The sequence below is a fragment of the Oncorhynchus clarkii genome, chromosome 13 (genome assembly GCF_045791955.1).
Source record: "Oncorhynchus clarkii lewisi isolate Uvic-CL-2024 chromosome 13, UVic_Ocla_1.0, whole genome shotgun sequence".
NCBI classification, from domain to species: domain Eukaryota; kingdom Metazoa; phylum Chordata; class Actinopteri; order Salmoniformes; family Salmonidae; genus Oncorhynchus; species Oncorhynchus clarkii.
The window spans coordinates 33,463,231-33,535,098 of record NC_092159.1 but is presented as its reverse complement, the minus strand read 5'-3'; the positions used below and the strand labels follow the sequence as shown (position 1 = coordinate 33,535,098).

General features: G+C 42.6%; 3 protein-coding genes, 1 non-coding gene and 1 pseudogene across 5 annotated transcripts in view; all 5 read left to right on the top strand.

The window, feature by feature from the left end:
* Positions 1 to 1,745, top strand: part of LOC139423885 (neuronal pentraxin-2-like) — a 7,661-nt gene extending 5,916 nt beyond the window's left edge. The window contains exons 4-5 of the mRNA XM_071175526.1: positions 1,018 to 1,197; positions 1,503 to 1,745. Coding sequence (XP_071031627.1) covers positions 1,018 to 1,197; positions 1,503 to 1,745 — 423 coding nt within the window. The remainder of the gene's footprint in view (positions 1 to 1,017; positions 1,198 to 1,502) is intronic.
* A 15,330-nt stretch (positions 1,746 to 17,075) lies between these two features.
* LOC139364561 (dynein axonemal light chain 4-like) lies at positions 17,076 to 20,203 on the top strand. The gene is made up of 4 exons (XM_071101394.1): positions 17,076 to 17,239; positions 17,869 to 17,952; positions 18,073 to 18,156; positions 18,634 to 20,203. The coding sequence occupies exons 2-4, from the start codon at positions 17,881 to 17,883 to the stop codon at positions 18,796 to 18,798; spliced, it is 321 nt and encodes a 106-aa protein (XP_070957495.1). The 5' UTR covers positions 17,076 to 17,239; positions 17,869 to 17,880; the 3' UTR covers positions 18,799 to 20,203.
* Positions 20,204 to 23,686: 3,483 nt separating this feature from the next.
* LOC139364560 (extracellular serine/threonine protein kinase FAM20C-like) lies at positions 23,687 to 38,714 on the top strand (annotated as a pseudogene).
* trnaa-ugc (transfer RNA alanine (anticodon UGC)) lies at positions 32,426 to 32,498 on the top strand. Its single transcript has one exon. It is a non-coding gene; the product is annotated as a tRNA-Ala (tRNA).
* Positions 38,715 to 51,092: 12,378 nt separating the features above from the next.
* On the top strand, positions 51,093 to 66,530 carry LOC139423884 (membrane-spanning 4-domains subfamily A member 4A-like). 2 transcript variants are annotated; one of them, XM_071175524.1, is made up of 7 exons: positions 51,093 to 51,449; positions 51,579 to 51,695; positions 52,071 to 52,127; positions 52,426 to 52,578; positions 52,885 to 53,007; positions 56,537 to 56,626; positions 66,351 to 66,530. In XM_071175524.1, the coding sequence occupies exons 1-7, from the start codon at positions 51,288 to 51,290 to the stop codon at positions 66,444 to 66,446; spliced, it is 798 nt and encodes a 265-aa protein (XP_071031625.1). In that variant the 5' UTR covers positions 51,093 to 51,287; the 3' UTR covers positions 66,447 to 66,530. The 2 variants fall into 2 exon arrangements, with proteins under 2 accessions (XP_071031625.1, XP_071031626.1); XM_071175525.1 differs by having other exon boundaries at positions 56,541 to 56,626; positions 66,351 to 66,472.
* The last annotated feature ends 5,338 nt before the right edge of the window (positions 66,531 to 71,868 follow it).

The following is a 71,868-nucleotide window of genomic DNA, read 5'->3' as shown; positions in this document are numbered from 1 at the left end:
GGGAATAGGATGCCATTTGGGACAAAAACAAAGCACCGTTTAGGCTAGAGCTGGGAGTGTAGTGTAGATCAGCATGAGGCCATTATGGTAATACATTGCCTGGAAGGCATAGAGAGCTACCTAGCTGGCTGTGCCCTTGAGGAAGGGCAGTCCATGCGTTTGAAAAAGTAATACTGCAGTCCTCAAATGTTACTGTAATAAAAGAGCTGGATTAATATATTCCAGGGGGAAATTTGTTTAATGTCTCCATACAGTGTGTTAAGCAGCAAGATATCAACACTTAAAAAGTACAATATTTTATTTCATATAATATTGAGTTTTAGTGTAGAATATTCTTTACAACACATGGTTTAGGGTCAGTACTGAGAACCACTTCGTCGTATGATTGATTGTCCATTGAATTGTTTGCTATTGCCATCTTTTTTTTATTTATTTTAATTTTACCCCTTTTTCTCCCCAATTTCGTGGTATCCAATTGTTGTAGTAGCTACTATCTTGTCTCATTGCTACAACTCCCGTACGGGCTCGGGAGAGACGAAGGCTGAATGTCATGCGTCCTCCGATACACAACCCAACCAGCCGTACTGCTTCTTAACACAGCACGCATCCAACCCGGAAGCCAGCCGCACCAATGTGTCGGAGGCTACACCGTGCACCTGGCAACCTTGGCTAGCGCGCACTGCGCCCGGCCCGCCATAGGAGTCGCTGGTGCGCGATGAGACAAGGAGATCCCTACCGACCAATCCCTCCCTAACCCGGACGATGCTAGGCCAATTGTGCGTCGCCCCACGGACCTCCCGGTCGCGGCCGGTTACGACAGAGCCTGGGCGCGAACCCAGGGACTCTGATGGCACAGCTGGCGCTGCAGTACAGCGCCCTTAACCACTGCGCCACCCGGGAGGCCTGTTGCCATCTTAAATACTCAATTTGCAGTCTAATATAGTCTGCAGTATCACATTACTTGCTCTAAAGCACTAACACTCACACTAACCCAAACTGTTGTCCTCCCACCCCTAGGTGGCGCAGTTACCTCTGAATCTGTCTCGGGGCAGCTGGCACCACATCTGTGTAAGCTGGAGCCAGAGAGGTGGGGCGTGGCAGGCCTACCAGGGGGGCAAGCTGAGAGGAGAGGGGCAGGGCCTGGCAGCCTGGCACCACATCAGGCCTGGGGGAGTCCTCATCCTGGGGCAGGAACAGGTAAGACCTGGAGGGGTTGGTATTTTGGTGAGGAGTGGCAGGTTGAAGATACCGCAACAGCATAGACCTATAGGGGGTTGTTGTTTTTAAAGGAGAGCATATTTTATTGTTCATTGAGATATAGACACAGGGATGAAATGAGAAGGGGCAGGTGAGAGGAACATGCAAAGTTGAAGTGGGGGACTTGAGCATCAAACCCCAGTCTCTCAGGGCAATGCCAAGTCCGGAGTTACCACTAGACCAAACTCTGACACATCCCTTCCTCTTTTCACCCCTTTCACTCCTCCACCTCCTTCTGCCTGTAGGACACTCTGGGCGGGCGTTTTGACTCGTCCCAGGCCATGGTGGGGGAGTTATCCCAGTGGAACGTATGGGAGCAGGTCCTGACCCCCAGCGAGGTGTCCAGCCTGGCCCACTGCAGCCAGCACAGCCCCCAGCCAAAGGGTAATGTGGCCCCCTGGACCAACCGGGAAGTAGAGGTGTTCGGAGGAGCCACCAAGGTGCCCATGGAGCCCTGCGCTGCCAAACGCACCAACACCCCACTGTGAGGGGAAGGGTGATATAGGATCCAGGGACCTTATTTACAAAGCGTCTCAGAGTAGGACAAGTGATTGGGGAAAAATCAATACAGTTACATATCGCAATATTCTTTTGGACAATATTATAGTGATTACTTTTTGTTGTTGTTGCTAGGTAGTGTTAGCTAGCAGTAGTCAGCTATGCCTGTGCCAGAACGCTGGTATTTTGTTGCTCTTCATTTTCTTTTAAAATAGTGAGCCAACATGTTTTCAATCCTTTTATTTCCATGACTGATCAAAACTCATTTTCTCATGCTCTCTCGTCTTTCTTCAACAGACATATAGAGAGCAATCTCTTTGGAACATCAAATTGCAATACAATCGCAGTATCGAATCGCAATACATAAAGAATTGTGAGAATCAGTATTGTCACCTACATGTAAGTATCATGATAATATTCGTGAGATCCCTGGCAATTTCCCAGCCGTACTGTACTATAACTATATTATACAGCTGTTGAAGTAGGGCAAAACATTGTGGAGGTAACATATTTCTATCTGAACAACTAGTTATGTAGAACAGCAGGAATGCCTAACTGACAGTAGATTAAGGAATCATGTCAGCTCTATTCATCACATTTCTATCTGCAATGTTCGGTATATTGTACATTGTGAATTTGTGAAGTGAATTTATGGGTGAAGCTTGGGTGAAAGGGATTAAGGGAATGGGGAAATGAGGCGCGTGTTTAGAAGTGGGAGTGACACTGGTTTTGTAACTACTCATAAAGACTTTATTTATCCCTCAAGGGTTAATTTTGTTTTGTTTTGCATGTTTTATTTTTCTATGTTTTACATCTATTGTTGATTAAGTTTATTCAGAGCTACAGGACACAGAGCGGGTCGGCTAGGCATACATACATTTGCATTTCAACTGCTGCTTTGGACTTGGTCTATGGCCAAGCACTAGGTCCGAGGAGCCAATTTTGTTTTCTCAATAGGAGCAAACAATTGGGTATCTATAGCTTTCTCTATCATCTGACTTGTGTCTAACCGAAAGGGGATAACTCAAGTGTACATTATGATTTTATATAACAATTTATATGCAGACATTAAGAACACACAATCGTGTCTGTCCAGCATTGATTTTTTAAATAACTTTTTGTATCAACTTGTTTGAAAACAGCATTCTTACTGTATATCTCTTTTCATATTCCTTCTCGTTAACATTTTTATAAATAGTCTATCTTAGTAATACAGCATGTCTAATCATTCCCTATGACTAATAAGAACTACAGAAACAGAGATATGAACTAATCTCTTTGGCACTAATTCAAATTCAGTAACTGTATCCAATAATGTCAATGTGCGGCTTGAATTGATCCAGAAAATATGTCTTAGACTTGGGCAGTGCTCTCACCCAAGCTCATTGAATAACTGTGTTGCACAATATGGTATAGCACAAAGTTTGATACTTGCTAGAACACCAGAATAAGTATTGGTACCAAGTTGTACTGTCATGTATAAACTGTGATATATATAATGCTTTTATATTCAATGTAAACAGTGATATGAATAACAATGGGTTTAAATGCATGTCATTATACTGCAGACATGTATTCATTTTACATATCAATGCACATTCATATATAATTCAATGTATGAAAGCCCTCTTCATCTTCTACACCTTGCCATCCAGTGACGTGAGGTCTTAGGCCGGGTAGGCACATTCTATTGAGGCTCATAAAGCTACGGTGGTACGGTGTTTATCGGTATGACACGATCACAAAGATAACCATCAAACAGCAGCAACCATTAGACTCGCATTCACAGGCCGTAATTGCTTGTGCCTCACTCAGGCGACTTTCAGCACCACAGACAGCGACCCAAATGCAAGTGAGTCGGTCTACTTGTAAACAGCGCTACACACACAACATCAAATCAAATGTTATTTGTCACATGCGCCGAATACAACAGGTGAGTGATATGCTTACTTACAAGCCCTTAATCCACAATGCAGTTTTAAGAAAAAATAAGTGTTAAGTAAAAATAGATAAATAAAAGTAACAAATAATTAGAACAGTAATAAAATAACAATAGCGAGGGTATGTACAGGGGGTACCGGTACAGAGTCAATTGGGGGTAGAAGCTGTTAAGAAGTCTTTTTGACCTAGATTTGATGCTCCGGTACCGCTTGCCGTGCGGTAGCAGAGAGAACAGTCTATGACTAGGGCTTCTGGAGTCTTTGACAATTTTTAGGGCCTTCATCTGACACCGCCTGTTAAAGAGGTCATGGATGGCAGGACGCTTGGCCCCAGTGATGTACTGGGGCATATGCACTGCCCTCTGTAGTGCCTTGCCGTCGGAGGCCAAGCAGGTGCCATACCAGGCAGTGATGCAACCAATAAGGATGCTCTCGATGGTGCAGCTGTAGAATTTGAGGATCTGAAGACCCATGACAAATCTTTCCAGTCTCCTGAGGGGGAATAGGCTTTGTCGTGCCCTCTTCACGGCTATCTTGGTGTGTTTGGACCATGATAGTTTTTTGGTGATGTGGACACCAAGGAACTTGAAGCACTCAACCTGCTCTACTACAGCCCCTTCGATGAGAATGAGGGCGTGCTCAGTCCTCCTTTTCCTGTAGTCCACAATCATCTCCTTAATCTTGATCATGTTGAGGGAGAGGTTGTTGTCCTGGCACCACACGGCCAGGTCTCTGACCTCCTTCCTATATGCTGTCTCGTTGTTGTTGGTGATCACGACTACCACTGTTGTGTCATCAGCAAATGTAATTATATTGTTGGAGTCGTGCCTGGCCGTGCAGTCATGAGTGAACAGGGAGTACAGGAGGGGACTGAGCACGCACCCCTGAGGAGCCCCCGTGTCGAGGATCAGCGTGGCGAATGTGTTGTTACCTACCCTTACCAGCTGGGGGCGGCTCGTCAGGAAGTCCAGGATCAAGTTGCAGAGGGAAATGTTTAGTCCCAGGGTCCTTAGCTTAGTGATGAGCTTTCAGGGCACTATGGTGTTGAAAGCTGAGCTGTAGTCAATGAATAGCATTCTCACATAGGTGTTCCTTTTGTCCATGTGGGAAAGGGCAGTGTGGAGTGCAATAGAGATCTGTGGATCTGTTAGGACGGTATGCAAATTGGAAAGGTTCTAGGGTTCTGGGATAATAGCGTTGATGTGAGCCAAGACCAGCCTTTCAAAGCACTTCATGGCTACATATGCGAGTGCTACGGTTGGTCGTAATTTAGGCAGGTTACCTTGGTGTTCTTGGCCACAGGGACTATGGTGGTCTGCTTGAAACATGTAGGTTTTACAGACTCAGTGAGGTTGAAAATGTCAGTGAAGACACTTGTCAGTTGGTCAGCGCATGCTCGGAGTACACGTCCTGGTAGTCCTTCTGGCCCTGCGGCCATGTGAATGTATACCTGTTCAAAGGTCTTACTCACATCAGCTACAGAGAGCGTGATCACACAGTCGTCCGGAACAGCTGATGCTCTTATGCATGTTTCAGTGTTACTTGCCTTGAAGCGAGCATAGAAGTAATTTAGCTCAACTGGTAGGCTCGTGTCACTGGGAAGCTCGCGGCTGTGCTTCCCGTTGTAGTCTATAATAGTTTGCAAGCCCTGCTACATCTGACGAGCGTCAGAGCCGGTGTAGAACCATTCGATTTTAGTCCTGTATTGACGCTTTGCCTGTTTGATGGTTCGTCGAAGGGCAAAGCGGAATTTCTTATAAGCTTCCGGGTTTGAGTCCCGCTCCTTAAAAGCGGCAGCTCTACCCTTTAGCTCAGTGCGGATGTTGCCTGTAATCCATGGCTTCTGGTTGGGGTACAGTCACCGTGGGGACGATGTCGTCGATGGACTTATTGATGAAGCCAATGACTGATGTGGTGTACTCCTCAATGCCATCGGAAGACATATTCCAGTCTGGGCTAGCAAAACAGTCCTGCAGCTTAGCACCTGTTTCATCTGACCACTTTTTTATTGACCGAGTCACTGGTACTTCCTGCTTGAGTATAGAATTATGGTCATTTTTGCCAAATGGAGGGCGAGGGAGAGCTTTGTACACGTCTCTGTGAGTGGAGTAAAGGTAGTCTATAGTTTTTTCCCCTCTGGTTGTACATTTAAAATGCTGGTAGAAATGAGGTAAAAAGGATTTAAGTTTCCCTGCATTAAAGTCCCCGGCCACTAGGAGTGCCGCCTCTGGATGAGCATCTTCCTGTTTGCTTATGGCCATATACAGCTCATTGAGTGCGGTCTTAGTGCCAGCATTGGTTTGTGGTGGTAAATAGATTATAGATGAAAATTCTCTTGGTAAATAGTGTGGTCTACAGCTTATCATGAGATACTTTACCTCAGGTGAGCAAACCTTGAGAGTTCCTTAGATTTTGTGCACCAGCTGTTGTTTACAAATATACATAGACCCTCACACCTTGTCTTACCAGAGGTCACGACATCCGCCGAAGTTGGTCCCTCTCCTTGTTCAGGCGGCGTTCGACGGTCGACGTCACCAACCTTCTAGCCATCGCGATCCACTTTTCATTTTCCTTTGGTTTTGTCTTGTCTTCCATCACACCTGGTTCCAATTCCATCAATTCCATGTTGTGTATTTAACCCTCTGTTCTCCCCCCATGTCCTTGTCCGTAATTGTTTCTTGTAGTGCTTGTGCACGGTATGCTGGTTATTACCGGGTTTTGTTTGACCCATTTCATGTATTCTTCTGTTGACGGTGGTTTATGTTTATTAAACGACACCGTTGTAAATCAGTTTTCGCTCTCCTGCGCCTGACTTCTCTGCTGCCAGTACGCACCTCATTACAACGGCTGTTCTATCCTGCCGAAAAAGTGCAAAACCCACCACCTGTATGTTATTTATGTCGTCTTTCAGCCACGACTCGGTGAAACATAAGATATTACAGTTTTTAATGTCCCGTTAGTAGGATATACCTGCTCGTAGTTAATCTATGTTTGTTATCCGGTGATTGTACGTTGGCTAATAGAACCGATGGTAAAGGCAGATTACCCACTCGCCATCAGATACTTATAAAGCAGACAGACCCACGTCCCCAATATCTCCATCTCTTTCTCCTGCAAATGACAGGGATGAGGGCCTTGTCGGGTGTCTGGAGTAAATCTTTCGCCTCCGACTCGTTAAAGAAAAAATTTTCCAGTACGTGGTGAATAATTGCTGTCCTGATATCTAGAAGCTATTTTCGGTCATAAGAGGCGATTGCAGAAACACTATGTACAAAATAAGTTACAAATAACACGAAAAAACACACACACTATAGCACAATTGCCGTAAAACAGCAGCCATCTCCTCCAGCGCTCTGTGCCTAGTAGTCAGCACTACTAATTGACATATATACTTACACAATAGACATGTAATGTCATAATAGTAGACGGCGCTACTGTAAATAAACTCTTGCATTTACATTTACCTGTTAACAAAGTCCATTTGTCTATCCTTCTGGGTAAAGACATCAGTGACTGAACTGTAAAACTCCTCCCTGTTTGCCTTCAGTTTTAAAAGTCTCTTGGTCTGAATGTGATGGAGATGATGGCAAGGGATGAGAGTCATCCTTGATTCCTGTTTTCGACTGTATGTCTTTATCTGTTTCAGCGCAGAAAATTACTTCTCAATATTGTGGCTGGTATAGTGAGGACCAGCTGCAGTAACTTTGTTGCCTCGGGACAGTCTGTGTCAGGTCATGCTGGAACAAAAAGCTGAGGAGCTGTCCAGGTGTTTTGTCTTGTACCATTTGTGAACTGTACAATCCGACAAGATCAGTCTTAAATCTAACAAAATCGAAGTACTTGGCATATTTTGACAGGCTCTTTGTTTGCTGATGTCAAACTTTTGTGACATTGTTTCACCTTTTTTGCAGTCCACTAAACCAAGGAAATTATGTTCACAAAAGTGGTCAAACTTGGCTCTCATCTGAACATTGATATTGTCCTGTGTGTTGCTATAGATTTGCCCTCTCCTTACTACGATCGGCTGTTTACTATGAGTTTTGCTTCTTGCCAGGCCCAGATCATTGCATTTCTGCTCAAATCACTCATAGAAGCTATCAAAGTCTTGTTGCTGCCGTTCCAGTGCTTTCATTGTGTCGCTGATCTGGGGATGGCAGACACTCATATCCATCACTTTGTTCTGCAGAACATGGAAGAGCGCATTAGTTTCCTTGAAAATTCCATCATAGGCCATGAGCAAAAGCGAAACACGGTGGCGGTCTCTGGATGGGTTGCTAACTGTTCATTTCTTTCAGCAAAGGCAGGTAATAGTTCCACATAGTTGCCCCTTGGCCTGGTTGATGTGCTGGCACTCTCATTGTTGCCGCAAAATGCCACCGTCTGTTTACCTAGGTAGCATACCGTAGCATTAATTAGCTAGGGCATTCAAAATCTCACGGTTCTCTTTTACCTTTGCATTGTGCATGCTGATATTCAATCTCCATTGTTCATTGAATCTATCCGTGAGCTGCCAAATGTCTTAAGAGCTATCTGGCAGTTGATGTGAGACACAGGTTTCTCACGCTTGTTGAACGCTATAGACAAATTGTTCAAGTTGCAGTAACCAACTCTTGTCCACACACTGTCACTGGTGGAGAACAGCAGGCAGGGGAAGCAGTAGAGACGGCTGCTAGCAGTGCAGTCTTTCCGTTGATACAACTCAGTTTGAAATTATCGTGTCATTTTCTATTTTCTTTAGATGTAGGTCGCTAAACTCAGTTGTTGGTCTTTACACTGTTTCTCTAGAAAATCCAATGTGATGACTGCTATTTATCGAATAATTACCTACTACTTATAATTATTACTCTATTAAATTAATCATGTAACAATTAACTCATTAGGAATTTGGGGCACCACGGGAAAAGTTGTTTCCTGAGTTACTATCTCCCGACTTAAACTCTACAGATGATCTAAATATCTCTTACATCAATAACAGTACATTATTAATTATTACCTCAACAGTATTACCTCATATTAATTATTACCTCTCATTCTGAACATTGTTGACTTCGTAAATCTGCACGTACCCTAACTTAAGTGATGAATCAGCGATACACAAATTGGCTTCATTATTTATTTACTAACTAACTAAACAATCACACAGAAATACATAAACACACACACACAGGTTATTGATTACTAATGCAATGACAACAGTCCCTATTTTTATTTTATTTTATTTCACCTTTATTTAACCCTTGTAGGCCAGTTGAGAACAAGTTCTCATTTACAACTGCGACCTGGCCAAGATAAAGCGAAGCAGTGCAACAAAAAACAACAACACAGTCAATAGCACAATAGAAAAATCTATATACAGTGATTATATAGTCCCTAGTGGACTAACCTGATATGACAGCTTGATAAACAATGGAAAGGGGGGTTATGTAAGGAGAGGGAGAGACAGAGTCAAATTCTCATACATACATTTGGAAACTACGCTCACCGTAGTCAGAATATTTTGCACCCTAACAACCGCTCATTCGGATTAGAAATGCAACATATATTTATTTACACGTTGATGTCTTTCTCTGTCGTCTCTCTGTAGTTTGAAATCTCTGGTTGTCCACCATAGGTCACAATGTCCTTAGTTGTATGCTTCTTTGTTCTGGAGTGTTATTAGAATGGATCCTTCAGGTGTACCACGCGGTGGTGAAAGGGATCTATTCCTCCCTCCCGTCTTTGGTCAATTGCCCTAGACTACTTCACATACCAGCTGCAGACTGTGAATGTTTGGTCTGGTCTTCACCTTCTTCACTCTTTGAGAGTTTCAGAGGGTCTTACCATTTTCTGGTCTTGTAGTTTTAACCATTTCAAAGTGTGGACCACGTCCTCACGTTCTCTGGTCTGTATTTAAATTCTCAGCGAGTCCTTTTAAGCACTCTGGCCTTGGAGGGTGTTCCGTCCTGTTGACACAATATATGTGCTCACGTGGACGGGGTTACTGACTGGGCTCAAGTTTATATGAAAGTCAATATCTCATTCAGAAGGCTAAAATCACATTTCTATCTTCACAAAAGTATTTTATACTTAAAAAGTATTCTTATATCTAATAATGTATTGTATACAACATTTAGATGCAAACCTGATAACTAGGACATATACACGTTCAGAATTACAGTTATCTTGTTATACCATCCTTAATGACATCACAAAATAATAAATGATATGACATGATTACTGTTTGGATCCCCACCAACAAACGTTTCGATTTCAAAACAAATGTTCCAATGTCCAATCTTTTGCTGTCAGAGTTCTTAGCCAAGAGTCTCTCTACCCACAGCACATTCCTTTTTTCAGTAATGCAGGGCAAGAGAGAGAAAGTTTACGACCGGCGTTATGTCATAAAACCGGCCCAACTCCCCTTCCTCTCTGGTGGGAGAGGGGTCTGGCTATCTGTCAACCCTGTGCCGAGCTGATCTGGCAGCTTTGAGCCTCACCAAGGACAGAGAGTCATGACAATAGGCAGGGGCGAGCTCTGACTATCCTCTTACAAAGCTCACTACCTGCCTTCATCCGTTAGCTGGCAGTATAAGGTAGAAACACAAATGCGCAAGTCATGTCAATTCCTTTCATTGAGTTTGAATTTGAAGGGCGGGGAAAAGGTACATGGCGAGGCTGCCTTTCCCCTCGCCTCCTTGTGCATTTTGTACCAGATCACTGCAAATTTGGGAAGTAGTAGTACTAGTTCAGACTTCTATTTTATCATGCAGAAAAAAATGAAGTTGACAATTAATATTTTTTTATTTTTCATTAGTTATTTTATCATATATTTTCACACTGCCTACCCTTCCTACCCTAACCGCACATCACTGTCGCTTTCCCTGGTTATGACTAAGTGGCAAGTTCCTGTCTGGGTATCTTTACCCATATTAAAGACATGTCCATTCATTTCTCTACTGTAGTTATTATTCCAACATCATTCTGCAGTGTGATCAGTGTTTTGCCTGCCTCTGGTCTGTTCGGCTCATGTCTGCACTTCTATGGTCTCTGTGATATTGTGGCAAACTGTACAGCTTAGAAAATGAATAAACAAGATATTTTCTCTATTAACCAAACAATGTCTTATAGTCGGTGTTGGGAAAATTACTCTTTGTATTACCTGTATTTTTAACAGGTTTTTACTGTATGTTTAGGCAAATTTGGCATCTCTGTCTTTTTCCTCTTCTTTCCTGTCAGAGTTGGTATACTCTGTGTGTTCATGTCCTTGTCTTCACTGGTTTTGAAATGCACAGCCCGAAAAGCTCAAATGGCCAAAAGTTAAGTCTGTTTCAAATGTGAGTTATGTGTATTTCCTTCCTTTTCCTCTTTGTGTCAATGAATAACCTACTACATCTCGGTTTCAAAATGATTGATTCTAATATCAGCCTTAGATGGTGGCTATAACATATGAATAGGAAATTATATTAATTGATGTTCACTGTGCATGTTCTACATGTGATTGCATATATTTGGACTTTGCGTGTTGATGTGTTTGTGTGTTGCATAGGTAGAGCTTTAGGTATTACTGTAGCAGTAGAGCTCATACATACTTGCTTGCACAGGCTAGATACGTGTGGTTTAAGCATATCTAGTAAGTAGACTTTTACTGTATGGTGAGAGAGGTGCTTGGGCGTGCATGCTTTTGCACACCTGTGAGCAAATAAATTGGCAGGATTAAGTGTGTGTAAGTGAGAGCGAGAAAGAAATAAAGCTCATGGCTATTTGGACAAACAGTGGGATTATACATACTGTGCAGATTAACAGTGTGTGTGGGACAAGGACGGTTCCTGCTAGGCTACTTAGTGACCACCCTGTTACTCACTGACACACAAACCCTCGCGGTCACATCCTGTGCTGTCCAGGACACACGCCACAGGTTCAATTTAAAACCCCAATGCTCCAAACACACTGAATTGTAAACACACACACCACACACACACACAGAGACACGCAAACACACACACACATTCAGCATCAGTGTGAAGCCTTTTCTTCAAGCCCCAGGTGCTTGAATAGGGCAGGGTCAATGGAAACCTGCGTACTGGATATGGAAAAACACAACACAGGATTATAGAAAATGATATAGCTTTTACTATAAAGAATCAATGTATACATTTATGAATATGGATGTAGTCTGGTAAATGCAATAAGTACCAGGCAGGACCAAAATACAACCGTGTAAACACTAAATAGTCTCCAAGTCCAAACAGCCACAAGACAAAAGTTGTACTGAGAATACTTACAATTGCTATTTCACAAACAACGAGACTGGAGAAATGATAATTGTTGTGACATTGGAAATGTTGATTGAGACTAGTTGCTCGGGGGGGCTCTGGCAGGCAGGAAGAAATGCATCACCATTCTTCTTTGTGTGGTTTTCCGGCAGATTAGAGGCTGTGTTGCGTATTCGTGCCTTTCGCAGGTCGGAATGCGGATTGCACATTTTGGTCACCCCCCCAAAAAAGGAAAAAGGGAAAGGGACAGCTTAAATTGCACCACCCTCTAGCTCTGCACCTATACACTATACCAAAAACCCACCACCCCATTCCGCTACTTTGGCAGTTGGTCTGGGAGGATGGAACCCCTTCTCTCAAAACTTCCTGTAGATCTTCTGCACTCATCTCTCACACCTAAATGTTTCTCTGCTGCTGCAACTAGGACATCTATCTTCTGTGATTTCCGCTTCATCAGTGCAGTGCAGTTGATCACCATGGCTATAAATGCAAGAAATCCAACCCTACTATAATTCATCCTCTCTGGCTCTCTCTCTTCAGGCCTACTCACTCAGGGGCTACCAGTCATCTCACTCGCCCTTGGGCTATCCTCTACTCTCTTCACTGCCTCAGCATAGGAAACTTTCTGCCACACTCAAGCTCTAACAATCTCAACCTGTCTCTCTCTCACAGGGCACTTCGGATCCCTATCTGCATGGGGACCACCACAGTTGACACACAGTGCTTTCTCTATCCCAACTGTATACTCCCTCCCTGAATATGTTCTCCTGCCCATTTCTCACATCGTCGGAAAGCTCCACGCTTTCTTTCAATATTTTACCAATAATTTGTCAGAGATGCAGGAAAGCATATTTCGTTTCTTGAAATAAATAACCATACAGACACCTCAAAAGGTATGCTCAAAAATAAAAAAAAAAAGAGTTTGATGTTTTGGACATTTTTTTAAGTCTATTAAAGTTTGGTTACTAGCTAGCTACCTTTGGAGTTTGGATCTCGCCACGCAGTTGGCCTCAGTTGCTGGGACAGCTACTATCTGTCCAGTTATCCTGCTGACCAAGGCCAGGTCTGAGGAGCTTCTTGGTGTAGCAGCTAGCCTAGTTGCTAGCTAGTTGCCGATCAAGCTAGCTGGTTTTTCTAGAGGGCTTGAACGCAGCCCACAACGCAGATTAGCCATTGTGGCTAGAAGCGTGGTTTATCCCGCGCTTATGGCTGTCTTGATCCCTGCTGTTTGTTGTTGTTGTTTCCAATCTTCCCTGTGACCTGCCCTGTCTGGAACTGCGAGGAGTAACAGCGTAACCTAAAATAAGGTTATTTTAAACAAACAAAAATAGCTTCATGTGCTGTGTCCAAATACTGGTGGAGTCAACTAATAAAATAATGTACGACCTGACCAGAGAGGTTCAGGACCTAAAGAACAGTTTGCAGTTCTCCTAGGGACAGTTCGATGAGTTTAAACATGAGAACGGCAAGATGACAGCAAAGTCATTGAGAGAGAGGACATCAATTCTATATGTGAATCCATGATAACAATGACGGAGAAATCTGATTATATCGAGAGACAATCATCAAGGCGGAACAACAAGGTTGTGGATGGAATTGCAGAATCTCCACATGAAACCTGGACGGAGTCTGAGGATAAAGTGAGGAAAATGATATCCAAAAAACTGAAGATGGAAAACAGGAAGGTTGAGGTGGAGTGCACCCACAGGACTGGAATCCCCACCACAGGCCCAGGTGACATACCCATGCCAATAGTGGTCAAGTTCCTGAGGTTCAAGGACAAGGTATCTGTTATGTAAAGTGCCAAGAACTTGAGAGGAACATAAATCTTCACCAACAAGGACTTTCACCAACAAGGACTATCCTGAAGCTGTGTGCCAGAAGAGGAATGAACCTGCCTGCCTGTCCAACATCACTACTCTGGACGGCTCTGACTTAGAATATGTGGACAACTACAAATACCTAGGTGTCTGGTTAGACTGTAAACTCTCATTCCAGGCTCACATCAAACATCTCCAATCCAAAGTTAAATCTAGAATTGGCTTCCTATTTTGCAACAAAGCATCCTTCACTCAAGCTGCCAAACATACCCTTGTAAAACTGACCATCCTACCAATCCTCGACTTCGGCAATGTCATTTACAAAATAGCCTCCAATACCCTACTCAATAAATTGGATGCAGTCTATCACAGTGCCATCCGTTTTGTCACCAAAGCCCCATATACTACCCACCACTGTGACCTGTACGCTCTCGTTGGCTGGCCCTCGCTTCATACTCGTCGCCAAACGCACTGGCTCCAGGTCATCTACAAGACCCTGCTAGATAAAGTCCCCCCTTATCTCAGCTCGCTGGTCACCATAGCAGCACCTACCTGTAGCACGCGCTCCAGCAGGTATATCTCTCTGGTCACCCCCAAAACCAATTCTTCCTTTGGCCGCCTCTCCTTCCAGTTCTCTGCTGCCAATGACTGGAACGAACTACAAAAATCTCTGAAACTGGAAACACTTATCTCCCTCACTAGCTTTAAGCACCAGCTGTCAGAGCAGCTCACAGATTACTGCACCTGTACATAGCCCATCTATAATTTAGCCCAACCAACTACCTCTTCCCCTACTGTATTTATTTATTTTGCTCCTTTGCACCCCATTATTTTTATTTCTACTTTGCACATTCTTCCACTGCAAATCTACCATTCCAGTGTTTTACTTGCTATATTGTATTTACGTTGCCACCATGGCCTTTTTTTTTGCCTTTACCTCCCTTATCTCACCTCATTTGCTCACATCGTATATAGACTTTTTTCTACTGTATTATTGAATGTATGTTTGTTTTACTCCATGTGTTACTCTGTGTTGTTGTATGTGTCTAACTGCTTTGCTTTATCTTGGCCAGGTCGCAATTGTAAATGAGAACTTGTTCTCAATTTGCCTACCTGGTTAAATAAAGGTGTTTTTTTTTTTAACAAAACAACTGATCCCAGACACGAAAGCTGCCAGAGCACATGGGGACATAAAGACTTTTTTACATCAGCAGATGTCACAAAGTGTTATACAGAAATCCAGCCTAAAATCCCAAACAGCAAGCAATGCAGATGTAGAAGCACGGTGCCTAGGAAAAGCTCCCTAAAAGGCAGGAACCTAGGAAGAAACCTAGAGGAACCAGGTTCTGAGGGGTTGCCAGTCCTCTTCTGGCTGTGCCGGGTGGAGATTATAGGAGTACATGGCCATTTAAGGCCAGATAGTTCTTCAAGATGTTCAAATGTTTATAGATGACCAGCAGGGTCAAATAATAATCAATGGTTGTAGAGGGTGTAACAGGTCAGTATGTCAGGAGTAAATGTCAGTTGGCTTTTCATGGCCGAGCATTCAGACAGCAGGTGTGGTAGAGAGAGAGTCGAAAACAGCAGGTCCGGGACAAGGTAGCACATCCGGTGAACAGGTCATGCAGGGTCCCTAGCCGCAGGCAGAACAGTTGAAGCTTAATCATACTTAAATTCACACAGGACACCAAACAAGACAGGATATTTACATTAGATATAACAGACTGACCCTAGCCCCCCAGCACGTAGACTATTGCAGCATAGATACTGGAGACTGAGACAGGTGTTGGTTCGGTGGACACTGTGGCCCTGTCTGATGATACCCCCGGACAGGGCCAACCAGGCAGGATATAACCCCACCCACTTTGCCAAAGCACAGCCCCCACACCACTAGAGGGATACCAACAGACCACCAACTTACTACCCTGTGACAAGGCTGACTATAGCCCACGAAGATCCCCTCTTCCGCATGAGCAAACTGGACAGGAAGTTCATGTCTGTGACTCAACCCACTCAAGTGACGCACCCCTCCTAAAGACGGCATGGAAGAGCACTAATAAGCCAGTGACTCATCCCCTGTAATAGGGTCAGAGGCAGAGAATCCCAGTAGAGAGAGGGGAGCCGGTCAGGCAGAGACAGAAGGGCGGTTCGTCGCTCCAGTGCCTTGTCGTTCACCTTCACACCCCCGGGCCAGACTACACTCAATCATAGGACCTACTGAAGGGATGAGTCTTCAGTCATGACTTAAAGGTCGAGACCGAGTCTGCGTCTCTCACATGGATAAGCAGACCATTCCATAAAAATGGAGCTCTATAGGAGAAAGCCTCCAGTTGTTTGCTTAGAAATTCTAGGGACAATAAGGAGGCTTGTGACCGTAGCGTATGTGTAGGTATGTACGGCAAGACCAAATCGGAGAGATAGGTAGGAGCAAGCCCATGTAATGCCTGTAGGTTAGCAGTAGAACCTTGAAATCGTCCCTAGCCTTAACAGGAAGCCAATGTGGAGAGGCTAGCACTGGAGTAATATCATCACATTTTTTTGGTTCTAGTCAGGATTCTAGCAGCTGTGTCTACATCTTTGGTCACGTTCGTGTGGGTCAAACAAAAACACCCTAATGATTGGTTGACAATAGAGCCTCCCACAATGCAGGTGAAGGCTGCAGGATGAAGAAGCTGTTGATGAAGTGATTTTTGTAAAGTTCATGCAATCGACATGTAGGTGCAAGTCGGAAAACTGTTATAACCCCATAATGCAACGATGGTCACCGACTTGACAAGCGTGGTCTGCTCAAACACAACCACTTTTTCCACGCCATTTCAATACAGCTACGACCGGAAGTGACTTTTTCATAGCAGGTTAGGAGAACTTATGCAGCAGGTCAGGATAATTTATTTAACAGATTAGGGTAATTAGGTTAAGGTTAGGAAAAGGGTTAGGGTTAGCGAAAATGTTCTCCTAACCTGCTACGAAAATCACTTTTAGTCATAGCTGTCTTGAAGTGTCGTAGGTGTACATGGGGAATGAAAGGGGGAATGAAAGGAGGGTTGGGGTTCTGTTGACAAGGCTGAGGTTAGGCCATTGTTAGTGGGTCAACACCCAGATGGGAAATGCGAGTTGTGGGGAGGTAGAGACTGTGAAGCATGTCCTGTTGCAGGCGGTATGCTGAGGTTAGGATCACATCACAACTCACATATGTGAGTTGGGTTTAAATGAGAGGCAGAACAAAAATATCAAGGAAGCTGTCGTTTCTCTATTCCATTGGCCTGCTACGGGTGTGCGGCTATTAAATATTTAAATGTGTAATTCGCACTCCGACCTGAGTAAGGTAGCAATAGGCAAGACAGAGTCTCGTCTGCCAGAAACGCACAAGAAGAAGAAGGAGAGTCTGGCACGAAAGAAGCGGTTGCTATGGCCGACATGTTTCCATATCAACAATAAATGGACCTAGCTTGTCGTGGTAAACTAGCCAGAGGTAAGTAGCCAGCTATTTAGCCAACTTGCTATCCATAACCAAGTAGAATTCAAAGAAGAAAGTCTCATAACGGCGTGCAATGTTTGCAACTCTTTTCATTAACTTGCAGCGTTGGTTGCATTGCAACTAAGAGAACGTTAGTGAGGAGGCAAGGCAACAACCTACACAAGCCACAAGACAACTAGCTACAGTACAGTAACTAGCTAATGTTACTGTAGGCAGATGCCTAGATAGGTAGCTAGCTACCTGTCAAAGTCATACCTAACGTTACACGTATACAGACTAACGTTACTAGCTAGCTAACGTTAGCTAGTCAACTCTGTGGGTAACCTTTCACCCATTTTTTATAATTGCCTAAATGTGCATGACAATGTCATTCATGCATGTCACTTTCCTGGCCATAGTGACCAACCCTGCAGTCACTACATTCATTGCTTGTGTTGTCATGGGTAGAAGTAAACTAATACGAAGTGAGCAGGACTAGGAGGGTCTCTTTAGTTCAGCCTCCTTTGCTCATGCCTACTGTAGTACTTGACAAACATTGTGGCAACATGTAGCTAACATTTTAACCTGCCAAATAAATACTAAAGCCATGCTTCCATTCAAATGTGAGTGAGTTTTCTCTCCAGAAGGAGAAGGGAATGGCAGAGACAACAGAGAGCAAGAAGGAGGAGGCCGATTACAAGAGGCTCCACAGCTTCCCACTCATCAGGGTGAGACAGATCGTTTCGCTGCTGTGACACATATGTGGTTCACAAGTAGAGGCTGTGTGACCGTCGGTTTCGTGGAGTAAATGGTGAGTGTTGTAATGTATTGTTCTGATTTCTTCACAGCACACAGACATGCCAGAAGAGATGAGAGTGGAAACGATGGAACTGTGTGTCACAGCCTGTGAGAAGTTTGCCACCAATAATGAGGTCTGTCCGTCTGTCTATACACTGTGCGAAGTGCAGCTTGATTAGTACAGCACACTCACTATTGCTTTAATCCAAACAGTCACTTTTTAAAACCAGGCCTGTATGTAATCCACCCTCTCAGCCAGTCTGGCATTGTGTCAGCCTGCCTCACCACTCATTCCAGCAAACCTGTGTGTCCATCTGGACTAGAACACTGGTTCTCTCTCTCTTCCTCCGTCTCTCTCTCCTTCTTTCCCTCTCTCCTCCTCCCCTCTGTATTTTACCCCCTCCATCACTTCCTCTCCTCTCTCATAGGCCCAATTCCAAATGGATCCCTCATCCCTATCAATGGATAAGTATTCAGTTTCAGCCATATTGCTGACTTCTATCCTTTACTCTCAAATCCACAAGGTGGTGTTGACAAGGGCTTACGGATAGGAGCCAGGGATTTGGTTTGGTTTCTGTATCTTCTCTAACCTCTCTCTCTTTCCATTTCAGAATGCGGCGAAGATGATCAAAGAGTCGATGGATAAAAAGTTTGGCAGCTCGTGGCACGTGGTGATTGGTGAGGGCTTTGGCTTCGAGGTGACACACGAGGTCAAGAACCTGCTCTACATGTTCTTTGGAGGCAGCCTGGCCGTGTGTGTGTGGAAGTGTGCTTAGCACACACACACAAACACACAGGCACACACACACCCCTCCCACCCAGTCTGTCTCTACCTAACGAGTGTGTTTATATATTTATATACACATCCTGGATGATTCACCAATCTCTGAGCTTTGCAGTATTTTTCTTTGTTATTTACTGATTGTGTGTGTGTGTGTGTGTGTGTGTGTGTGTGTGTGTGTGTGTGTGTGTGTGTGTGTGTGTGTGTGTGTGTGTGTGTGTGTGTGTGTGTGTGTGTGTGTGTGTGTGTGTGTGTGTGTGTGTGTGTGTGTGTGTGTGTGTGTGTGTGTGTGTGTGTGTGTGTGTGTGTGCACCTGCCTGCCTGCCTGTGATGTCCCATACATCATTGATTGATTAGGCTGAGTCATAATTCATATATTGTATTCAATATCAGCATGTCACACTCTTGCCTTGTGTGTGCCCGAACATTATGAAAATGACCAAGTTTTATCTGTATACAAATGTGATCATTTCTACAGAGCAGTGAGTTCACTGCATGAAGGAGTCTGCTGTCTCCTACTATCCTACTGATGGAATTCAGTGGGGCTGAAACACTTGCACTCTCTTTCCCTATTACTTTCTGCTCTACTTCTTTAACTCGAGGCGGTGTGTGTGTGTTCTCATCAACATCTCCTCGTGCTCACCTTTTGAAAAAAATGCATCCAGCTCTGTCTTTCCTCCATTCCGCTTGTACGTTGGCACACTGTCGTCGCGGTGGGCTGCCATGCCATCTGCTGAAAAACATCCTTACACACAGAAACACACACTCTCTCAGTCTCTCTCATTGCTCTCAATTCACACGGTCTCTGTTTCTCCAATCCTCTCTATAGAGGATTTTTTTATCTCCTTCTATAGTAGTATACCTTTAGTCTTCACCTTTCAGACATGAGTCCCATAAGTCACCCTTGTCTGTGTCTCTACTCCTCCTATAACTGATAAGATATCACAGGGACTTTTATATCCTCTCAATGTACATTAAATACTTGAATTTGAATGTGAAGATGGAATCTGATTTTGTAAATGATCATCATGGGCTTTTTATGAAAGAGCTTATTGTTGAAATAATAGTTATTTTCTGTCACGCCAATGTTATAAGATAGTCATGGATAGGTGTCGTTGTTGTTCTGAATTTGTATCACAACTGATGATATTACATGAGCTCTTCTGACTCCCTAGGCCTAGGCATTGCATTTCAATGGATATCAACTAGGCATACCATCTCAATGCCACATAGAATCCTTTATGTTGTCAACTGTGGATGCAACCAGGTACCATAACACCGATGCATTGTATTGCTGTTTTCACTTCAACACTGTGTGTTTGCATACATTCATAAATTCATTGCACATGAAATTATTTCTGAAAGTGATAAAAATGTTTTAGTTTTTTCAAATCTTCCGATTGTGGGTGTTGTTTGTTGAAAGTATGTGGACCGGGGATTTATATATACAGGATGTCCCTAGTGTCTATTCACTATGAAGCAAACGGGATGAAATGGGGAGGGACCTACCTGAATTTGTCCAGTAAGAAACGCTTATTTTGTTTTTTCCGTTGCAAAACATTTGGCTATGGAGGTGTTGGAAAGACCAAAACCCTTCAGAGTTCCCTTTTAATTAGCCACCATGCTAACACTATAACCAAGGGCAACCCGCCATTTAAAACGCGACAACCAACAGAGCAACCTGCCCTTTGATGTAATAGTTTCATATTAGAGAAGGCAATTTACTGCTAGGCCCTTGATGGTCCTTCTTATCTATAGGCCAAGTTCTGAAGTAAATAGTTCTATATAGCAAGGCACTTAACCCTTATTGCTCATGTAAGTCCTTCTGGATAAGAGCATCTGCTAAATGACTAAAATGTAAATATAAAGTGCAGGTTGTGTGTGAGCACAGCACTGACCCTGAAATTTGAGTTTCTATGGATGTGAGTGAACCTACGTGCGTCCTATCACCTAGACTAGAGAACAAATGACATACTGCTCCATATTCCGTCTCACACTGTTATTGGGTGCAAGCAGTAAGAGTGGTTTTAAATCTTAGTTCTCTTTTCCTCTTCTAAATCATCCTAGATTCCCAGAACCCTCTAGTCTCTCTCGCTCTCTCTCCCCGAGTCATCTGTTTCCCTCATGTCTTCCTTTTTATTTGTTGCTCTCTCTGCCTTAGTCTCATTTCTCCCTCTGTCTTGTCTATTCAGCTGGACCAAAATGATAGTTTTTCTTTCTCTCTTTCCCGTTCAGGTCTTCATTCTGCCTCTGCTTTCTCTAATTTGCTCCCTTGCCTCTCTCCATCTCTAACCCCCCACATGAAAAAATACTATAGTATACTATGGTATAAATATTACAGTATTCACTGTAGTGTTTTTGCAAACATTACTGTAGTATTTACTACATTGGTTTTTTTTCTTGAGATAATACTGTTGTGTTTACTATAGTATTCTCTAGTTTACTACAAAATTCTATAGTAAGTACTACACATCGAGGGATAATATTGTTTTTAATATATTATTTTAAAGTATATTACAATTTACTACACTGAACAAAAATATATTAACTCAACATGTAAAGTGTTGGTCCCATGTTTTACTAGCTGAAATAAAAAATCCCAGACATTTTCCATATGCACAAATTTGTTTATATCCCTATTCGTGAAAATGTCTCCTTTGCCAAGATAATCCATCCATCTGACAGGTGGCATATCAAGAAGCTGATTAAACAGCATGCTCATTACACAGCTGCACCTTGTGCTGGGGACAATAAAAGGCCACTCTAAAACGTGCAGTTTTGTCACACAACACAATGCCACAGATGTCTCAAGTTTTACAGTTGGCACGTTGACCGCAGGAATGTCCACCAGAGCTGTCGCCGTTTTAGAGAATTTGGCAGTACGTCCAACCGGCCTATCACGTGTAACCACACCTATCCATGACCTGAGGAGTATTTCTGTCTGTAATAAAGCCCTTTTGTGAGGAAAAACTCACTCTGATTGGTTGGGCCTGAATCCCCAGTGGGTGCACTACTGCCCAGTCATTTGACGGCCTAATGAATTTATTTCAATTGACTGATTTTCTTATATGAACTGTAACTCGGTAAAATATTTGAATTTGTTGCATGTTGCATTCATATTTTTGTTCAGTATATATAATTCTATAGTAAGTACTGTAGTATTCTATAAAAAACTAGTATTTTTTATTGTGGGGGCCTCCCCCTCCTATTTTCCCTCTACTTCCTCCATCCTCTCTCACCAACACACACAGTCAGACACACTGACTTACACACACTCTCTCTTCCTCTATAGCCAGTGACAGATTGTCCCAGTGGGAGACAGGGAGGATTAGCACTATCCCACAAGCTGTTGCCTTGGAACAGGGAGAGGGGATGGATTGATGGAGAAAAAGAGTTAGGGAGTTAAAGAAAAAAGGCATTATGAGAATGGGATAAGGATAAGGATGACAGTCCTTTTGGAATGCCGGGATGCAAGATTACACAGGGATTATTTAACTGTGTGTGTGGCTATGTGTGTGGAATCTCTGGATCAGTCTTAACATGACACATTAACACATGTTACCAGCACTATGTTTTGGTATTCCACGTGTCCCCTCTTGCTGTTCATTTCCCATGCATGATATTTCCCCTCACTCCATCTCTTTTTTTCTTACGTTCTCTTAATTTCTCCCTCTCCTCCCACTCTTTTTCTTCTCACTCTCTCTCTCTCTCTCTTTCTCTCTCTCTCTCTCGAAATGAAATATTCATTGGTAGCCAGGGAGTAACTGAACCACCAGCGCAACCCACAGTGACTCTGCCATCAAAGAGCTCTACCCTCATCTCTCTGCTGGCCACGCCATCACTTCACCCACCATCTGTAACAAGAAACACTCTCCCTCTCGTCCTCTCTCTGTCTCAACACTGTATAAGTAAGTCTGCCACGGCAGTGAGGTGCAACACATTAGTCGACTGGGTCAACGTTGTTCTTGTACCTTTCTTTTTTTTGGTTTGAAGTAACAGACAATTATGGTGAGAATTCTGGGTAGTTTCCAAGCAACCTACATTAACTGCTTTGAGGGAAATAGGACGGACTTTGAAGCTTTGGTCTGTCTGTCTGAGGAATAAACTGGCCCCATCAGGAAATAATCAGGGAAGGAATTAAAGGGATAGAGGTAGATGAGGAATGCATTTATCAGCAGGTAAGAGAGCTGGAGGGAGGGTAAAAGGAAAGGGGGAGCGTGGGCATTGAGGAGAGATAGATGAAGCTGAGAGAAGAGAGGAGGAGGATAGAAGGAGTACAAATATTTGATCTGGTCTGTGCTCATGGGTGCTTTGTGAAGTAATACTACTACAGTATGTTACTACAACACTCTCTACAAACATGTGAAGCTGAGTGTGTGCGTGCGTGCGTGTGTGTGTGCTCGCGTCTGTGTGGGTGTGCGTGCATGTGTCTGTTTCTGGAGGAAGGGCCCTGGTGGTCAAAAGTAGTGCACTATATAAGGAATAGGGTGCCATTTGGCATGCAAGCTCAGTAGACGGAGGGCTGGGGCTGTAGACTAATGAGGCTGAAAATAGAGAATGAGAACCAGTCAATAGAGAATGAAAGCCAGTGGGTGACGACCCGTCAAGAGTGTGTGTGTCTGTATCGGTGTGTGTGTGCCTTGTGTAATAAATCCCATCTACAATTCAATCCAATTACGCATTACAATATGTATTTCTATTGAAAGTATCTGGTGTTCTAAAAAACGAATCCTAAAATAAAGGGGTAATATGAATGTCCCCTCCTCACTGTAACGTCCATCCCGGTCACTCTAACCTGGCTCCTACCTCTGTTCTGTTTGAACTAGCGTGACCACACAGATAACAGGATCACTATCAGCTGTCTGTCAGGGAGAGAAAGGGAGAAAAAAATTGACAAAATGAAAATGTACTACAAGTGTATTTTTGCCCTGTCACATTTATTGAGGATCCAGAGAGAGTGAGGGGAAGAGAGAGTCTCACAACTTCTTGGCACATTGTGAAAAAACAAAGTAAGTAATGTATTAGCCATCCTACTGCTGCTTCATACTGGGAATGTTGGAGCGGTGGGCCTTCAATAATATATTGATTCTCTTTAGCGGTGCTTGATTCTCAGGGTAGCTAACTGGAATCACATTGTGTCTGTGCTTTGATGAGGAGAGGAGATTGTTAGATTTGTGTTAAGGAATACTGGCTGGCTGTTTCTGGCTGGCTGTCTGGTGGCTGGCTGTCTTTTCTGTCTGTCTGTCCGCCTGCTTGCCCGGTTATGACTCTGTCACATTTCCCTTTGTTTCCTTTATGCCTGTTAATCTGTCGTGACTCTTGACTCAACAACTGCCTTCTTCAGAGTTTTGAATATTATAAAGCAGATTATATTTGGAGGTAATGTGAATTGAAGTTTTCACTCTCTCCCAGCATGGCGAGGCAGGGCGTGGGTCGTCTCTCTCATTCCGTCTGTTTGGTATTGACATGTCTGTCCCTGGCTCTCCACCTCATCCTGGCCCTCTTCTGTCTCTCCGTCCTCCAAACATCCTGCGTTATCCCCCCCCCCTCCTCCTGTTCCTCCTCTTTGTCTTTTCCTGGAACTGTTCCCCATGGAAAACAGGGGAGATCTCACTCCCTTTCCTCACAAAGCAGCTCACACAAATTACCGGTAAGTCGCATGAATGGAGACTTTACCAAAATGGCCGCCCACATAGACCACAACGTGGAGGCCTCATTCAACATTGTCAATGAGAAGGAGAAGGACAAAAAGCTGATTCAAACCAAAATGGCCACCAAAGTGAGCCAATGGATCAGCAGTCGCTCCAAGCTGGAGGCCCTCTTCAGCCACCCGCTGTACAACCTGCCACGCAAACATGTGCTGGAAGACGATTGGCTGCTGAAGTTGAAGCCAAAGAACAAGGGAGGGGACAGTGAGGAGGAAGATGAGGAGGAGGACAGTGACAAAAGCAGTGAAGATAGTGAGTGGTGAGTGAGAGAAAGAGGAGTGGAAGACCACTGATAACAACAAAGTAGAAAAATTAAAGAGGAAAGAAAATGCTTTCTAGATAACAACAAAGTATATCATTCTGTCATAGCATATTACTTTTATCATACATTTGTGATACCCATTGCTTAATTGGCCTGTTTCCCCAACCATCTTCCCCTGCTCTTTCCATATAGGCAGAGTGACAGCGAGGAGGATGGCTATGACCGAGCTAATTGGACTAGAAGTGCGGACACCCACCCTGCCTGGCTGAGGTACCACCTTGGGATCTCTCGCTGGGAGCTGTATGACAGGAATGACCCTAGCGTTGCCGAGGTGACTCAACAGATGGCCACACAACGCATCCTCAGCGCAGGTGAGAGGGTTGAGCTGGGGTATGGACATGTAGCTAAGATTAGGAATAAGACTACGGTTAGGGTTGAGCCAGGGTGTGGACATGGTGAAGCTAAGGTTAAGGTTAGGGTTTGGGTTTTGGCTAGGGTTAATGTTGAGCTGGGGAGTGGACAGGAAGCTAGGGTTAGGGTTGTGGTGGTTGAGGCTAGCGTTAGCGCAATGACTAGAAGGATACTAGCAGGCTAGTTAGCATTAGCTCACAAAATTACCTAGAACTTCCTTCATATTGGACATAGAGACTTAAAATGGTATACAGGAGTTCACTTGACTCTGAGGAAGTACATAAAGGATTATGTATTCATTACCAAAATCCTGAAGTATCCCTTTAATTTATACAGCTTTTTTGAGTAAACTAAGCCACACATATTGTAATTCAAACATGACTGTCTGCAGTACAACAGCCTGTGGCACCACAGTAGCTTGCTTTTAAACAAACTAAAGTACTGTCGCTATTCCAAGTCAGTTGGGATAAATGCATGAGCCTTAAAATCGTGATGGTACTGTATTATCTTTCAACCCCAAGGGGAAGCCCAAACTCCACAAACAAGATGATGACTGTGTTACTAAGCGGAGTTGAGATCAACTCTGTATCAATCAGCATGAACTGGACATGGAGTAAACTACACTGAACAAAAATATAAACACAACAATTTCAAAGATTTTACTGAGTTACAGTTCTAATAAGGAAATCAGTCAATTTAAATAAATACATTTGGCCCTAATCTATGGATTTCGCATGACTGAGAATACAGATAAGCATCTGTTAAAAAAAGGTAGAGGCGTGGATCAGAAAACCAGTCAGTATCAAATCAAATCAAATCAAATGTTTTTTGTCATATGCGCCGATTACAACAGGTGTAGACCTTACAGTGAACCGGTTAGTCGAGGTAATTGAGGTAATATGTACATGTAGGTAGAGTTAAAGTGACTATGCATAGATAATAAACAGAGAGTAGCAGCAGCGTAAAAGAAGGGTCTGAGTAGCCCTTTGATTAGTATCTGGTGTGACCACCCTTTGCCACATGCAGCGTGACACATCTCCTTCGGATAGAGTTAATCTTGATTGTGGCTTGTGAAATGTTGTCCCACTCCTCTTCAATGGCTGTGCGAAATTGCTGGATATTGGCAGGAACTGGAATACACTGTCGTACACTTCGATCCAAAGCATCCCAAACATGCTTAATTGTGAGAATACAGTCCATGGAAGAACTGTGACATTTTCAGCTCCCAGGAATTGTGTACAGATCCTTCCGACATGGGGCCGTACATTATCATGCTGAAACATGAGGTGATGGCAGCGGATGAATGGCACGACAATGGACCTCAGGATCTCGTGCAGTATCTCGTGCATTCGAATTGCCATCAATAAAATGCAATTGTTCTTGTTGTCCATAGCTTATGCCTGCTGATACCATAACCCCACCGTCACCACAGGGCACTCTGTTCACAACGTTGACATCAGCAAACCGCTCACCCACACGACGCCATATACGCTGCCATCTGCCCGGTACAGTTGAAACCAGGATTCCTCTGAAGAACACACTTCTCCAGCGTGCCAGTGGCCATCAAAGGTCAGCATTTGCCCAATTTAGTTGGTTACGAATTCGAACTGCGGTCAGGTCAAGACCCTGGTGAGGACGACAAGCACGCAGATGAGCTTCCCTGAGACGGTTTCTGACCATTTGTGCAGAAATTCTTCAGTTGTGCACAGTTTCTTCAGATGTCCAGGTGGCTGGTCCCAGACGATTCTGCAGGTGAAGAAGCCAGATGTGGAGGTCCTGGGCTGGTGTGGTTACACATGGTCTGCGGTTGTGAGGCCAGTTGAACGTACTGCCAAATTTGTGTTGTGTGACAAAACTGCACATTTTAGAGTGGCCATTTATTGTCCCCAGCACAAGGTGCAGCTGTGTAATGGTCATGCTGTTTAATCAGCTTCTTGATATGCCACACCTTTTAGGTGGATGGATTATCTTGGAAAAGGAGAAATGCTCACTTGTGCATAACATTTGAGAGAATAAGCATTTTGTGCATATGGAACATTTCTGGGATCTTTTATTTCAGCTCATGAAACATGGGACCAACACTTTACATGTTGCGTTTATATTTTTGTTCAATATATGCTATTCCTGAATTATACAGACCACTAGCCATAACCCTAACCATAGCTTCATGTCCACACCCCGGCTCAACTCTAAGCCTAGCCATAACCCCAATCCTAACCCTAGCTTTGTGTCCACGGGCCCATTCAACCCACACATACACACGAGACACAAAAGAGTTGGCATTACAGTGAATGAAGAGATTACCCTGGGAGGCTGTAAAACATTGTCTGATGGCCCTCAAATCCTGTCTGTTGTGAGACTGTTCAGAAGCCTTGGTTGGGATCCATTTGTTTATCTATCACATGCAAACAGGGAAGTAGCAGTACTCTAAAAAAAGCTTGGTTGTTTGGTTGACCATGCTGGGTTGCAAGCGTTGGGTCACTTAATTTGTTATCTTTAAAATGAAACGCTGGATTATTGGTGCCGGGTGATGGGTTATTGGTGCTGGGTTATCAAAATATGACTCAGTGGGTGAGCTCAGAAGACTAGAGGACTGGCTTAGCAGGGGCGTGGCTTTTAGATAGTTATTTTTGGCCACCCGTGAAAGTAAATGTCATTCCGGTTCATCTGCTTTGTTGTTATTTCATGTTAAGGTTGAACACTGCCACTTTAATCAATGTTTCCCAAGACCCTATGGATATTTCAATGTTGGGATATGTAGATAATAATGTTATGACTTTTATGTTATAATATATCATGTGCAAAAAAAAGAAATTTGCAGTGTACAAACATGATGAACAGGAAATACATTTGCTATTACAGGTGGCCAAAAATAATTGCCTGAAACCCATGTCTCTAATAGGCCATGCCTCCTGAAAATAACCTATGGAGCTGTTATTTCATCCCAACTAATGGTTAAAAAAACTGATGGTAAAATAAACCCATGTTTGTATAATCCATATTAACGCGACCCAACTGGCTGGGTCAAACTAACCCAGTGTGTGTTCTGTCCAATATTTACCCAGCGCTGGTTTTCCAAAGAAGCCAAATAGGGTTGTTTTTAACCCAGCATTTTTTTGTGTGCCAAGCTACTGTGTATGGGTTTGAGCATGTGGGGAAGGGGAAGGGGAAGGGGAAGGGGAAGGGGGAGTGGGAGTTTTGTGTGTGTGAGTGAGTGAGTATCATAATTAAACACACAATCTAAAGAAACAAACAAAAAGAAACAAACAAAAGCCAAAAGCAATTCTTAAACACTAACCAATCAACCATGGTGTCACACCCTGACCATAGTTTGCTTTGTATGTTTCTATGTTTTGGTTGGTCAGGGTGTGATCTGAGTGGGCATTCTATGTTGGATGTCTTGTTTGTCTATTTCTATGTCTGGCCTGATATGGTTCTCAATCAGAGGCAGGTGTTAGTCATTGTCTCTGATTGGGAACCATATTTAGGTAGCCTGGGTTTCACTGTGTGTTTGTGGGTGATTGTTCCTGTCTCTGTGTTTGCACCAGATAGGACTGTTTAGGTTTTCACATTTCATTGTTTTGTAGTTTATTCATGTATAGTTTTCCTTAATTAAACAAACATGAATCATCACCACGCTGCGTTTTGGTCCGCCTCTACTTCACCCGAATAAAACCGTTACAGAATCACCCACCACAACAGGACCAAGCGGCGTGGTAACGGGCAACAGCAGCGAAAAGAGGAATGGACATGGGAGGACGTTTTGGACAGCAAGAGTATGGACTATACTACTTGGGAGGAGATAGACAGGTGGGCGGTCGACCCAGGGAGAGTGCCGGAGCCCGCCTGGGATGCGATGGAGCAGTGCGCGGAAGGTTATCGGAGAATGGAGTTGGAGAGACAAGCACGGCGGCGCGGTAGGAAGCCCGAGAGTCAGCCCCAAAAATGTATTGGGGAGGGGCTCACAGGGAGTATGGCGAGGCCAGGTAGGAGACCTACGCCAACTTCCTGTGCTTACCGGGGGGCTAGAGAGACCGGGCAGGCACCGTGCTATGCTGTGGAGCGCACGGTGTCCCCAGTGCGGGTGCATAGCCCGGTGCGGTACATTCCAGCTCCGCGTATCGGCCGGGCTAGAGTGAGCATTGAGCCAAGTGCCATGAAGCCGGCTCTACGCAGCTGGTCTCCAGTGCGTCTCCTTGGGCCGGCTTACATGGCACCAGCCTTGCGCATGGTGTCCCCGGTTCGCCTGCATAGCCCAGTGCGGGCTATTCCACCTCGCTGCACTGGCAGGGCGACCGGGAGCATTCAACCAGGTAAGGTTGGGCAGGCTCGGTGCTCAAGAGCTCCAGTGCGCCTGCACGGTCCGGTCTATCCAGTACCACCTCCACGCATCAGCCCTCCGGTGGCAGCTCCCCGCACCAGGCTTCCTGTGCGTGTTCTCGGTCCAGTACCACCAGTGCCAGCACCACGCATCAGGCCTACAGTGCGCCTCGCCTGTCCAGCGCTGCCAGAGCCTTCCTCCTCTCCAGCGCTGCCGGAGTCTCCCGCCTATCTAGCGCTGTCAGAGCCTTCCTCCTCTACAGCGCTGTCGGAGTCTCCCGCCTGTCCAGAGCTGCCAGTCTGCAAGGAGCTGCCAGTCTGCAAGGAGCTGCCAGTCTGCAGGATGCCGCCAGAGCTGCCAGTCTGCAGGAAGCCGCCAGTCAGCATGGAGCAGCCAGAGCCGCCAGTCAGCATGGAGCAGCCAGAGCCGCCAGTCAGCATGGAGCAGCCAGAGCCGCCAGTCAGCATGGAGCAGCCAGAGCAGCCAGTCAGCATGGAGCTGCCAGAGCTGCCAGTCAGCCAGGATCTTCCAGATCCGCCAGTCAGCCAGGATCCGCTATTCAGCCAAGATCCGCCATTCAGCCAGGATCCGCCATTCAGCCAGGATCCGCCATTCAGCCAGGATCCGCCATTCAGCCAGGATCCGCCGTTCAGCCAGGATCCGCCGTTCAGCCAGGATCTGCCAGTCAGCCAGGATCTGCCAGAACTGCCAGCCAGCCAGGATCTGCCAGAGCCCCTCTGCCCAGAGCTGCCGGAGCCCCTCTGCCCAGAGCTGCCGGAGCCCCTCTGCCCAGAGCTGCCGGAGCCCCTCTGCCCAGAGCTGCCGGAGCCCCTCTGCCCAGAGCTGCCGGAGCCCCTCTGCCCAGAGCTGCCGGTGCCCCTCTGTCCCGAGCAGCTGCCCCTCTGTCCCGAGCAGCTGCCCCTCTGTCCCGAGCAGCTGCCCCTCTGTCCCGAGCAGCTGCCCCTCTGTCCCGAGCTGCCCCTCAGTCCAGTGTCATTAAGTAGGGTCGCCGTGGCTAGGAGGCCACGGAAGCGGACAAGGTGGGGGACTAAGACTACGGTGAAGTGGGGACCACATCTAGCACCAGAGCCGCCACCGCGGACAGATGCCCACCCAGACCCTCCCCAATAGGTTCAGGTTTTGCGGCCGGAGTCCGCACCTTGGGGGGGGGGTACCGTCACACCCTGACCATAGTTTGCTTTGTATGTTTCTATGTTTTGGTTGGTCAGGGTGTGATCTGAGTGGGCATTCTATGTTGGATGTCTTGTTTGTCTATTTCTATGTCTGGCCTGATATGGTTCTCAATCAGAGGCAGGTGTTAGTCATTGTCTCTGATTGGGAACCATATTTAGGTAGCCTGGGTTTCACTGTGTGTTTGTGGGTGATTGTTCCTGTCTCTGTGTTTGCACCAGATAGGACTGTTTAGGTTTTCACATTTCATTGTTTTGTAGTTTATTCATGTATAGTTTTCCTTAATTAAACAAACATGAATCATCACCACGCTGCGTTTTGGTCCGCCTCTACTTCACCCGAATAAAACCGTTACACATAGACTGTGAGGATAAAATCTAAAACCACTGAAAGCAATTATAAGTCTTTAAACTGCAAAATACACAAAGTGATTACACCAAACTAGAACATCAGCAAATGGATGACAGTAAAGAAACAGTCAGAGTAGAAACGTGAAAGCCAGATAATCGAAATCTCCAGCTCCTCTGATCTTTTGTTCTGAGGTCAGTCAATATAATCCTGCACTGATCATAAAAAAATCCCACTCACACATCCATGCATATAAACACACACAAACATATGCTCACACACAAACACACGCATACACACACACTTTGAATACTGTATGTGTTGAGCATAAAAGATTACGCAATAATCAGCTTGTGTGTGGGCTGGCCCATAGCCACGTTTCATATACTCCTCCTCATCTTCTTCTCACTCCTCCTCTCTAAAGTCCCTAGATTCTAGAACCACCACTAAATGATACCAGACAGTTTTTGATGTTCTGCCACATTCTGTACTTTATGTAATGGGGACGCCCTGTGGAGAACAGGGGTAACTGCATTTATGTCAAATCCACTAGAAATACTGTACTATTACCAAAAGAACACCATCAGTGCAGTCAATGACAGGTACCTAATGGTGTATTTCCTTTGAATTTTGTGGAGACCCTGTGACTTTCATGTGTTTTAATGTATGGTAAGTGATATGTCTCTGTGTTCTGAGGGTCTGCATGCTGGTGTGTGATTATCATGGTGACGTTGTAGCGTTGTCTGTAATGTGTGTTTCAGTGCAGAAGAGTGGGGGTACCCAGCTCAAGCTGATCATGTCATTCCCCAACTACGGACAGGCCCTCCTCAAACCCATGAGGTGAGAATCCACGATGATCTTTATTTACTTGACCTTTATTTGACCAGGTTAGTCTCATTGAGATTAAACATCTATTTAGCAAAAGAGGCCTGGCCGAAAAAAAGCAGCACACAAATTGTCAACATTTACAACGTAAAACACAAAGCACTACAGTTTAAAAACATCAGCTAATACATTTAACAGGCACATTGGAGTGTTTGAACCTAGGGGTCAAAATATTGACCGCCCCTTCAAATAATTTTCCACCATCGTTTTTACCCTAGCTTTAAAATAATTGAAGGAGAGGAACTCCTGTAGTTTCAAGTCATTTTGTAGCTCATTCCAAGTAGAGAGGGCAGAGTACTGGAACACTTTTTTTTTACCTAGCTCTCACCTAGCTGTCCTGTGAGCATAGGCGATAATTTTCATTAATCTGATGGACAATGTAGGTACACAGGTAAACTGGGAGCAGTCTTAGCATGGCCTTATAAATAAAAACGTACCAATGACTTCGCCTCTGAAGAGCTAAGGAAGGCCAGCCCACTCTCATATAGAGGGTACAGTCCGTGTAGCTCAGTTGGTAGAGCATGGCGCTTGCAACGCCAGGATTGTGGGTTTGATTCCCACGGCGGACTAGTTTGACAATGTATGCGCTCATTACTGAACGTTGCTCTGGATAAGATAAAACTAAAACATTTGCAGGGACGAGGGAAGGCTTTGGAGTTCGTAACAAACCTCAGCAGTGCACAGTGTCCAGCATATGTAATGATGCCACAGGGGCAAACATGTTCAAGTTATCACCATAGTCGATTACAGGCAAGAAGGTAGCGGAAACAAGTATTTTTTCTCACTTTTTAAAGAAAAACACGACTTATTTTGAAAATAAAACCCCAATTTGAGCCTGAGCTTTTTCACAAGACCCTAGATGTGGGGTTTAGATGTGAACCACTCATCTAACAAGAAACTCAAGTAAGTTGATACCCTTTTCTATTTGCTCGTCCTGCATAGTGACTATGCATGGAAGAGTCTAAAAGGCTCTGCATGGTCAATCCGACATCTGCAGTGGCCATGCAGCATTTACTGCGACACGGCCTCTGCAGAAGTCAGGGTATTTCTACTTCTTGCGCTTCGTTAAGCAGAGCAGAGCTGTTGTCAAGGAAGTAAGTTTGTGTTTATACTGGACCTTCCCGCCCCACCTACCGTCAACCAATCATGTCAATGCAGAGTAATACAGTGCCTTGCGAAAGTATTCGGCCCCCTTGAACTTTGCGACCTTTTGCCACATTTCAGGCTTCAAACATAAAGATATAAAACTGTATTTTTTTGTGAAGAATCAACAACAAGTGGGACACAAGCATGAAGTGGAACGACATTTATTGGATATTTCAAACTTTTTTAACAAATCAAAAACTGAAAAATTGGGCGTGCAAAATTATTCAGCCCCTTTACTTTCAGTGCAGCAAACTCTCTCCAGAAGTTCAGTGAGGATCTCTGAATGATCCAATGTTGACCTAAATGACTAATGATGATAAATACAATCCACCTGTGTGTAATCAAGTCTCCGTATAAATGCACCTGCACTGTGATAGTCTCAGAGGTCCGTTAAAAGCGCAGAGAGCATCATGAAGAACAAGGAACACACCAGGCAGGTCCGAGATACTGTTGTGAAGAAGTTTAAAGCCGGATTTGGATACAAAAAGATTTCCCAAGCTTTAAACATCCCAAGGAGCACTGTGCAAGCGATAATATTGAAATGGAAGGAGTATCAGACCACTGCAAATCTACCAAGACCTGGCCGTCCCTCTAAACTTTCAGCTCATACAAGGAGAAGACTGATCAGAGATGCAGCCAAGAGGCCCATGATCACTCTGGATGAACTGCAGAGATCTACAGCTGAGGTGGGAGACTCTGTCCATAGGACAACAATCAGTCGTATATTGCACAAATCTGGCCTTTATGGAAGAGTGGCAAGAAGAAAGCCATTTCTTAAAGATATCCATAAAAAGTGTTGTTTAAAGTTTGCCACAAGCCACCTGGGAGACACACCAAACATGTGGAAGAAGGTGCTCTGGTCAGATGAAACCAAAATTGAACTTTTTGGCAACAATGCAAAACGTTATGTTTGGCGTAAAAGCAACACAGCTAAACACACCATCCCCACTGTCAAACATGGTGGTGGCAGCATCATGGTTTGTGCCTGCTTTTCTTCAGCAGGGACAGAGAAGATGGTTAAAATTGATGGGAAGATGGATGGAGCCAAATACAGGACCATTCTGGAAGAAAACCTGATGGAGTCTGCAAAAGACCTGAGACTGGGACGGAGATTTGTCTTCCAACAAGACAATGATCCAAAACATAAAGCAAAATCTACAATGGAATGGTTCAAAAATAAACATATCCAGGTGTTAGAATGGCCAAGTCAAAGTCCAGACCTGAATCCAATCGAGAATCTGTGGAAAGAACTGAAAACTGCTGTTCACAAATGCTCTCCATCCAACCTCACTGAGCTCGAGCTGTTTTGCAAGGAGGAATGGAAAAAAATGTCAGTCTCTCGATGTGCAAAACTGAGAGACATACCCCAAGCGACTTACAGCTGTAATCGCAGCAAAAGGTGGCGCTACAAAGTATTAACTTAAGGGGGCTGAATAATTTTGCACGCCCAATTTTTCAGTTTTTGATTTGTTAAAAAAGTTTGAAATATCCAATAAATGTCGTTCCACTTCATGATTGTGTCCCACTTGTTGTTGATTCTTCACAAAAAAATACAGTTTTATATCTTTATGTTTGAAGCCTGAAATGTGGCAAAAGGTCGCAAAGTTCAAGGGGGCCGAATACTTTCGCAAGGCACTGTATATAGCCCTCCGCATTGTTCAAATTTGGGCAGCATGCAGCACCGACCACATTTTCAGATCAAGCACAAATTAGCTTTAATGGTTTCATCTTAGATTTCATGAAAACCATGAACTTTGTCTTATCAGCATTTAAGAGCAACCTCAGCTGACAGAGCTGAGCCTAGACAATAGTAAAAGGCACATTGCAGTTCATCAAAGAACAATATGATATATACGGCTTACAATACGATATACTACCTTATGATATACAATATGATTTACAATGCGATATGATACAACACAACAATACAACTTTATTTTATCAGTCACATAACATTCTTACTCTTTCACAGTAATCTTATTTTGGAGGTGAGAAAAATCACATTGTTCTGTGTGTGTTTTATGCAGGCAGGAGAGAGATGCAGAGACAGACTTCAACCTGTTCTACTTCTCTGACTTTGAGAGACACAATGCAGAGATTGCTGCCTTCCACCTAGACAGGTGAAAACAATAAAAAATGGACCTCCAATCTGAGATTAATCTGTGTGTCAAAAGAAAGAGGAGAAAATAACTTCTAAATCACTACCACTGATTTATATCTCTCTTTATCTGTGTGTGTGTATGTGTGTCCTCTCTCAGGGTGCTAGGTTTCTGTAGAATCCCTCCAGTGGTAGGTAGACTCATCAACATAACCACAGAGATCAGAGCTATCACCACAGACCACAAACTATCCAGAACCTTCTTCACCTCTCCTGGTGTGTGGCGGTTGGTCCAATCAGCTTTCATAATCAAATCTAACTCTCCTGGTGTGTCCAATCAGCACAGATAGCAACCAAATGTCCCTCCTTCTCTGTTATTAAGCTTGTGTGTGTATAGTGGCTTGCACTATGTGCTAGTCCAGAGTTTCCCAAATGGTTGGTTGGGTTGCACTGGTGGGCTACAGTTTACTTTTCTGTGTCGTTCTGGGTTTATGACTGGTCACAAGAAAAAGTTCTAAATGCTTTTAGATGGGTTATGACCCCAAATGTTTGGCAACAACTGTCCACTGTAGGCCTACTACTTGCATTTAGTCAGTTAACTGTACTATTCACCCAACCCCTTGTCTCTCTCTCTCTCCTTCCGCCTCCCCCAGTGGGTAATTTGTGTTTCCACGGCCAGTGTGAATACTACTGCTCCACAGAGAACCCAGTGTGTGGTCGACCCCAGGTCTTGGAGGTGTCCCTGGCCTCCATGCTGCCTGACCTCTCCCTGGCCCCCAGACGCTCCTGGAGGTCCCCTTGGAGGCGCTCCTACAGCCGCACCAAACTGGCACCGTGGGTAGTGGGTACCGAAATGGGCCCCTTGCCTGGGGGTCTCTAACTATGGGAGGGGTTGTGAAGAAACCAAGTGAAGTGTATATCTGTATTAGTGGTTATATACTGTACAGTAGATGGCAAACTGATGGGTTGGAGGTATAATTCAATGTTTGGATTGCATTGATAGAATTCAACTGATCAATGCAATGTAATAATGTGTAGTAGTATCATATTGTCCCCCACTGGCAATAAACCCGTGCATTTGACTAAAGCATACACGTGTTCGAGTCCATACCTCACATGCAGCTGCTACTGTTTCAGATGGGAGAAGAACCCAGATTACTGTGACACGGTGAAACAGACTCCTCCATACAACCAAGGCACCAGACTAGTGGATCTAATTGACATGGTCATTCTGGACTTCCTCATGAGTCAGTAAGCACACTGAACGACACAGATTCTACTACTATTACTACTTCAGTAATTCCAATATTCTTGAAATCAGTAACAATTCAACACACTACCTTGATTTTTCTCTTCTTTTGTTTTTTATCGAGTCACTGAAGCAATACATTCCATGTATTGCTCCATAAGAATGACTAAATGTTCTGAACATTTCCCCACACGACCATATTAGGAATGTGCCAAGGTTTAAGTCCACTGATAATGTGGAACAGATTTTGAATAGACAGAAAGCAATAAACTATTGTTTTGCTTTAATTCCTACTAAGGTAATATGGACAGACATCACTACGAGACTTTTGAGAAGTTTGGGAATGACACTTTCCTGCTGCACCTAGACAACGGGAGGGCGTGAGTACCATACCTTCCATCAATACCTTATAATGTGATACATACTGTATGTTCAGTGGCGATTTTAACATTAAAATATTGGATGTATCAAAAAAGCTAATATGCATCGAAACCACTACAGACACAAACGTTCAGTTATGATCAGTTTACTTCCCATAGTCAAATTCAGCATGGGTCTACAATATTACATTATTAAAGTATTGGAACGCAGCCAAAACACCATTCTGAGTGTGTCTGCCTGCCTTTTACCAAGACGCTCCATTTTAGAATAAAGCAACAAGTTACTCCCTCACTTCATCCATTGCATAGTTACAGTTCCATGAGTATAACAGTGGCATCAAACATTAACAAGCCGCGTCGTAGAGCTACCTCAAAACAGATGTTAGCCACTGCTTCTATTCACCACCAACCACAGTTGAATCTTCTTTTCCAGCTTGCTTTCTTTTTAACGGGTGGGCTTATTTCAAAGTTTAGTGGCTGATGAGCACCGAAATGTTTTATCTCTACATTTTCTACGTAGCTTGAAAATGATTTGCTAGGAGATAGTCAACATGATAACTTTTCAGCTGGCTAGAAGATAAACAATGAAGTTGACACACATCAGTCCAATCACTGGAGAAAAGATGTAGACTTATCTGTGACAAATGACCTTGAGACTTCTTGGACAGGCACTGCCAATTGAACTCTATGGCAGCACCCAATGGGAAGAAGCTGCCTGGTCGTCAGTGAGCTCTCCCAGTAGGTGCTGGGGTGTTGTAAGTGACATCACCCTGAGCCAATCACGCGCAACCAGAGAAGATCAACAACGCCTACGCTCTGTGCACCTCCGCCACAGAAGGCACATGAGCAAGGCTGAAACAGCTGCATTCTGGATCTGCCTTACTCAAAGAATATTGACCAAAACAATGATATGACATGGAGGAGTCGAGTATGCTGTAATATTAACTTAAGGAGTTATTTTGTTTACATTGTTTGCTAACTGATACGATATAATGTTGTCACACGAATTAATGCCAGAATTACATACAAAACAGGGCCATCTGCTGGACAGTGGTTGGGCTGTGCCTCACTTGCCCTGAATGATGCGTCGCCAGTGCATATGTTGAAGTTGTTGTAGTTTATACATACCGATATAACAGTTGTGTAATATTGTGGAAACTATGTTATTTTTAGGTTTGGGCGTCATTCTGTGGATGAACCCTCCATATTGGTGCCCTTACAACAGTGTTGCAGGTAAAACTATCAGCTTGTAGAAAGATCTGGACAAGTGCAGCAGAAAAAAAGTGCAAGAGGAGACTCATCTCTCCCCCTCTCTTCCTTCTCATTCTCTCTCTCCCTTTCCTCCTTCTCTCTATCTCTCTCCTTGTCTTCCTTCTCTCTCTCTTTCTCTCCTCTCTCTCTCCCCTTGTCCTCCTCTCTGTCTTTTTCTTCTCTCTCTCCCAAATCTCTTTCTCTGTCTCAGGATCCGTCGCTCAACTCTCATGCGTCTGCGTCTCCTGTCCCTCCCGGGCTTCCGTCTGAGTGATGTCATGAGGGAGTCTCTGTCCCAGGATCCCCTGGAGAGTGTGGCCCCCCTCCTCTCTGTACAACACCTCTCCGTGCTGGACCGTCGTCTGAAAACCATCCTGCAGGCTGTACACACCTGTCTGGAGCACCACGATGACGTTATCCATGATGACCTACAGGGATATGATGTTAACTTATACCGGCACTAGACAATAATTAAGACTGAACATCCCATTTACAAAACCATCAATGCAATATGTGTATCATTGGATTCAGCTGTGGTTGATGATGAGATTATTGTATTATCAATCAATCAGTTAATTATATATGTATACATTCATGGCACATTTTAACTGTGTGTGTTGCCTAATGAAAACAAAAATGATAAAGTGTTTTAGCATTACAAGGGTGGAGTAGTGTTACTGGAGTTTTCAGACAGCAAGGCCATTTGATCACAACAATGCCAGCACTCAGTAGAAAGAGAATGCAGTATATCAGGAAGCTATGGTGACAGAACTCACAACTTTTTGGAGTAGTCAGCCTGTAAGCTGGGACAGGAGGAAGCAGTTGCTTCACTGAGGCTGTACTAGTGGGACGTGTCCTCCCATCGTACAGATCCGTTTATCGGTTTACGTTCCCCAGGGGAGCTGGCCACTTGATCTCATGTCTGGTGGCGGCTCGTTTACAGACATCACAGAACCAAAATTTCAGTGGAGGGAGGGCGTCTCTGTCTTCGGGACTGCTCCTTCTAAAAGACTGAGGAGGCGGGACCTGGTCGACCTCCATGTCTGCTGTCACCTTGAGGAGACTGGCGAGGTTAATCTTGCCATCATCCTCATCGTCGCCTACCCCGAGAAGGAGTCATTGGACTGATAGAGGGAGGAATCGAAGCTATCCATGACCTCGCTAACCAAAAGAGAGATATCGCACTCTCCCAAAAGCTTGGCTGGAGCGTAAAACCTGTGAATTGAGACAAACAAAGACGTGTAATGGGTTCATGCTCAAAATTATGTTGTATAATGCTTACTTCATTATTCAATGGTAAATTGTTTTACTGCATCAGGGATAGCCCTTATGCAGTAAAAATGTTACAACTTTGAATAATAGTAGTGGTTAGCACAGTAGAGAACGCTATAGCCACGGGGTTGAGATGCGTTAGCTAGCTAGCAGCAACCCTCAGTGCTTAGCGATTGGGCTAGGGTAGTGATAGCCCCTTAGGTTAGCTTACTCCCGCGACCGCAGAACCATGTGACTGGGTCTACGGTCTAGTTAGTGCCTGAGACTGAATGCAGGTTAACTAGGTAAGGGGGAGAGCTAGCAAAGCTACCGGGTTGTAGGTAGAATTGTGTGGTCAGTTAGCCTGAGCCTAGCCGCGTGGGCTACTCGAGTCCCACTAGCTAGCTACAGTAGCTAGCTGGAGGTGACCGAGAGGTAGAAAGAGGGTTTCTTTCTACACAAGCAATACCACCGTTTTGCAGGTAGAATTACGAAGCTAGTTTGCTTTGCAGCGAGTTAGCCAGGTTAGCTTGTGAAGAAGAGCACCACCATGTGGTGGTCTCCAATAGAGATGCTGGTTTCGTTTATAGGTGCAACTGTCCCAGAGTCCCAGAAAGAGGATTGATAATGACCAGCAGGAGACAGGGAAACAACTTACACTTTATTGCCCCCCGAAACAGACAGGCACACACAGCAAATAAGAAGAGGAGATTAGTTATTGATAGTGCGTCACTAACCATACAATCACTAACACATGGTTGGGAAGTCCAGAGTGGAGGATTGTCCTTATAGGAAGGGTCCAGTGGTGAGATGTGTTGAGGTGGTAAAGAGTTCTTCTGACCTGTTGTCTCTCTGCACTCCTGTGTCTAGCTGAAGCGCAGACTGTGTTGGAGGTTTGAGAGCCTGTGAAGAGTGTTCTGGAAGGGCCCTAAGCAAACCCCTAGCAACACAGTAGCCAGGGCCAGAGGTGTGAAACCGGGGGATGGTAGCCTCTACTGGGCTGGAGATTTTCTAAAGTTTGTGCCTTACAATAGCTAGGTTTCCATCCAATTGGCGACAGATTTTCATGTTAATATTCTAAAATCTGCATTTAAACTATTCCCAGGGAGCTAGCCAAGTTATCATCAGCCACGCTGTGTGGGCTAACCGAGTCCAAATAGCTAGCGGTGGAGATAGCTAGCAGAGGTAAAAAAGAAAAGATTTGTGCATTTCTACAGAACATAAGGTACTACTCAGCCTCACAAGGGTGTCCGAAGTCCCCAGCAGCGAGGACCTTGCAGGTTGCCTGTGAACTTTTGAGTCAGACTAGACTCATAGACTATATGTAACATAGTAAACATAAATCCAGGACACTCAAATTAGTATGATATGTTACTTTTGGTATGGTTACATAAGATAGAAGGCAACCACAAAAGGAAGGTGGTTGGTTGGGGTAGATGAGTGGGCATATAACGCAAACATCTATTGTTCCAAAGGTTGCGTGCTCAAATCTCATCATGGACAATTTTAGCTAATTACCAACTTTGTAGCCACTTATGACTTTTTAGCTACTTTGCAACTACTTAGCATGTTAGCTCACCCTTCCCCTAACCCTTTTAGCTAACCCTTCCTCTAACCCTAAAATGTACCATTTTAGTTAACCCTTCACCAAAACCTAACCCTTTAACCTAACTCCTAACCTTAAGCTTAACCTTAACACGTAACCCATAGTGCTAGCTAACGTTAGCCACAATTTGTAACATATTGTACGAATTGCAATTCGTAGCATATCATGTGAATTGTAATTCGTATCATATCATACGAAATGGATGATGGACATCCACAAATCAATACATACGATATGAAACGTAACATATCATACTAAATGAAGTGTCTAGGATTTACGTACAGAATAATATGAAATGCTCTCTGACCACTTTGGTTGAGTGGAGAAAATCGAGAACCAGTCATGTCGAGCTCTTCAATGAGGAAGTGAACATGGACAGTGAGTGGAAGAGTATCGCTGTTATACAGGGTAAGGGTGCACCCTATTTGCTGCAATCCTAGTCTCCAACAGACATTTGAGATTGGCTACTTCAAGTTGAGACTTTCTGAAACAAAATCTCTCAGAATAAGTAATTGAAACAGATCTACATATAAGTCTTCTTATAATGTAAAACATAAATATAGAACTAAGTCAAGTATGTTCTGGCAACTGTAAGAGTACTGAGCATGGTACCTCAAATAGGAGAACAATCAAGCTGAATGAAACAAACTGTTATTATCATGTTTACATCAATACACTGTATTTTTGTTTAAGCGAAGACTTGAAATGGACTTAAAATGGACATGTTTGTCTTTTAGCAAGTGTCCATCGTTGGGAATGAAATACTGGTACCTCATGGCAGGTATGGTGTCCTAATGACTCCAAGCAATGCACCTTTCCCTCCACAGAACAACTACGAGACATGACATCTTTTCCGGTTGAATTGCAGGGTTGCCACATGAAATAACTTTTTGTTGTTAACAACTCTTTATTGTTATGACGTTTTAAGGTATGACCCTGGTGCAGACAGTGTTGAAGAAACAAAAGTGTATTCTTTAAACAGGGGCAGGCAAACGACAGGTCATGGCAGGCAGGGGTCAATAATCCAGAGAGGGTGTAAGGCACCGGAACAGCAGGTGGGCTCAAGGTAATGTCAGGCAGAGGTCGATAATCCAGAGTAGAGAGGCAAAGGTACAGGACGGCAGGCAGGCTCAGGGCAGGCAGGAATGGTCAAACCCGGGAAACTAGAAAACAGGCACTAAAGCACAGACAGGTGCAAGGGAAAACGCTGGTAGGTATGAACGAACAAAAACGAACTGGCAACAGACACACAAAGAACACAGGTATAAATACACAGGGGATAACGGGGAAGATGGGTGACACCTGGAGGGGGGGGGGAGACAAGCACTAGGACAGGTGAAACAGATCAGGGTGTGACAATATCGAACTCAACCATTTATGTTTTCCAGTAATAACGACATGGATGTCTCATGGTATGCTGGGGTATGCAAAATGGGTCCATTTTCAGCACCATTATCTTCTGAATGTTATTGCATTCAGGTAATAAAAAATAAAACATTTTTGACCACTTCTTCCATGGGCAAAAATGTTTGGAAAGTTGGGTTTAAATCAAAAGGGATGCTGTCAAAAGGTGATTGAATTCAAAGGGATTTACCCTATTACAAACAAGGCAACAATAAACATGTCGCCCCCCAAGAATGACGCATTCCCCTCCCCGCCAATTGAGATATAGCGTATGACTAACACATTTCGGTTATTGTGTGTGACCACAGATTATGTATAATATTGACCATATTCTCAAATGACCTCCCTAACAATTTAAATAAATGTATTGTATTTTCTTGATTCAATTCAATATATGAGCCTATCTGAACATCCTGCTTATTACTACCAGATACTAATTTCAGAATCTCCTAAAAGAGCCAGAAGATAGCGCTTTAATGTTTCCTTACTACAAAATCCTACTTTCTGTGAACAATTTGAAACTGAATTGAATGAATTTATAATGATCATCAAAAAATTATGTTGATGATCCTTGCATTTGAGGTTTTATTAAAAACAATGCACCTGCATTTACATCTGGGGAGAATAAATCACAATTAAAGAAGGTATCAGAGTTGTTAAACAGGTTCATGTAAATAATCAATTATGTTGGCTTAGGCTTATAGCACTTCCAAGGATGTTTCATGATGATTTTTACCGTTGTGTCAATCATGTTATATACTTAAGCTATTGTAACAAGCCTTATTCCATAGGACTACTAGGATTTCATGGCAACGGCTGTTAGAGCTCACTTTGCAACGTATGAGCCCTGGTTAGAGTCCCTGCTGCAGCTTTCACATGTCTAGTTATGTGATCTAGTGGTGCGAAGCATTCTGTTTTTCAACATTGTGTTGGGTGTAATTACATTGATATATCTAGTGAACAATGGATATGCAACAATGGGTGTGACGGATAGAAGTCATCACTATAGGTGTGATGAAGCCTTTACATCAAAGTTAACTGAAGCTGGATGGAAAATGCTAAGCCCTGACCAGTTATTCAGAAGAAATTCATAACAAGCACATTCTACACATGTACAAACTACCTGTTTAAAGTGTTATTACAACCGTGGTGTTCTTTTGTTACTGAAGCTTATATATCAAATATCCTGACAATGATCCACATCATATTGGTAGACAAGTAATGTTAGTGTGTTATGCAGCAAAACACAACTATCCTTTTTTTAGGATGCAAACCAGTAATATGAATCACTGTTGATCCATCCTGTTCTGATCTAATGAGATGGATGTAGGATTTCCTAGGGCCTAGAATCAAGGCATTTCCCAGTCAAGAAGGACGAAGCCAGGCCCAACTTCGTTCTCATTGGCAAAGACTGAACTCAAGTTAGGGGTTATACAGTACCAGTCAAAAGTTTGGACACACCTACTCATTCAAGGGTTTTTCTTTATTTTTACTATTTTCTACATTGTAGAATAATAGTGAGGACATCAAAACTATGAAATAACACAAATGGAATCATGTAGTAACCAAAAAAGTGTTAAACAAATCAAAATAAATTGTACATTTGAGATTCTTCAAAGTAGCCACCCTTTGCCTTGATGACAGCTTTGCACATTCTTGGCATTCTCTCCACCAGCGTCATGGGATTATCACCTGGAATGCATTTCAATTAACAGTTGTGCCTTGTTAAAAGTTAATGTGGATTTTCTTTCCTTCTTAATGCATTTGAGCCAATCAGTTGTGTTGTGACAAGATAGGGGTGGTACACAGAAGATAGCCCTATTTGGTAAAAGACCAAGTCCATATTATGCTAAGAGAATCAACAGTACATCATTACTTTAAGACATGGTCAGTCAATATGGAAAAATTTCAAGAACTTCGAAAGTTTCTTCAAGTGCAGTCGCAAATATCATCAGGCACTATGATGAAACTGGCTCTTATGAGGATCGCCACAGGAAAGGAAGAGCCAGAGTTACCTCTGCTGCAGAGGATAAATTCATTAGATTTACCAGCCTCAGAAATTACAGCCCAAATAAATGCTTCACAGAGTTCCAGTAACAGACACATCTCAACATCAACTGCTCAGAGGAGACTGCATGACTCAGGCCTTCATGCTCAAATTGCTGCAAAGGACACCAATAACACGAAGAGACTTGCTTGGGCCAAGAAACACAAGCAATGAACATTAGACAGGTGGAAATCTGTCCTTTGGTCTGATGAGTCCAAATTTGAGAAACAGAGTAGGTGAAAGGATGATCTCCGCATGTGTGGTTCCCACCATGAAGCATGGCGGAGGAGGTGTGATGGTGTGGGGGTGCTTTAATGGTGACACTGTCATTGATTTATTTATAATTCAAGGCACACTTAACCAGACCTTGAACAGCATTCTGCAGCAATACGCCATCCCATCTGGTTTGTGCTTAGTGGGACTATCATTTGTTTTTCAACAGGATAATGACCCAGATCCCACCTCCAGGCTGTGTAAGGCTATTTGACCAAGAAGGAGAGTGATGGAGTACTGCATCAGATTACCTGGCCTCCACAATCACCCGATTGAGATGGTTTGGGATGAGTTGGACTGCAGAGTGAAGGAACAGTGCTCAGCATATGTGGGAACTCCTTCAAGACTGTTGGAAAAGCATTCCAGGTGAAGCTGTTTGAGAAAATGCCAAGAGTGTGCAAAGCTGTCATCAAGGCAAAGTGTGGCTACTTTGAAGAATCTGAAACACTTTTTACTACATGATCCCATATGTGTTATTTCATAGTTTTGATGTCTTCAATCTAGTAAAAATAAAGAAATCCCTTTAATGAGTACGTTTCCAGACTTTTAACTGGTACTGTATATATAATATATATATGTACATATTTCCTTTATCAAATTTGTGTAACTGTTTTTTATTTAAATTTCATTTTTTGCTTTCTTTTGGGCTCCCCACAGGCCTGGGCCCAGGGGCATCAGTCCCGGTAAGACCCTGCATTTGTCCAGCCCTGAGCATCAAATCCAGAGGTTATAAATTCTAATCCCAGGTGAGGTCATATTTTAGCTGAACATCGTACCACTTACTTTAAAGCCCCCATAACTTTTCATTACTTTACTTATAATGGTTGGGCATGGTTTGATCTGATGTGAAGTTAATGTGATAAAATGTAAAGCAACATGTTATTACATGAAACTACACGTGTGAAAATGTGAAGTATTCTAAAAAAAACATTTTCACATGTGCAATTCTACGGTAACTGAATTACATTATTGACTCTGTGTTTTAAACTTTACATTGTATGCCAAACAAAAAACATTGATTTAAATGTTTAACAAAACATACAAGTCTATGCACAAAGATTACATTAAAACATTTAGTGGAAGAACAGCGCAGATGCTAACTTTGGTAACAGAATTATAGTGAAATCTCCCTCAGGTTTTTATGCGACCACGTTTATGCGACCAGAGTTCCTCTGTCCAGTGTCTGTGTTATTTTGCCCATCTTAATCTTTTCTTTCATCGGCCAGTCTAAGATATGGCTGTTTCTTTGCAACTCTGCCTAGAAGGCCAGCATCCCGGAGTCATCTCTTCACTGTTGATGTTGAGGCTGGCGTTTTGCAGGTACTATTCACCGGGGCCTCCCACTCCTCTTTCTATTCTGGTTAGGGCCAGTTTGCGCTGTTCTGTGAAGGGAGTAGTACACAGCTTTGTACGAGATCTTCAGTTTCTTGGCAATTTCTCACATGGTATAGCCTTAATTTCTCAGAACAAGAATAGACTGACGAGTTTCAGAAGAAAGTACTTTGTTTCTGGCCATTTTGAGCCTGTAATCGAACACACAAGTACTGATGCTCCAGATACTCAACTAGTCTAAAGCAGGCCAGTTTTATTGCTTCTTTAATCAGAACAACAGTTTACAGCTCTGCTAACATAATTGCAAAGGGGTTTTCTAATGATCAATTAGCCTTTAAAAATTATAAACTTGGATTAGCTAACACAACGTGCCATTGGAACACAGGAGTGATAGTTGCTGATAATGGGCCTCTGTAAGGCTATGTAGATATTCCATAAAAATCTGCCATTTCCAGCTACAATAGTCATTTACAACAATAACAATGTCTACACTGTATTTCTGATCAATTTGACATTATTTTAATGGACAGAAAATGGGCTTTTCTTTCAAAAACAAGGACATTTCTAAGTGACCCCAAACTTTTGAACGGTAGTGTTAATAGTTTTAAATGTTAGGATTATGTATTTGTGTTGTTCCAAATGTCTGAATAAAAAATACAGTTAGTGCAGAATAGTGATTTTGGGAGGGGGGGGGCTGAAGGGGGGTTCACCCAGGCAGCCATACAAGCTAGAACCTGTCTCGGCTGTTGAAGGATGAGGACCAAGGTGCAGCGTGGTGAGCGTGTGACTGGTCGGGCCCCGTGCTATGGGGTGATGTGCACTGTGTCTCGGCCGAGCATTCACAGGCCGGTGTGCTCGGTGCCAGCGTACCGCATTTCCCGGGTGGAAGTGGGCATCCAGCCAGAACGGGTGGTGCCAGCACTGCGCTCGAGACCGCCAGTGCGCCTCCACGGCCCAGTGTATCCGGTGCCTCGGCCAAGGAAGAGGCCTCTTGTATGTCTCCCCAGCCTGGTGAGTCCTGTGCATGCTCCCAGAGCCAGGTCTCCTGTGTGTCTCTCCAGCCTGGTGAGTCCTGTGCCTGCACCCAGCCCGGAGCCTCCAGAGACGGCCTCCAGCCCGGAGCGAGGGTTCCCAGTCCGGGGCCCGCAGCGAGGGTGCCCAGTCCAGGGTCGGCGGCGAGGGTCCCCGCACCAGAGGTGCCACCAAAGTGGGGTGAGCCAGCGGTGGAGCGGGGTCTGCGTCCCGCATTTTCTATTTCCATATGTTGGCCGGGTATGGTTCTCAATCAGGGACAGCTGTCTATCGTTGTCTCTGATTGGGAACCATACTTAGGTACTCTTTTTTCCACCTGTGTTTGTGGGAAGTTGACTTTGTTTAGGGCACATAGCCTTTGAGCTTCACGGTTTGTTTTGTATTGTTTATTGTTTTGTCGGTTAATTTTTAAATAAAGTAAAATGTACACTCACCACGCTGCACCTTGGTCCTCATCCTTCAACAGCCATGACAGAACCGCCACTGACTGCAAGCATTGCAAAACAATCACTAGCCAGCTATTCAGTGGAGTGGTTGTGTGGTCCCAAATCTGGGATTAAGGGTCTCTTTTCCAAGTTTAAAGGAATAAACATTCAACATTGGCCATGCTGTCAATGAAGCAAGATTTGTGCCGCACTCAAAACAACTGGAAACTCGGAACTGGGAAATCTCAGACTTCAGTGTGTTCAAGACGACTGGGAACTTGGAAAAAAATGAGCTCAGACTGGGAAAATTGTTTTGAACAGTCATCCAACTGGGAATTCCATGTTGGGAACTCGGGAGTTCCCAGTTGTTTTGAAAGCACCATAAATCCAGAGAATTAAAGATTTTTATGACAAAGTTTGATGGCAAAGTTTGCCCACAAGAAGGACCGCCGCACCACTTTCAAGTGAGCACAGCACAACAACTGTGAGTCCAAAAATATGTATTGTATTCTGCTACATAAATGACGTAATACGCCAGGAAGAAATGTATACTGTAGCTAAGAAAGTAATACTAAGTGTATGTTGTGTAGTAAGCTGTTAGCAGCCCATGTGTCACACCCTAAGAATTTGGTCCCGCTCCCCTTCAGAACTTAGCTTATTATTCTGACTAGGTGGTGCACATGTAGCCTATAGCCTGTTTTGTAGAAATTTCATCATTGAATATTGTAAGAGCTTTCATTGTCTGCTTATATACCCCCGTTATTTATCCTACGATTCTGACTTGATGTACAGGGAGAATAATGTAAGAACGAACCATGTTCTGAATTATGTCGCTGTACATTTCAAAAGCGCTGAACAAATAGTTACAGTATATCAACTACTCGGTCTGAAACAAAATTATGGTTTGCCTCTTATCTGCAAATCATTAAATTTTGTAATAGTTTGTACATCTCAATTGTTATATTGCTTACGGTATATAGGTCTCTGTTAGAGGAATTTAACTCCTATATGTTCATTAACCAATTCAATTAAAACACTGTCCGTTTCTAAGAATTTGTAAGATACTTATTTGCATAAAATGGACAGAGGCCAGTCTCAAAATTAATCAGTAGCGTTTTTCCCGAGAGCTCTGGTCATAATATCATGTAAAAAAAATTGTATACCTCACATTTCGTCATAAATTTCGTCCAAAAAGTTCAGTAATAGACCCAAGTGATTCCAGTTTAAATTGTGAGGGTTGTTTTGTTTGCGCAATGCGCTGCTTGTGTGTTGGTATATTGTCATTAAAAGTGGATTCTCGTGATTGTATTTTCCTTCCTTTTTAGACCACATACAGTGAATTCGGAAAGTATTCAGAGCCTTCACTTTTTACACATTTTGTTACGTTACAGCCTTATTCTAAAATGTATTAAATAAAACATGTTGCTCATCAATCTACAGACAGTGCCCCATAATGACAAAGTGAAAACATCTTTTTAGATATACCGTATTTACATAAGAATTCAGACCCTTTTCTATGAGACTCGAAATTTAGCTCAAGTGCATTCTGTTTCCATTGCAAATTTTTTAGATTCTTCTACAACTTGATTGGACATGATTTGGAAAGGCACACACCTGTCTATATAAGGTCCCACAGTTGACAGTGCATGTCAGAGCAAAAACTAAGCCATGAGGTCGAAGGAATTGTCCGTATTGCTTCGAGACAGGATTGTGTCGAGGCACAGATCTGGGGAAGGGTATAAAACCATTTCTGCTGCTTTGAAGCTCCCCAAGAACACATTGGCCTTCAACATTCTTAAATAGAAGAATTTTGGAACCACCAAGAGTTTTCCTAGAGCTGGCCGCCTGGCCAAACTGAGCAATTGGGGGAGAATTGCCTTGGTTAGGGAGGTGACCAAGAACGAGATGGTCACTCTGACAGAGCTCCAGAGTTCCTCCGTGGAGATGTGAGAACCTTCCAGAAGGACAACCATCTCTGCAGCACTCCACCAATCAGGCCTTTATGGTAGAGTGGCCAGACGGAAGCCACATGACAGTCCACTTGGAGTTTGCCAAAAGGCACCTAAAGGACTCTCAGGCCATGAGAAACAAGATTTTCTGGTGTAATGAAACCATGATTGAACACTTTGGTCTGAATGCCAAGCATCACGTCTGGAGGAAAGCAGGCACCACTCATCACCTGGCCAATACAGCCCTACGGTGAAGCATGGTGGTGGCAGCATCATGCTGTGGGGATGATTTTCAATGGCAGGAACTGGGAGATTAGTCAGGACCGAGGGAAAGATGAACAGAGCACAGTACAGAGAGATCCTTGAAGAAAACCTGCTCCAGAGTGCTCAGGACTTCAGACTGAGGCAAAGGTTCACCTTCCAACAGGAAAACAACCCTAAGCACACAGCCAAGACCACACAGGAGTGGCTTCGGGACAAGTCTCTGAATGTCCTTGAGTGGCCCAGCCAGAGCTTGGACTTGAACCAGATCTACAACAACCAACTTGACAAAGCTTGTACAATGTAGATGTGCAAAGCTCTTAGAGACTTACCCAGAAAGACTCACAGCTGTAATCGCTGCCAAAGGTGACTCTAACATGTATTGAGTCAGGGGTGTGAATACTTATGTAAATGAGATCTTTCTGTATTTAATTTACAATCAATTTGCAAACATAAAAAAAAAAAACATGTATTAACTTTGTCATTATGGGGTATTGTGTGTAGATGGGTGAGAAAGGTGGAATAAGGGGTAGGATTACTTTTTGAAGCCAATGTATACTTTAACTGTCTGTTACTGTACATGCAATATGCTTTGTGAACTTCGCTGGACAGAGTTTGCTATCTGGTTTTGTAATAAAACAAATGTGTGGTTGAATTCACTGGCTTCCCCAGTGATTTTACCCACGCACTGCTACTGCTAAAACTAAACTGAAACTAAATAACATAAATTGAAATAGTAATGTTTTTATCGAACAGAACATTTATAGAAACTCTAAAAGCAAACTGAAACTTAACTGAATTTCAAAGAAAAATCAAAAAATGAATAGAATTAAAAACGAATAACTAACATAACCTTGGAAAAGAGAGAAGGAGAGGCAGAGACAGGGGGAGAGGAAGAAAGGGGAGAAGAGGATGAGGGGAGAATAGGAAGAAAGATGAAGAGAGGAAGAGAGACAAAGAGAAGAAGAGGAAGAGAGAGGAGGAGAGGAAGGGAGGGGTGCAGGAATAGACATGAAGAGCTTATGTTTACATGATATCTCAGCATTTATATACACTCCACTTTTACTAAGCTCTTTTCTGTTTGTCATGCTTATCTAACGCCCATTCACCAATGATTCAACATTCACTATTATTTCACCTACTTCTTCTTTCACCTACTTCCTACTTCTTCTTTAATTCAGGATGTCTCCCCACAGAGGAGCAACGTCTTTGGTTAAATTAAATTACTTTATTATACCACACCATGAAGATGATTGCCTCTACATCAGGGAACAAAAGAAACATATACACTTCCATGCTATGTAACATGAAATAGAAACTTATACACCCTTTCATGGAAGTGTATGAGTTTCTTGTATAGCCTGTGTTCTATAGGCAAACAACTTCAAGCCCATGATGGGAAGTTATGCTAATACAGAAGGAACTAAATGTCGCTCAAGTTATTCAAGTAAACAGACGATACAGCAACCACAATGGGGAGAGTTCAAAGTCTAATGAGTGGCAGACACACCTATTATGCATGACAGTCCCAAGTAAATTATTATCTGGAAGTCCCAGGTAGAGTATAAACTTTACATAAGGCTCATCAACACACCACTGACCAGCCGTATCACCTCTTACTGTACTACAAACAGCCTTCTCTCCTCTGTGAAAGATGTCCAGCTCTGTAACAACCACCACTAACGGGGTGGTGGTCATCACCCATGTACACCCCACTGGCAATGGGATGGGGGTCGCTTCTGCCCCTCACTGTTTGGGACAGACGGTTTCCTCAGTGCTGGGAAGTTTCCGGGCAGGGCAACCAAAAGCGCTGGGGGTAAGAATTTCTGTTATACATCATTTGAAAATTAATTTGAAGTTTTAAAAAAAAGACAATTTTAGTTAAAAGGTACTGGAAGAAAATAAAAATTAATTTCCTGCTTTGTACTTTGTTTTTCTCTCACAGACCGTACAGATCATGGTTGGTTTGATGATGCTGTTGACAGGAATCGTGATGGCTACAGGACCACAAGTAGACAATATTGGAGTAATCAGCGGAATATTTGTCTGGGGATCTATCATTGTGAGTGAGCTGTTCTGTCTAACAATCCTACCTTACATTTCCTGTCTCTCTTGATGCAAACAAAACATCCTAATAATTGAATAATGTCACAATTTGAAAATAAATGCATTAAAAACAAATGTCAAAATATTTAAAAAAAAAATGTATGGTAATGCTTTATAACGAATTACTTAACTAATGACTTTTATCACTGTATATGTATTTGGCTAGGCCTATGCCATTTATACACTCTGTTTGTATTGACTTCTATGGAAGTAATTAAACTTGAATTTGAACTTTGGTCATACTGTACACTACTTTTGTAGTGTACTGTGTAGAGAATAGGGTGCCATTTGGGACGCAACCTTGTATAACAACTTCCTTGTTCCTTCTCAGTATGTCATTGCAGGCTCTCTAACTGTTGCTGCTGACAACAATTTGAACACATGTCTGGTCAGTATCAACTATTTTTTTCCCTCAATAAAGTTCAGGCTATTGATTTATAAAGTTCCACTCTATTTCAAAACAGAATCTACTTTATATATAGGCCCTCATGTTTCCGTTCAACCTGCTTGTTTTCCTCCCACAAACACAAGCAGTGGGGTGGGCACTGGCGATTCAACAACTGCAGATTGCACCTTTAATAAAGACATGTAATAATGATTGTCAACACACTGTATTCTATATTGTATTTCATTCTTCACAACCAATCATTCATCCCCATGTCCTCTTTCTGCTCTCTGTCCCTTAGGTAAAAGGCTCCCTTGGAATGAATGTTGTCGCCACGGTTATTGCTCTTACTGGCACCATTCTGCATTCTTTGGACAGTGCTGGGATCTTCTTTTACAACTACTACTGTGACTATCCAGACTATCCTTCATCCTTTGTCTGCCAACAGTATTGGGTATATACCAAATGCTTATTCCTTTGGTCAGGAGATATTTGTAAATCGGTAAAGGGGGATTTATCATCTATAATTGTATTGCTAGACATACTGTTGAATGTTTTTTATTCGTTTAAATTATACACCATCTGTAGCATATGTGACATCTCCAACATGCAAGCAAAAGTGAATTAGATGCTACTGAGTTAATTTATACTTCTTGTTAGCCCACGCTGAAACAGGAGTCAAAGTTTAATTGTACATAATTGCTCCAAAATGGCAGGGTAGTCTAGTCATCTGCTGTTTCCTGTTCCTCTCTGTCTATAGATCAGGTCCCAGGGAATTTCAGGTGTTTTGCTTGTTTTCTCCATGCTGGAGTTCATAGTGTCCATCTGTGTCTCGTCATTCGCCTGCAGAGCTGTCTGCCAGTGCTGCCGTTCCAACCCTGAGGTGAGTCTATGGACATAGATTTCTGTCAAAATGTGGTACAAGATTTAAACCAAAATCTAGCTCCGAATACAGTGTGGTCCCGAAATTATTGACACCCTTGATAAAAAATTAGCAAAAATGACTGTATAAAATAAATCATTCAATACTGATCTACATTGTATGCAACCAAAATGCATACTAATATAATTGCTTAGAGAAAGAGATTTTGCTTAACAAGTGTTTTTTTTTTCAAAAGGTATGGGTCAAAATGAATGACACTCCTGTTTTCAATACCTCACTGTGCAAGGATAACAGCACTTGCACTATTTCTAAAATGTTTTATGATTTGGAGACCACACTGCGAGGGATCTTAGACCATTCCTCTGTACAGAATCCTTCCAGATCATTGATATCCTTTGTCTGCGCTTATGGTATGGGGTTCTCTAAATAGCTCTATGTTCATGTCATCTGACCAAATCACAGTGTCCAATCCAAGTGCCAATGTTGTTTAGTAAACTCCAGGCATTGGTTGGGTGACATGAAAATAGCTTTGGCCACGCACACCAGTTTGGCATCGAAATGAGAATGCACAGAAAAGAACCCCATATCTACCATAAAATATGGTGGTGGGTCTTTGATGTTATGGGGTTAATTTTCTTCCACTGGTCCTGGGCCCCTTTTTAAGGTCAATGGCATCATGAACTTTAGCCAGTGTAGGAGCCAATTTGGGTGCATCTTATATTATGGTATTATTTGGGTAATTACACGCCCGACCACTAGGGGACAATAGAACCAATGGTGTGTATAACCCCTGGTTGACTGACAGGGGACACTGTATTGAAGCCACCGAGCACAGCCATCTTGGCACTCCTGCTCCAGTGTGCGGACGTGGGAGAGCTCACGGTTCTCACTTTTGTTATGACCATTTGCTGCCAACACAGTGGCCGTGAGCTCAAACCTAGGAAGGATTTCTGATTCATGGGAGCAACTCTCTCTTTTCCCAGCATGAATGAAAGATGTACAGTACCAGTTTGAGAGGTTTTTCAGAATCATTGAAGAGAAAAGTATGGTCCATCCCATTGAGTATTTCACCACACCCTCATATGCCATGTCTTTAAATATGCATATAGATGGATTAAAAGTAAACTTACATTGTAAAACTTCTGGCTACCAACTTTCTAACTCCATCTATAACTTTTTGACTTTATAGCACTCCCAGAAGACATGAATTATTGAGTCATTGCTAGTTGTACACTTAAGTCCTGAACAGTCATTCTTAAAATGACTTTTTATCTCATGGTAACTGCCAGGAAGTTTGAAAATACAGGCTGAGTGAGAGGGAGCTGATATTCTTGAGCTCACCTTGACTGACAGCTCTTTGAAACTCCTATGTCAAGTAAATTGGATTCAGTGAGCAGTTTTGCAGTAAAATAATCTCAAGCAAATTTGGTGGCACACAAAGCAACTCAAACAACATTGAAATTGCATCAAAGATAACATTGTTTTTATGCGTCTTCCGTTTAGCATGTCTCTTGTGATGCGGTTCACAGCAGCATTGGTGGATGTGTTGATTAGTTATGTTCCAACACTCCCTTCGTCTTGTGTCAATATCAGTTCTTCTTAAATCTTCATCTAAAAGTTTTATATTTTTATTACCTATCATTCATGTGAATCCTTTTCTGAGTCAAATAGGATTCCCTCAACATTTCTTTGATGTCCAAAAGATTTCAGATAGAAATTTAGTGTATAGAACTTTTCAATTGCATGTATTTGAAAACGTCTACATTAGTCAGTCTAAAATTGCTTTTTAATTCTGTAATGGAAATCATTTTATTTCCTATGCCTTTAGTTTTCCATGGGGCCAATTTATCAGTGAACTCTGAAAAGCTATCCAAGGATTGTTCCATAGGGTTGTGTTTTTAGGGAGTGATATTGGTTCTTTTAGTGTGCATTTCATTTTCTTCAATATTGTTAGTGTTCTTAACTATAAAATGGTTAATGTTCTTCTTTATCCTTTGAAAATAGACTTGTGAAAAGATTCTGAGGATTAGCATGCACAACTTCAATATGTGTCCATTGTTCTTCTTTAGTGCACTTAACAATATGTTGCAAGTAAAAGCCTTGTGTGGCGAGTTGATACAATTCCAAGTCTGGAAGATTAAAACAACCCTCAGACTTTGGAAGATGTCAAACTTTCCTTTTTATTCTATGAGTTTTATTTACCCATAAATTCTGTCATGGTAAGTATACTTTTTTAAAGAATGTCTTCGGTGGGGTAATTGGTATTACCGAGAATAAATATAAAAACAAAGAAATTGTTATTTGGCCACAAACTCAACATTTTGCAATGTCTATCTCAGTCTCCGGGATTTAAAATCCATTGAAAACATGTGGTTTGAATTGAATAGGGCAGTCCATAAATGCAGACTAAGGATCTGGAAGGATTCTGTTTGAAGCAGTTGTCTTTGTGAGATAATGTCTAGATGCTTTTTATAGTGGAGATCAAGTTTATAAATTGCTTGGCTGGACAGTGGATTGCACAGTCAGATGGAACAGAGTAAATAGGCATTTTTTTTTTAAATTTTTTTTTATTTAATTTTACCCCTTTTTCTCCCCAATTTCGTGGTATCCAATTGTTGTAGTAGCTACTATCTTGTCTCATCGCTACAACTCCCGTACAGGCTCGGGAGAGACGAAGGTTGAAAGTCATGCGTCCTCCGATACACAACCAACCAAGCCGCTGCTTCTTTAACACAGCGCACATCCAACCCGGAAGCCAGCCGCACCAATGCGCTGGAGGAAACACCGTGCACCTGGCCACCTTGGCTAGCATACACTGCGCCCAGCCCGCCACAGGAGTCGCTGGTGCGCGATGAGACAAGGACACCCCTACCGACCAAGCCCTCCCTAACCCGGGCGACGCTAGGCCAATTGTGCGTCGCCCCACGGACCTCCCGGTCGCGGCCGGTTACGACAGAGCCTGGGCGCGAACCCAGGACTCTGACACAGGCACAGGCACTCTGGCACAGCTGGCGCTGCAGTACAGCGCCCTTAACCACTGCGCCACCCGGGAGGCCTGTAAATAGGCATTTTAACAGCATAGATTTAGCCAGTGGTAACTTGTGGAATAGACAAGTTGGAATGCAATTTTAACCAATCAGCATTCAAGATTAGACCCACCCGTTGTATAATTCACAATAGCAGCACTTACAGTTGACCAGGGCAGAAATTTGACTAACTGACTTCTTGGTTCTTGGAAAGGTGGCATCCTGACCGTGCCACGTTGAAAGTCACTGAGCTCTTCAGTAAGGCCAGTCTACTGCCAATGTTTGTTTATGGAGATTGCATGACCGTGTGCTCGATTTTATACACCTGTCAGCAACAGGTGTGTCTGAAATAGCTGAATCAACTCATTTGAAGGGGTGTCCACATACTTTTGTCTATATAGTGTTTATTCTGCAACTGTAAGAGTGCTGAGCAGTCATGACACCTGTATATTTGATCAGCAATTTATATAAATGGACTTAAAATGTACATGTCTGTCTTTTAGCAAGTGTTCGTCATTGGGAATCAAATACCGGTACCTCATGGCTGCATGACTCCAAGCAACGCACCTTTCCCTCCTCAGAACAACTACGAGGTATGACATATTTGGAGGTTGATTTGCAGGGTTCCATGTAAAATATGCTGCTCATTATCTTATAATTAAAATTTAGAATATCTCAACAGTGTCCTAGTTACTCTGGAGTAATTTAAAAAAAACTTCCACTGCAAAAACTTCAATTCAAAATGTGCAATCAAAACATTGGTCACTGTGTAAAATTCTGTGTGGCTGTACATGCAAACATTCAAAAAATGTTAGTTTAAGCATCGGCCAAATAAAATCATTGACGTAGTTGCACGTGATCAAAGGCTACATGTGAGCTGTTCCCGTCACATAACCTGTTACATTTAGCTCTATGCTAAACTCACCAGGTGGTCGTGATTATATCCAGTTGAAATTCCATATAAACTAATTAAAATTGTCGACGTAGTTAGAAGCGATAGAACCACACCATTGGTTCTATCGCTTCTAACTACGTCGACGATTTTAACCCCCGTATTCAATCCACCGGGCAAAGCCATCTTGACACTCCTGCTCCAATGTAAAAAATGATTTTGGAAGCTAAAGAAATGCATTTATTAATGTCAACATTCGTTTTTGACACGTTTATTATATTAGACACCTTAATGCATACTTTCAAATATTATATTATGTGAGCTAAAAATAAACATTTGTAAATATATAAACATTTTCCTTAAAGTATTTTTTTAGAGTAATGTTACTGTCCCCCCTACAACAACATGTGTAATTTTGTCCTTGAAACATTTAATTGAAATACTGAATAATTCCATTCATTTGTATTGAGGACTGCTCCTAATGGAGAGTGCCAATACCGCTGATCGGTGGTGTGAAAGCTCTGTGGCCAATACAATGCACCAGCAATCCAGGGTTTATATACATCATTGTATAGAACACTTTTCCAACACCTTAACAGTCAAATGGCACCATCTGCTAATCAAAGCTACTAAAAAGCACACATTTTCAACTGAACGATTAATCCTGGGGATTTTTGTCATTTGCGACTTTATCATTTTTACCTAACCTTAGCTCATGAGAATCCAAGCCCATACAGCCATAGGTTTCTAATTTGAACAATTGACCACAGCATGGCCAACAGGTTAAACTTTCCAGATACCCTGTCTAACCGTTAATAATCACTGCATGCAATACGGTTTTGGAAACCTCTGAAATTCTATTTTCATATCACCCCAAAATGATTTTACAAATACAAAAGACACACTTACTCTGCGCCGCTTTAACACAGATTCCTACTGAGGTGTTGCACTTCCTGCGCTAATGGAAACTCAGAAGGAAACAAAGAAACGCGTTGGTTCAAAGCTTCAGGGTAAACTCCAAGGCATTTTTTACTCAAATACTTATAGTAAGTTGAACTCAAAAGTCATTATTCATTAAAGTCATTAAAGTCATTATTATTAAAATATTGATGTGGTACTGACTTAAAACTAAATGAGAAGTAATACCAACTCAATTTTTTAAGTTAAAACTTTTTCCCCAGCATGCTCCACTGCAGGTAGATTTTTGGGGAATTGTGTTAAATAGCAGTTTTTTTCTTCTAATTTATCTAGGCAAGTCAGTTAAGAACCAATTCTTATTTACAATGACTGCCTAGGAACAGGGGTTAACTGCCTTGTTCAGGGGTAGAACGACAGATTGTTTAAGCTGTCAACTCAGGGATTCGATCTAATAACGTTTGTGTTACTGGCCCAACGCTCTAACTACTAGGCTACCTGCCGCACCAATGCATGTACATTTAGTGATTAATTGATTCAACTTATGATACACAAAAATAAATAACATACATTTTTCGAAAACTAATCCAATCATTTAGTTAGATTTTTTTGCTCCCATTACTGAAATGGTTGTTCTAGTTTATTAAATGGCTTAGGTTGACTCCTCACACTGTTCCTAACCCTGGTAGTCATTATGAATTCAGGTTGGGGGTGAATCAAACGTTAAGCTGCTGGATAGCATAACTCTGGCTGGATTCTATTAAGAATTACACATCACATTGCAAGTCAGCATAATGTGACTAGCAGGTAGGGTTGCAAAATGTCCCAGTTTTTCCAGAAATCTCGGTTGTAAGATTCCTGGAAATCCTTCAACCAGGATCTGGGAATTTTGTTAAAGTTACTGGAATTTTTCAACCTTACTTGCAGGCCTGATGTGGCCTTTAAGCCATTTGTTTCAGGACACTGAAATAGGGTAAAGCTTGGCCTCAAAATAAGGCCTTATGAGATTTATAATGTGTTTTCATTCAGTTTAATTATAATGATAACATTTGCGTAGGAACTCACTTGGTGAAGGGTTACCAGGACACATACTCAGAGCATGCGCTGACCGGCTGGCAAGTGTCTTGAATGACATTTTCAAACTCTCCCTGACCCAGTATGTAATACATACATGTTCCAAGCAGACCACCATAGTCCCTGTGCCCAAGAAGGCCACGCTAACCTGTCTAAATGACATTCATATATGTAGCCATGAAATGCATTGAAAGGCTGGTCAAGGCTCACATCAACACCATTATCCCAGACACCCTGGACCCACTTCAATTCGCATACCGCCCCAACATATACCCAGATGACGTAATCTCTTTTGGACTCCACACTGCCCTCTCCCACCTGGACAAGAGGAACACCTATAGTACCAGTCAAAAGTTTGGACACACCTACTCATTCAAGGATTTTTCATTATTTTTACTATTTTCTACATAGTGAAGACATCAAACTATGAAATAGCACACATGGAATCATGTAGTAACCAAAAAAGTGTTTAAAAAATCCAAATACATTTCAGATTCTTTGAATTAGCCACCCCTTGCCTTGTTGACAGCTTTGCACACTCTTGGCATTCTCTCAGCCAGCTTCACCTGGAAAGCTTTTCCAACAGTCTTGAAGGACTTCCCAGATATTCTAAGCACTTGTTGGGTGCTTTTCTTTCCCTCTGCGGTACAACTCATCCCAAATCATCTCAATTGGGTTGAGGTCGGGTGGTCTGGATGCCAGGTCATCTGATGCAGCACTCCATCACTCTCCTTCTTGGTTAAATAGCCCTTACACAGCTGTGTGTTTTGGGTCCATTGTCCTGTTGAAAAACAAATGATAGTCCCACTAAGCACAAACCAGATGGAATGGCGTATCGCTGCACAATGCTGTGTTAGCCATCCTTTTTAAGTGTGCCTTGAATTACAAATAAATCACAGGCCGTGTAACCACCAACCTTCTCCTCTATGCTTCATGGTGGGAACCGCACATGCGGAATTCATCCATTCATCTACTCTGTGTCTCATAAAGACGAGAACCAAAAATCTCAAAAGTCTAATGTCCATTGCTCTTATTTCTTGGCCCAAGCAAGTCCCTTATTATAATTGATGTCCTTTAGTAAGGGTTTCTTTGCAGCAATTCAACCATAAAGACCTGATTCACGCAGTCTCCTCTGAACAGTTGATGTTGAGATGTGTCAGTTACTTGAACTCTGTGAAGCATTTATTTGGGCTGCAATTTCTCCTTGGGAAATGTCAGAATAATAGCAGAGAGTGATTTATTTATGCTTTTATTTATTTCATCATTCCCAGTTGGTCAGAAGTTTACATACACTCCATTAGTATTTGGTAGCATTGCCTTTAAATTTACTTGGCTCAAACGTTTTGGGTAGCCTTCCACAAGCTTCCCACAATAAGTTGGGTGAATTTTGGCCCATTCCTCCTGACAGAGCTGGTGTAACTAAGTCAGGTTTGTAGGCCTCTAGCTCGCACACGCTTTTTCAGTTCTGCCCACAGATTTTCTATGGGATTGAGGTCAGGGCTTTGTGATGGCCACTCCAATACCTTGGCTTTGTTGTCCTTAAGCCATTTTGCCACAACTTTGGGGTCATTGTCCATTTGGAAGACCCATTTGCGACCAAGCTTTAACTGATGTCTTGAGATGTTGCTTCAATATATCCACATCATTTTCCTTCCTCATGATGACACCTATTTTGTGAAGTGCACCAGTCCCACTTGCAGCAAAGCACCCCACAACATGATGCTGCCACCCCCGTGCATCACGGTTGGGATGGTGTTCTTCAGCTTGCAAGCTTCCCCCATTTTCCTCCAAACTTAAAGATGGTCATTATAGCCAAACAGTTCTATTTTTGTTTCATCAGACCAGAGGACATTTCTCCAAAAAGTACGATCTTTGTCCGAATGTGCAGTTGCAAACCGTAGTCTGGCTTTTTTATGACGGTTTTGGAGCTGTTTAAAGGCACAGTCAACTTAGTGTATGTAAACTTCTGACCCACTTGAATTGTGATACAGTGAATTAATTATAAGTGAAATAATCTGTTTAAACAATTGTTGGAAAAATTACTTGTGTCATGCACAAAGTAGATGTGCTAACCAACTTGCCAAAACTATAGTTTGTTAACAAGAAATTTGTGGAGTGTTTGAAAAACGGGTTTTAATGACTCCAACCTAAGTGTATGTAAACTTCCAACTTCAACTGTACATACCTCTCCACATTGATCTGTTACTGGTACTCCCTGTATTTAGCTCCATTATTGTGTATTTGTTGTATTTTTTAATGTAATTTTTAAACTCTGCACTATTGGGAAGGGCTCGTAAGCAAGCAATTCAAGGGGTACAGTTGTATTCCGTGCATATGTCGTGGAGAATCGTTTAAAAATACACTGCTCAAAAAAATAAAGGGAACACTAAAATAACACATCCTAGTTCTGAATGAATGATATATTCTTATTAAATACTTTCTTCTTTACATAGTTGAATGTGCTGACAACAAAATTACACAAAATGTATCAATGGAAATCAAATTTATCAACCCATGGAGGTCTGGATTTGGAGTCACACTCAAAAATAAAGTGGAAAACCACACTACAGGCTAATCCAACTTTGATGTCCTTAAAACAAGTCAAAATGAGGCTCAGTAGTGTGTGGCCTCCACGTGCCTGTATGACCTCCCTACAACGCCTGGGCATGCTCCTGATGAGGTGGCGGATGGTCTCCTGAGGGATCTCCTCCCAGACCTGGACTAAAGCATCCGCCAACTCCTGGACAGTCTGTGGTGCAACGTGGCATTGGTGGATGGAGCGAGACATGATGTCCCAGATGTGCTCAATTGGATTCAGGTCTGGAGAACGGGCGGGCCAGTCCATAGCATCAATGCCTTCCTCTTGCAGGAACTGCTGACACCCTCCAGCCACATGAGGTCTAGCATTGTCTTGCATTAGGAGGAACCCAGGGCCAATCGCACCAGCATATGGTCTCACAAGGGGTCTGAGGATCTCATCTCGGTACCTAATGGCAGTCAGGCTACCTCTGGCGAGCACATGGAGGGCTGTGCGGCCCCCCAAAGAAATGCCACCCCACACCATGACTGACAACATCCGCCAAACTGGAGGATGTTGCAGGGAGCAGAACGTTCTCCATGGCGTCTCCAGACTCTGTCACGTCTGTCACATGTGCTCAGTGTGAACCTGCTTTCATCTGTGAAGAGCACAGGGCGCCAGTGGCGAATTTGCCAATCTTGTTGTTCTCTGGCAAATGCCAAACGTCCTGCACGGTGTTGGGCTGTAAGCACAACCCCCACCTGTGGACGTCTGGCCCTCATACCACCCTCATGGAGTCTGTTTCTGACCGTTTGAGCAGACACATGCACATTTGTGGCCTGCTGGAGGTCATTTTGCAGGGCTCTGGCAGTGCTCCTTCTGCTCCTCCTTGCACAAAGGCGGAGGTAGCTGTCCTGCTGCTGCTCCTCCACGTCTCCTGATGTACTGGCCTGTCTCTTGGTAGCGCCTCCATGCTCTGGACACTACGCTGACAGACACAGCAAACCTTCTTGCCACAGCTCGCATTGATGTGCCATCCTGGATGAGCTGCACTACCTGAGCCACTTGTGTGGGTAGTAGACTGCGTCTCAGGCTACCACTAGAGTGAAAGCACCGCCAACATTCAAAAGTGACCAAAACATCAGCCAGGAAGCATAGGAACTGAGAAGTGGTCTGTGGTTACCACCTGCAGAACCACTCCTTTATTGGGGGTGTCTTGCTAATTGCCTATAATTTTCACCTGTTGTCTATTCCATTTGCACAACAGCATGTGAAATGTATTGTCAATCAGTGTTGCTTCCTAAGTGGACAGTTTGATTTCACAGAAGTGTGATTGACTTGGAGTTACATTGTGTTGTTTAAGTATTCCCTTTATTTTTTTGAGCAGTGTATAAACTTACAAGAACTTGTGATTTCAATACAGGCTTTTAATACAAACATATCAGAAGCCTAGATGGTCCGCGGAACACATACTTTCCCAGAGCACTGGCTCTGTATTTATACACACACAGCATATGAGTCCATTCCACATGTTAATGAAGTTACTTCCCTCAGGTCATCTGCCACCATTATCTCTCAGTCCAGGCTTCCTGCTTGTTCATGCCCAATAACACCTGTATCCACTCTTGATTAGATTACAATGGTGGCAGGACCCTATCGAGTCCTAAAATTAATCATGTCTATCTTACCCTAAGCACTTATGGCCTTTACCCTAAGCACTGATGTCCTTTACCCTAAGCACTTATGTTTGTTCCTCTCTATCTGATCTGTATAATGGTATCCTGCTCTTTTCATAATAGATCATGTATTTAAGTGTCACCTCCTCCTCTTTGCCCTAAGCCCTTATGCACTTTAAGGCACGTACGGCTTCGGTTATTACACTTACAGTGCCTTGCGAAAGTATTCGGCCCCCTTGAACTTTGCGACCTTTTGCCACATTTCAGGCTTCAAACATAAAGATATAAAACTGTATTTTTTTGTGAAGAATCAACAACAAGTGGGACATAATCATGAAGTGGAACGACATTTATTGGATATTTCAAACTTTTTTAATAAATCAAAAACTGAAAAATTGGGCGTGCAAAATTATTCAGCCCCTTTACTTTCAGTGCAGCAAACTCTCTCCAGAAGTTCAGTGAGGATCTCTGAATGATCCAATGTTTACCTAAATGACTAATGATGATAAATACAATCCACCTGTGTGTAATCAAGTCTCCGTATAAATGCACCTGCACTGTGATAGTCTCAGAGGTCCGTTAAAAGCGCAGAGAGCATCATGAAGAACAAGGAACACACCAGGCAGGTCCGAGATACTGTTGTGAAGAAGTTTAAAGCCGGATTTGGATACAAAAAGATTTCCCAAGCTTTAAACATCCCAAGGAGCACTGTGCAAGCGATAATATTGAAATGGAAGGAGTATCAGACCACTGCAAATCTACCAAGACCTGGCCGTCCCTCTAAACTTTCAGCTCATACAAGGAGAAGACTGATCAGAGATGCAGCCAAGAGGCCCATGATCACTCTGGATGAACTGCAGAGATCTACAGCTGAGGTGGGAGACTCTGTCCATAGGACAACAATCAGTCGTATATTGCACAAATCTGGCCTTTATGGAAGAGTGGCAAGAAGAAAGCCATTTCTTAAAGATATCCATAAAAAGTGTTGTTTAAAGTTTGCCACAAGCCACCTGGGAGACACACCAAACATGTGGAAGAAGGTGCTCTGGTCAGATGAAACCAAAATGGAACTTTTTGGCAACAATGCAAAACGTTATGTTTGGCGTAAAAGCAACACAGCTCATCACACTGAACACACCATCCCCACTGTCAAACATGGTGGTGGCAGCATCATGGTTTGGGCCTGCTTTTCTTCAGCAGGGACAGGGAAGATGGTTAAAATTGATGGGAAGATGGATGGAGCCAAATACAGGACCATTCTGGAAGAAAACCTGATGGAGTCTGCAAAAGACCTGAGACTGGGACGGAGATTTGTCTACCAACAAGACAATGATCCAAAACATAAAGCAAAATCTACAATGGAATGGTTCAAAAATAAACATATCCAGGTGTTAGAATGGCCAAGTCAAAGTCCAGACCTGAATCCAATCGAGAATCTGTGGAAAGAACTGAAAACTGCTGTTCACAAATGCTCTCCATCCAACCTCACTGAGCTCGAGCTGTTTTGCAAGGAGGAATGGGAAAACATTTCAGTCTCTCGATGTGCAAAACTGATAGAGACATACCCCAAGCGACTTACAGCTGTAATCGCAGCAAAAGGTGGCGCTACAAAGTATTAACTTAAGGGGGCTGAATAATTTTGCACGCCCAATTTTTCAGTTTTTGATTTGTTAAAAAAGTTTGAAATATCCAATAAATGTCGTTCCACTTCATGATTGTGTCCCACTTGTTGTTGATTCTTCACAAAAAAATATAGTTTTATATCTTTATGTTTGAAGCCTGAAATGTGGCAAAAGGTCGCAAAGTTCAAGGGGGCCGAATACTTTCGCAAGGCACTGTATGTCTGTTTAATCTTTGGTTTCCTGTCCACTTTCTGTTTGTGGTCTAATGTACACCTTTGCTCTACAGTATTATGTTTGTCCCTATATGTACCGTTTGCTCCCACAAATGTGACAAATAAAGCGTTCAACACCATAGTGCACTCCAAGCTCATTACTAAGCTCAGGTCCCTGGGACTGAACACCACCCAGGTGGTAAGGGTAGGGAACAACACATCCGCCATGCTTACACTCAACACGGGGGCCCCTCAGGGGTGTGTGCTTTGTCCCCTCCTGTACTCACTTTTCACCCATAACTGCATGGCCACGCATGACTCCAACACCATCATCAAGTTTGCTGACGACACAGCGGTGGAAGGCCTGATCACCGACAACAATGAAACAGCCTATAAGAAGAAGGTCAGTGACCTGGCAGTCACCTCTATGCCAGGCGCTGGTAGAAGAAGTCGCTAAACATAATCCAGACTGCATCCCAAGTCATAAACTGTTTTCTCTGTTACTGCACGGCAAGTGGTTTGAATGTCTGGAACCAACAGGACCTTGAAGGGCATCAACTCCCAAGCCATAAGACTGCTAAATAGTTAGTCCAGTTAGCTTTTTGGTTATCTGCATTTTGCACAAACTCTTTTGACTCATCACATACGCTGCTGATATTGATTATTATCTATCGTGTTGCACTTCACCCCTACCTATATGCACATATCTACCTCAATTACCTCATAACCCTGCACATCAACTCTGTACTGGTACCCCTCACATTTAGCCATGTTATCGTTACTCATTGTGTTTTTATTCCTAATTTTATAATTTTTCTCTCTGCATTGTTGGGAATGCCCCGTAAATTAGCATTTCACTGTTAGTCTACACTTAAAGGAAGCATGTAACAAAACAAATTTGATTTGATTCTGTCCCCCTAACTATAAAAATACAAATAAATAATATATAACTATATATATAACTATATATATATATATATATATATATATATATATATATATATATATATATATATATATATATATATAAAATATATCACTTAAACTAAATAAAAACAAACAATAAAGGTCTGAAAACGAACTGAAGCTGAACTGAATTAAAAATAAACATTAAAAAACTGATGTAACTTAAAAACTATAAAATAACAAGGATGTGATTATCATGCAATATTGACACTACAGGCTCAACCTAGTAAGTAAATACTGAGCATGTGTGCTGTAGCTTTTTTGTTAACATCTCTCTATTGTATAATTTCTATCATAGGTTGCAACCCAAATGGCATCTTAATCCCTATATAGTGCACTACTTTAGGGTGCAGGCTTTGGTCAAAGGTAGAGCACTAAGTATAGGGAATAGGGTGCTATTTGGGACATATCTGTCCTATTATGTACTGTGTTGTTTCTACAGACTGTGATCTACCCAAAGGGTCCCGAGGGAGACGATATGGGAACAGGGTTTCAACAGAAACCCCTGCCTCCACAAAACACTGCTTTCATCCCTTGAGAATTGGGCTTCTGTGAATACATTCCTCTTTTTCTTGTTAAAATTGTGTTTTCTAGGGCTATTTTTCTGATCCAAGCCAGGCAATGGTTGGCACCACATCACTGATCTGAATCATTTGACAGTTCAATATTGATATTGAAGTATAATGTTTAGGTTACTATATATATGGTTTATTTTTTTTTATTTTTTTTTACTTTCTTGTTTTTGTAATTTCTCTTTTTATTGATATAAGTTAATTAGAATTTATTATATAAAAGTATAGTACATTTATCAACTAACATCAGCCACTGCTACATTACATTATATGATATTGAGGCATCACTTTCTTTTAATAACATGCAAATACATATTTAACTTAATGTCTTCAAACAAGTCTTGACTTAAACATTAAAAAACTGACAGAAGAAAATGTGAGTTGGGAGTCACTTTTATCTTTCATACAACGTAATTAATGACATTCATATTTTGGGTCTGAAAACATCCTGATAAGGAGGGAGTGGTGCTTGGATGTTTACATTGGGCATTGGCCTATATCCTTTCTATCTTGAGTATGTGCAACATTAAACATCATGAACAGTCAAAATCATGTGTTTTGTTAAATTTGATGATTTTTTTTAGAAAGAAACCCTATCAAAGTATGATGACCAAATGATTGTTGCTTCTACAGTGCCACATTTGTGGGTTTTAAAGCATGAACTGTTTGTTTCAAGTCCTGCCACAACATCTCAATTGGGATTAGGTCTGGATTTTGACTAGGCCATTCCAAAACTTAAAATGTGTTGCTTTTTAACCATTTTCATGTACTTTTGTGTGTTTTGGATCATTGTCTTGCTGCATGACCCAGCTGCGCTTCAGCTTCAGCTCACAGACAGATGGCCTGACATTCTTCTGTAGAACTCTCTGATACAGAGCAAAACTAATGGTTCTTTCTATTAAGGAAAGTTGTCCAGGTCCTGAGGCAGCAAAGCATCCTCAAGAAGAGCTTTTGGGAATGTTTTGTTATTTTGTCATATAATCCTCCTTTTAGAATATGTATACTTACCTGGAGTGACGTTTTATTACACGCATACTTACCCAGAGTGGCCTTTAAACATGCATAGTTACCTAATTACTTACCTGAAAAACTTACCTGATATCCAAACCGATGTGTAGACGGTATGTTGCTGTTCGTGAGAGGACCTGTGTGTAATCCTCTCTGCCGCTCCTGTTGAACAAAGTAAACACCATCAACATCAACAATAACCACAGCCATTCATCCCAAACAACATCAGCAATAACCACGACCATTCATCCCACCGCTCAAAAATCACAAACCACCACTCCCCCCATAGTATTCTGAAGAACAAGTTTTCATTCCCTACTTTCTATTTTGAATAATGTTTTTTACCCCTAACCCAAGACCCCTTAGCCTAAACTAGATCCGTATCCTATTTCCAACACTTCCCTTTAAACTAGCGTTTCTCAAAGTCGGTCCTCGGTACCCCAAGGCGTGCAAGTTTAGTTTTTTTGCCCTAACACTACACAGCTGATTCAAATGATCAAAGCTTGATGATTAGTTGATTATTTGGGGTCCAGAGGACCGAGTTTGGGAACCCTGCCTTAAACCTAAACCCTTACCCTAAACTGGGTTTGTATGCTTTACCCAATCCCTCCTCCACTATTATATATTTTTTTCTTTACTTCTTTAAATGTTTAATTCATTAAAATTTTGTTTTAATAAAATCAAGCTGAGAAAGAAAAAAATCTAACATCTTTCCTTTTGTACCTTGCCAAACCTGACCTTCACCTGACAGATACATGGAGAAGAGATATCCCTACCAGTCCCAAAGTTTGTCAGCGCACCACAAGAGGGATGCCAAATGGGAGATGTGTATATAAAAAATATATATCTTTGCTGCAATTTCAGTGTTGTTTGAGATGATTTCACTGCGATGCTGCTCACTGAATCAAGTCAAGTTGCTTGACATTGGCGTTTCAAAGAGTTGTCACTCAGCCTGCCTTTTCGGACCTTTGCTTTTTGGTTGATCCATTTGTGGTTTAGAAAGTGGGTGGGTTAGAAAGGAGTTGCGTGCAGTTGAATCAGTGAAGGTAACCTGCAGTGGACTTGTGATATTTGTGTGTGTTACTTCTGGCCAGAGGGAGAAGGCACTTTGTGTCACGCAACTTGGGTCAATATCTGTTTCTTGTTTTGCTCTTAGGAATAAGGCACCATTGAAAGGAGTGATTTCTGGGGTAGCGTTAAGTGTGAAGGTGGAACAATTTAAGTTAAAATTCCTGGTCTTTGTGATGCATCCCGTTTGGTGCGACGCAGACCAGGTGGGGAGCGTGGTGAAAAAGTCATTGTCAGTCCTTTTGAGTTTTGAGTCTCAAAGTCATGTTAGGATATATTAGTTATCCTGTTAGAGCTGTTGTGCAGAATCAACAATTAACATAAACACATTTAGCATCTCCGAGCTTCCAGACATAGCCTACAAGCCACTGATGCAAACCTTCGGAACATCTACATTTTAAAAAGTCTAATCAATCCATGTAATGTAGCCTGCAGCATCACAATATTTATTTTAGACAGGTCTGAGACAAAGAAAATGTAGTCTATTTCAAAAGAACGGAATAGCAAACTCTGAGTTGTCAGCATGATAGGTCCTGATCTGGCTATGCCATATGGCTGTGGGCTACACTAGTTCATTTAGCAGACAAGATTTGCTTAGAATTCCGCAGCATTATTTGATATTATTTTATAGTATGAAGAACACAATTTAACAAAGCTGAATAAAATAGAAAATACATTTTCTGCAAATGATTATAGGGAGTGAGCACATGCAGCTATTCTGTGTTGATAGGTTAACAAAGAAACAGGTACTCTTATTTGCTTCATTCAGAGTTATTTATGTAACTTTAGTTGTGATACAAACATCGGGTGATATATTTTTAATACATTCTAAGGCTGCATGATGCGACTCTTAATGATGATTTGCATGAAAAAGTTGCATGAAAGGCATGAGCTCTGCTTTATTTGCGCCATAGAGAGGCTTTTATTCTCTATTTTGGTTAGGCCAGGGTGTGACTAGGGTGGGCATTCTAGTTTATTTTTTCTATGTTTTTCTGTTTCTATGTTTTGGCCGGGTATGGTTCTCAATCAGGGACAGCTGTCTATCGTTGTCTTTGATTGGGAATCATACTTAGGTAGCCTTTTTCCCCTTTTGTTATTGTGGGTAGTTGACTTTGTTCGTGGCATTGTTGCCCAAGTTAAGCTTCGCAGTCGTTTCCTTGTAAAAAAAAAGAAGGGTACGCTCATCACGCTTCGCTTTGGTCCGGTCATTTCCACCCTGACGACAGCCGTGACAGAGTCTCTCATTCACAATTTGACAAGCACTTGATAATGCCTAAAATTTCACACCGGCATCCCCTTTGTGTGGTCGCACTGCCCCCTAAAAAAAGCCATGCCTTTTGCAGCCAGTGGCCGTTGTGCCCATAGGCTGAATATAATAACTATAATTCCCTTCTCCCAGCTGCATGCTGAATGCTCCGAAGCACCTCTCTCGGGTCTCACAGGCTACAAGTGAAAACAGGCACATCCGTGACGCTCGTGTTCTTTTCCGAAGATATTGTAAGAACTGTCCACATTTACTTTTCGTCAGCCAATAAGATGAGTAGGCCTAATGAACAGCAAATGCACTAGCCTATGTCAATCTACTATCCCCCATAATACAAAAGTTTACTTATTCTATTCTGTGCGAGGAAGAAATATTCCAAACATGGTCTGGTACAGTCGTGGGATGTGCTAGATCCCAAATTAATACAACCACTAGCATAAAAAAAAAATTATGCAATGAGGCTTGACACAACAGATTAGCTTATAATGTTGATAAACTATTAGGCTATTTCTTTACATTATAAGGCAACAAAAGTGACCGCAAATTTGATTAATGATTTTATTATGAAGGAGCATTTTATGGTGAAAATATCTTCCCCAGTGGCGATTTAAGCTCTTAAATCTTGGTGGGGCAAACACCAAAACTTTTCTTTAGATGCATGCCAGCAAAGCCACTACACAACACAACACTAAACAATACATTAATTGCATTGTAACGGTTACAAACGGTGCCCACAAATTGTTAGGGCCTACATAAAGCTGTCCCAACAGAAGAACTTTCTTTTCAGCACAATGGAGTGAATCTTTATGTCAGGGGTTCACCTAGGGGTCATAATAGGGGATGTACCAAATGTTTGATGTATTATAATAATTGATTATGCTTATGTTGTATTAATAGAAGGGGGGTTATAAGAACCCTCCCTCCTTACATTATAGGGTCCTAGACTACAGATTAACAATATATATATTAATTATAGAGGTTTAATATTGTTCCACAGTTGTTTTCTAGTTTCTCTGCCTCTTTTAAAGAAATGGTCTGAGAAATGTGTGACTGAGACAGAACTGCAGGGGAGTGAAAGAGATAAGAGACTAGTCAGACATTCCACAATAAATCAACTTGGGGAGTGGACATTTACTGCTTAGCCCTTAGAAAACACTGGAACTATTGTATCTCTCTTGCAAGTTTGTATACACATGGGCTTCGTCTGATGAGTAGAAGGTAATAACGTATGCAGTGACATCACTAGGGCTGAACTTCGGGTTTAATAAAATAACTTGGGACCTTTTCTATTTTGCAGAACTTACTAGGAAACATGCGTGCTATGTTCCTGTTGTCATCTTCTGTCTGCAATTGCATTAATAAAGGTTTTTGAATGATTTAATTAAAGATATTGTCAGAATGCTAATTTCACCAATGATTAACAAGGAACAAACCCCAACACTTACCACTGCTACACCTGGCTATCAGCGGAGCCTTGTCTGGCAGCGAAACATTTCATTCAGCCTCATTTACTGCCTTTTAAAAAACAAAGCTGATATGGCAGACTTGCTTAGATAAATGTGGTTTCAACTGACAATTGAGATGTACAAACTATGGCATAATGGGACAACGTCTGGATAAAAGGCCATCTGTAATTTCATTTAAGACATTAATGAGCGAGCTAGGATGGATGTAGTCATTTGTTCAGCACTTTTGAAATGTACAGCTACAGAATTCAGAACATGGGCTGTTCTTACAGTGTTCGCCTTGTACACCAAGTCAGAACCGTGGATAAATAAAGGGTACATATAAGCAGACAATGAAGCTCTTACAATATTCGATCATGAATAAAACAGGCTACATTTGCACCACCAAGTCAGAACAGTAGGCTAAGTCAGGAGGGGGAAAGGGACCAAATTATTAGGGTGAGGCACATGGGCAACTAACAGCTTAGTACACAAAATACACTTAGCATTACTTTCTTAGCTACAGTATACATATCTCCCTGGCATATTACATCATTTATGCAGCATCATACAAGACATTTTTGGACTCACGTTGTTGTACTG

Coding starts and splice junctions, on each gene's coding strand:
- LOC139364561 (XM_071101394.1), top strand. CDS start 17,881: ATGGCAGAGACAACAGAGAGCAAGAAGGAGGAGGCCGATTACAAGAGG. Junction 17,953..18,072: donor ACAGCTTCCCACTCATCAGG/GTGAGACAGATC, acceptor ATTTCTTCACAG/CACACAGACATGCCAGAAGA. Junction 18,157..18,633: donor AGTTTGCCACCAATAATGAG/GTCTGTCCGTCT, acceptor TTTCCATTTCAG/AATGCGGCGAAGATGATCAA.
- LOC139423884 (XM_071175524.1), top strand. CDS start 51,288: ATGTCCAGCTCTGTAACAACCACCACTAACGGGGTGGTGGTCATCACC. Junction 51,696..52,070: donor TTGTCTGGGGATCTATCATT/GTGAGTGAGCTG, acceptor GTTCCTTCTCAG/TATGTCATTGCAGGCTCTCT. Junction 56,627..66,350: donor CTCCTCAGAACAACTACGAG/GTATGACATATT, acceptor TTGTTTCTACAG/ACTGTGATCTACCCAAAGGG.